The sequence below is a fragment of the Symphalangus syndactylus genome, chromosome 7 (genome assembly GCF_028878055.3).
Source record: "Symphalangus syndactylus isolate Jambi chromosome 7, NHGRI_mSymSyn1-v2.1_pri, whole genome shotgun sequence".
NCBI lineage: Eukaryota > Metazoa > Chordata > Mammalia > Primates > Hylobatidae > Symphalangus > Symphalangus syndactylus.
This window is the reverse complement of record NC_072429.2, coordinates 23,728,168-23,800,256: the sequence shown is the minus strand read 5'-3', so window position 1 is coordinate 23,800,256 and position 72,089 is coordinate 23,728,168. Positions and strand designations below refer to the sequence as shown.

At 36.7% G+C, this 72,089-nt stretch overlaps 1 long non-coding RNA gene across 1 annotated transcript; it reads right to left on the bottom strand.

Moving 5' to 3' along the window:
• Positions 1-24,304: 24,304 nt before the first annotated feature.
• Positions 24,305-58,362, bottom strand: LOC129486060 (uncharacterized). The gene is made up of 5 exons (XR_008658847.2): positions 58,211-58,362; positions 57,601-57,699; positions 49,917-50,018; positions 25,812-25,844; positions 24,305-24,372 (listed from the first exon to the last, which is right to left on the bottom strand). It is a non-coding gene; the product is annotated as an uncharacterized lncRNA (long non-coding RNA).
• Between the last annotated feature and the right edge of the window lie 13,727 nt (positions 58,363-72,089).

Sequence of the window (72,089 nt, the reverse complement as noted above, 5' to 3'; positions counted from 1 at the left end):
GAAAATGTGGGAAAGTTTGGAATTTCCTAGATACTTGCTGAATGGCTGTGACCAAAAGGCTGATAGTGATATGGACAACAAAGTCCAGGCTGAGGTGGTCTCAGATGGAAATGAGGAATTTCTTGAGAACTGGAATAAAGATAACTCTTGCTGTACTTTAGCAAAGAGACTGACATGATTTTGCCCTTGCCCTAGAGAACTGTGGAACTTTGAACTTGAGAGAGATGATTTAGGGTACCTGGTGGAAGAAATTTCTAAACAGCAAAGCCTTCAAGAGAAAGCAGAGCATAAAAGTTTGGAAAATTTGCAGCCTGTTGATGCGGTAAAAAAGAAAAAATGTAGCTTCTGGGGAGAAATTCAAGCTGGTTGCAGAAATTTGTATCAGTAACGAGAAGCCAAATGTAAATAAAACAAGGGGTAAATGTCTCCAGGGCACATCAGAGGTCTTCAAGGCAGCCCCTCCCATCACAGAGTAGGAGGCTTAAGAGGAAAAAATGGTTTCATGGGCCTGGCCCTGACCATGCTGCTTTGTGCAGTCTCAGAACTTGGTGCCCTGCATTCTAGCCATGGCTAAAAGTGGCCAAAGTACAGCTCATACCATTGCTTCAGAGGGTACAAGCCCCAAGCCTTGGTGTCTCACACATGGTGTTGGGACTGCAGGTGCACAGAAGTCAAGAATTGATATTTGGGAGCCTCTGCCTAGATTTCAGAGGATATATGTAATTGCCTGGATGACTAGGCAAAAGTTTGCTGCTGGCCAGGTGCAGTGGCTCATGCCTGTAATCCCAGCACTTTGGGAGGCTGAGGCAGGCAGATCACTTGAGGTCAAGAGTTCAAAACCAGCCTGGTCAGCATGGTGAAACCCAGTCTCTACTAAAAATACAAAAAAAAAAAGTTAGCAGGGCATGGTGGCACATGCCTATAATGCCAGCTACTTGGGAGGCTGAAGTGGGACAATCATTTGAACCTGGGAGGTGGAAGTTGCAGTGAGCCAAGTTAGTGCCACTGCACTCCAGCCTGGGTGACAGAGTGAGACTCCATCTCAAAAAAAAAAAAAAAAAAGAAGAAGAAGAAGAGGAGGAGGAGGAGAAAGAGGAAGAGGAAGAGGAAGAAGTTTGCTGCAGGGGCAAAGCCCTCCTGGAGAATCTCTGCTAGGGCAGTGCAGAAGGGAAATGTGGGGTTGGAGCCCCCACACAGAGTTCTCACAGGGTCACTGCCTGGTGGAGCTGTGTGAAGAGGGTCGCCATCCTCTAGGCCCCAGAATGGTAGATCTACATACAGTTCGCACCATGTGCCTGGAAAAGTCACAGACATTCAATGCCAGCCTGTGAAAGCAGCTGGGAAGGGGGCTGTACCCTGCAAAGCCACAAAGGCAGAGCTGCCCAAGGCCATGGGAGCCCACCTCTTGCATCAGCATGACCTGGATGTGAATCATGGAGTCAAAGGAGATCACTTTGGAACTTTAAGGTTTAATGACTGCTCTACTAGATTTTAGACTTGCATGGGGCCTGTGACCCCTTTGTTTTGGCCAGTATCTCCCATTTGGAATGGGTGTATTTACCCAATGCTTGTACCCCATTGTATCTAGGAAGTAATTAACTTGCTTTTCATTTTACAGATTCATAGTCAGAAGGGACTTGCCTTGTCTAGGATGAGACTTTGGATTTGGACTTTTGAGTTAATGATGGAATGAGTTAAGACTTTGGAGGACTGTTAGAAGGGTATGATCATGGTTTGAAATGTAAGGACATGAAATTTGAGAGGGGCCAGGGAGGAATTATATGGTTTAGTTTTGTGGACCCACCCAAATCTCATCTTGAATTTTAATCCCATAATCCCATGTGTCTTGAGAAGGATCTGGTGGGAGGTAATTGAATCATGGGGGCAGTTTCTCCCATGCTGTTCTCCTGATAGTGAGTGAGTTCTCATGAGATCTGATAATTTTGTAAGCACCTGACATTTCCCCTGCTGACACTCATTCTCTCTCTCCTGCTGCCCTGTGAAGAGGTGCCTTCTGCCATTATTGTAAGTTTCCTGAGGCCTCCCTAGCCATGCAGAATTGAGAGTCAATTAAACCTCTTTTCTTTATAAATTATCTAATCTTGGGTATTTCTTCAAAGCAGCATGAGAACAGAATAATATGGGCTCCATCTTTTGAAGAGAGGAGTGTCAAAGATTTGTGACTATATTTTAAAGCCACCAGTTATTATGAGTCCAAAAGTATGTTTTCTAAAAATATTATGCTTCAATTATACAATGCAATTTAACCATTTGATGTCCTGCTATATGTAATACTACTACGGTAAGTCATTCTTGGACCAGGAAGAAAGTTTCCTTAGAAAGAAAGGAGTAGAAAAACGAGGAGGAGAAGGAGATGGAATAAGAGGAAGAGGAATAAGAAAGAGAAGGTGAAAAAGAAAGATTGCGAAGGGAGGAGAAAAAAGCAGGAAGGGGAAGAGGAAAAGAAACAGCCCTTATCATTCATGCTGTATAGTTCACACGTTTTTCTTTTTTTTTTTTTTTTTTATTATACTTTAGGGTTTTAGGGTACAAGTGCACAATGTGCACGTTTGTTACATATGTATCCATGTGCCATGTTGATTTCCTGCACCCATTAACTCGTCATTTAGCATTAGGTATATCTCCTAATGCTGTCCCTCCCCCCTCCCCCCACCCCACAACAGTCCCCGGAGCGTGAGGTTCCCCTTCCTGTGTCCATGAGTTCTCATTGTTCAATTCCCACCTATGAGTGAGAACATGCGGTGTTTGGTTTTTTGTCCTTGCGATAGTTTACTGAGAATGATGTTTTCCAGTTTCATCCATGTCCCTACAAACGACACGAACTCATCATTTTTTATGGCTGCATAGTATTCCATGGTGTATATGTGCCACATTTTCTTAATCCAGTTTATCGTTGTTGGACATTTGGGTTGGTTCCAACTCTTTGCTATTGTGAATAGTGCCGCAATAAACATACGTGTGCATGTGTCTTTATAGCAGCATGATTTATAGTCCTTTGGGTATATACCCAGTAATGGGATGGCTGGGTCAAATGGTATTTCTAGTTCTAGATCCCTGAGGAATCGCCACACTGACTTCCACAATGGTTGAACTAGTTTACAGTCCCACCAACAGTGTAAAAGTGTTCCTATTTCTCCACATCCTCTCCAGCACCTGTTGTTTCCTGATTTTTTAATGATGGCCATTCTAACTGGTGTGAGATGGTATCTCACTGTGGTTTTGATTTGCATTTCTCTGATGGCCAGTGATGAGGAGCATTTCTTCATGTGTTTTTTGGCTGCATAAATGTCTTGTTTTGAGAAGTGTCTGTTCATGTCCTCTGCCCACTTTTTGATGGGGTTGTTTGTTTTTTTCTTGTAAATTTGTTTGAGTTCATTGTAGATTCTGGATATTAGCCCTTTGTCAGATGAGTAGGTTGCAAAAATTTTCTCCCATTGTGTAGGTTGCCTGTTCACTCTGATGATAGTTTCTTTTGCTGTGCAGAAGCTCTTTAGTTTAATGAGATCCCATTTGTCGATTTTGGCTTTTGTTGCCATTGCTTTTGGTGTTTTAGACATGAAGTCCTTGCCCACGCCTATGTCCTGAATGGTATTGCCTAGGTTTTCTTGTAGGATTTTAATGGTTTTAGGTCTAACATATAAGTCTTTAATCCATCTTGAATTAATTTTTGTATAAGGTGTAAGGAAGGGATCCAGTTGCAGCTTTCTACATATGGCTAGCCAGTTTTCCCAGCACCATTTATTAAATAGGGAATCCTTTCCCCATTTCTTGTTTTTGTCAGGTTTGTCAAAGATCAGATAGTTGTAGCTATGCGGCATCATTTCTGAGGGCTCTGTTCTGTTCCATTGATCTATGTCTCTGTTGTGGTACCAGTACCATGCTGTTTTGGTTACTGTAGTCTTGTAGTATAGTTTAAAGTCAGGTAGCGTGATGCCTCCAGCTTTGTTCTTTTGGCTTAGGATTGACTTGGCGATGCGGGCTCTTTTTTGGTTCCATATGAACTTGAAAGCAGTTTTTTCCAATTCTGTGAAGAAAGTCATTGGTAGCTTGATGGGGATGGCATTGAATCTATAAATTACCTTGGGCAGTATGGCCATTTTCACGATATTGATTCTTCCAACCCATGAGCATGGAATGTTCTTCCATTTGTTTGTATCCTCTTTTATTTCATTGAGCAGTGGTTTGTAGTTCTCCTTGAAGAGGTCCTTCACATCCCTTGTAAGTTGGATTCCTAGGTATTTTATTCTCTTTGAAGCAATTGTGAATGGGAGTTCACTCATGATTTGGCTCTCTGTTTGTCTGTTATTGGTGTACAAGAATGCTTGTGATTTTTGTACATTAATTTTGTATCCTGAGACTTTGCTGAAGTTGCTAATCAGCTTAAGGAGATTTTGGGCTGAGACAGTGGGGTTTTCTAGATATACAATCATGTCATCTGCAAACAGGGACAATTTGACTTCCTCTTTTCCTAATTGAATACCCTTTATTTCCTTCTCCTGCCTGATTGCTCTGGCCAGAACTTCCAGCACTATGTTGAATAGGAGCGGAGAGAGAGGGCATCCCTGTCTTGTGCCAGTTTTCAGAGGGAATGCTTCCAGTTTTTGCCCATTCAGTATGATATTGGCTGTGGGTTTGTTGTAGATAGCTCTTATTATTTTGAGATACGTCCCATCAATACCTAATTTATTGAGAGTTTTTAGCATGAAGGGTTGTTGAATTTTGTCAAAGGCCTTTTCTGCATCTATGGAGATAATCATGTGGTTTTTGTCTTTGGTTCTGTTTATATGCTGGATTACATTTATTGATTTGCGTATGTTGAACCAGCCTTGCATCCCAGGGATGAAGCCCACTTGATCATGGTGGATAAGCTTTTTGATGTGCTGCTGGATTCGGTTTGCCAGTATTTTATTGAGGATTTTTGCATCAATGTTCATCAAGGATATTGGTCTGAAATTCTCTTTTTTGGTTATGTCTCTGCCAGGTTTTGGTATCAGGACGATGCTGGCTTCGTAAAATGTGTTAGGGAGGATTCCCTCTTTTTCTATCGATTGGAATAGTTTCAGAAGGAATGGTACCAGTTCCTCCTTGTACCTCTGGTAGAATTCAGCTGTGAATCCATCAGGTCCTGGACTCTTTTTGGTTGGTAAGCTATTGATTATTGCCACAATTTCAGAACCTGTTATTGGTCTATTCAGAGATTCAACTTCTTCCTGGTTTAGTCTTGGGAGGGTGTATTTGTCGAGGAATTTATCCATTTCTTCTAGATTTTCTAGTTTATTTGCATAGAGGTGTTTGTAGTATTCTCTGATGGTAGATTGTATTTCTCTGGGATCGGTGGTGATATCCCCTTTTTCGTTTTTTATTGCATCTATTTGATTCTTCTCTCTTTTCTTCTTTATTAGTCTTGCTAGCGGTCCATCAATTTTGTTGATCTTTTCAAAAAACCAGCTCCTGGATTCATTAATTTTTTGAAGGGTTTTTTGTGTCTCTATTTCCTTCAGTTCTGCTCTGATTTTAGTTAATTCTAGCCTTCTGCTAGCTTTTGAATGTGTTTGCTCTTGCTTTTCTAGTTCTTTTAATTGTGATGTTAGGGTGTCAATTTTGGATCTTTCCTGCTTTCTCTTGTGGGCATTTAGTGCTATAAATTTCCCTCTACATACTGCTTTGAACGTGTCCCAGAGATTCTGGTATGTTGTGTCTTTGTTCTCGTTGGTTTCAAAGAACATCTTTATTTCTGCCTTCATTTCATTATGTACCCAATAGTCATTCAGGAGCAGGTTGTTCAGTTTCCATGTAGTTGAGCAGTTTTGACTGAGTTTCTTAATCCTGAGTTCTAGTTTGATTGCACTGTGGTCTGAGAGACAGTTTGTTATAATCTCTGTTCTTTTACATTTGCTGAGAAGAGCTTTACTTCCAACTATGTGATCAATTTTGGAATAGGTGTGGTGTGGTGCTGAAAAAAATGTATATTCTGTTGATTTGGGGTGGAGAGTTCTGTAGATGTCTATTAGGTCCACTTTATGTAGAGCTGAATTCAATTCCTGGATATCCTTGTTAACTTTCTGTCTCATTGATCTGTCTAATGCTGACAGTGGGGTGTTAAAATCTCCCATAATTATTGTGTGGGAGTTTAAGTCCCTTTGTAGGTCACTGAGGACTTGCTTTATGAATCTGGCTGCTCCTGTGTTGGGTGCATATATATTTAGGATAGTTAGCTCTTCTTGTTGAATTGATCCCTTTACCATTATGTAATGGCCTTCTTTGTCTCTTTTGATCTTTGTTGGTTTAAAGTCTATTTTATCAGAGACTAGGATTGCAACCCCTGCCTTTTTTTGTTTTCCAGTTGCTTGATAGATCTTCCTCCATCCCTTTATTTTGAGTCTATGTGTGTCTCTGCACGTGAGATGGGTTTCCTGAATACAGCACACTGATGGGTCCTGACTCCTTATCCAGTTTGCCAGTCTGTGTCTTTTGATTGGAGCATTTAGCCCATTTACATTTAACGTGAATATTGTTATGTGTGAATCTGATCCTGTCATTATGATATTAGTTGGTTATTTTGCTCGTTAGTTGCTATAGTTTCTTCCTAGCCTCGATGGTCTTTACAATTTGGCACGTTTTTGCAGGGGCTGGTACCGGTTGTTCCTTTCCATGTTTAGTGCTTCCTTCAGGAGCTCTTTTAGGGCAGGCCTGGTGGTGACAAAATCACTCAGCGTTTGCTTGTCTGTAAAGTATTTTCTTTCTCCTTCACTTATGAAGCTTAGTTTCGCGGGATAGGAAATTCTGGGTTGAAAATTCTTTTCTTTAAGAATGTTGAATATCAGCCCCCACTCTCTTCTGGCTTGTAGAGTTTCTGCTGAGAGATCAGCTGTTAGTCTGATGGGCTTCCCTTTGTGGGTAACCCGACCTTTCTCTCTGGCTGCCCTTAACATTTTTTCCTTCATTTCAACTTTGGTGAATCTGACAATTATGTGTCTTGGAGTTGCCCTTCTCGAGGAGTATCTTTGTGGCGTTCTCTGTATTTCCTGAATCTGAATGCTGGCCTGCCTTGCTAGATTGGGGAAGTTCTCCTGGATAATATCTTGCAGAGTGTTTTCCAACTTGGTTCCATTCTCCCCGTCATTTTCAGGTACACCAATCAGACGTAGGTTTGGTCTTTTCACATAGTCCCAAATTTCTTGGAGGCTTTGTTCATTTCTTTTTATTCTTTTTTCTCTAAACTTCCCTTCTCTCTTCATTTCATTCATTTCATCTTCTATCAGCGATACCCTTTCTTCCAGTTGATCACATCTGCTACTGAGGCTTCTGCATTCTTCGCGTAGTTCTCGAAACTTGGCTTTCAGCTCCATCATCTCCTTTAAGCCCTTCTCTCCATTGGTTATTCTAGTTATCCATTCTTCTAATTTTTTTTCAAAGTTTTTAACTTCTTTGCTATTGTTTTGAATTTCCTCTCGTAGCTCAGAGTAGTTTGATCGTCTGAAGCCTTCTTCTCTCAACTCGTCAAAGTCATCCTCCATCCAGCTTTGTTCCGTTGCTGGTGAGGAACTGCGTTCCTTTGGAGGAGGAGAGGTGCTCTGTTTTTTAGAGTTTCCAGTTTTTTTGGTCTGTTTTTTCCCCATCTTTGTGGTTTTGTCGACTTTTTGTCTTCGATGATGGTGATGTACAGATGGGTTTTTGGTGTGGATGTACTTTCTGTTTGTTAATTTTCCTTCTACCAGACAAGACCCTCAGCTGCAGGTCTGTTGGAGTTTACTAGAGGTCCACTCCAGACCCTGTTTGGCTGGGTGTCAGCACCGGTGGCTGCAGAACAGCAGATTTTCGTGAGACCACAAATTCAGCTGTCTGATGGTTCCTCTGAAAGTTTTGTCTCAGAGGAGTACCCGGTTGAATGAGGTGTCAGTCTGTCCCTACTGGGGGGGTGCCTCCCAGTTAGGCTGCTCAGGGGTGAGGGACCCACTTTAGGAGGCAGTCTGTCCGTTCTCAGATCTCCAGCTGCGTGCTGGGAGAACCACTACTCTCTAAAAAGCTGTCAGTCAGACAGGGACATTTAAGGCTGTGGAGGTTCTCGCTGAGTTTTTGGTTGTCTGTGCCCTGCCCCCAGAGGTGGAGCCTACAGAGGCAGGCGGGCCTCCTTGAGCTGTGGTGGGCTCCACCCAGTTCGAGCTTCCTGGCTGCTTTGTTTACCTAAGCAAGCCTGGGCAATGGCGGGCGCCCCTCCCCCAGCCTCGTTGCCGCCTTGCAGCATGATCTCTGACTGCTGTGCTAGCAATCAGCAAGACTCTGTGGGCATAGGACCCTCCGAGCCAGGTGCGGGACACAATCTCCCAGTGTGCCGTTTTCCAGGCCCGTTGGAAAAGTGCAGTATTAGGACGGGACTGACCCGATATTCCAGGTGCCGTCTGTTTCCCCTTTCTTTGACTAGGAAAGGGAACTCCCTGACCCCTTGCGCTTCCCGAGTGAGGCAATGCCTCGCCCTGCTTCGGCTCACGCACAGTGCGCTTCACCGACTGTCCTGAACCCACTGTTAGGCACTCCCTAGTGAGATGAAACCGGTACCTCAAGCAGAAATGCAGAAATCACCGGTCTTCTGTGTCGCTGGGGCTGGGAGCTGGAGACCGGAGCTGTTCCTATTCGGCCATCTTGGCTCCACCCCCAGTTCACATGTTTTTCTTATTGCTCTGACTGGGTCATGTGCTATTCCTGATTTGATCACTGTATCAAGGAAATTTTATGTCTTACTGGGCAGACCCAAGGCACATAGGCACATAATCATTCCTGGTCTAGGATAGATTCAACACCTTGGAAGCATACGGACTCAAGTGGAAGAAGAGTGAGGTACCAGAGAAATCAGAGTTGTGGTTCCCTAAAGCATGAGTTGATTCTAGGTAGCCAAAAACAGATACCCACTAAAAGACGTCTATATATATATTTATGGCACATGTGTGTGTGTGTGTGTGAATTAATCACCCCAACAGCTATTTGAGGAATATAGGAATTTAAAAGTGAAAAAGGGGTAAAATCTTAGAAGGAAAGGTGACATGAGCATAAAGATATATATTTTTTAAAAATACATTTATTCAAAAGGGATCTGTAAGTTAAACATATATTTTTTAAATCTATACATCATTAGTAAAAAATGTCCATGTTTTCCCAGCACCATTTATTTAACAGGGAATCCTTTTCCCATTGCTTGTTTTTGTCAGGTTTGTCAAAGATCAGATAGTTGTAGATATACGGCATTATTTCTGAGGGCTCTGTTCTGATCCATTGATCTATGTCTCTGTTGTGGTACCAGTACCGTGCTGTTTTGGTTACCGTAGCCTTATAGTGTAGTTTGAAGTCAGGTAGCATGATGCCTCCCACTTTGTTCTTTTGGCTTGGGATTGACTTGGCAATGTGGGCTCTTTTTTGGTTCCATATGAACTTTAAAGTAGGTTTTTCCAATTCTGTGAAGAAAGTCGTTGGTAGCTTGATGGGGATGGCATTGAATCTATAAATTACCTTGGGCAGTGTGGCCATTTTCACGATGCTGATTCTTCCAACCCATAAGCATGGAATGTTCTTCCATTTGTTTGTATCCTCTTTTATTTCATTGAGCAGTGGTTTGTAGTTCTCCTTGAAGAGGCCCTTCACAGCCCTTGTAAGTTGGATTCCTAGGTATTTTATTCTCTTTGAAGCAATTGTGAATGGGAGTTCACTCATGATTTGGCTCTCTGTTTGTCTGTGATTGGTGTACAAGAATGCTTGTGATTTTTGTACATTGATTTTGTATCCTGAGACTTTGCTGAAGTTGCTTATCAGCTTAAGGAGATTTTGGTAAATGGTGCCGGGAAAACTGGCTAGCCATATGTAGAAAGCTGAAACTGGATCCCTTCCTTACACCTTATACAAAAATTAATTCAAGATGGATTAAAGACTTACATGTTAGACCTAAAACCATAAAAACCCTAGAAGAAAACCTAGGCAATACCATTCAGGACATAGGCATGGGCAAGGACTTCATGTCTAAAACACCAAAAGCAATGGCAACAAAAGCCAAAATTGACAAATGGGATCTAATTAAACTAAAGAGCTTCTGCACAGCAAAAGAAACTACCATCAAAGTGAACAGGCAACCTACAAAATGGGAGAAAATTTTCACAACCTACTCATCTGACAAAGGGCTAATATCGAGAATCTACAATGAACTCAAACAAATTTACAAGAAAAAAACAAACAACCCCATCAAAAAGTGGGCGAAGGACATGAACAGACACTTCTCAAAATAAGACATTTATGCAGCCAAAAAACACATGAAAAAATGCTCATCATCACTGGCCATCAGAGAAATGCAAATCAAAACCACAATGAGATAACATCTCACACCAGTTAGAATGGCCATCATTAAAAAGTCAGGAAACAACAGGTGCTGGAGAGGATGTGGAGAAATAGGAACACTTTTACACCGTTGGTGGGACTGTAAACTAGTTCAACCATTGTGGAAGTCAGTGTGGCGATTCCTCAGGGATGTAGAACTAGAAATACCATTTGACCCAGCTGTCTCATTACTGGGTATATACCCAAAGGACTATAAATCATGCTGCTATAAAGACACTTGCACACATATGTTTATTGCGGCACTATTCACAATAGCAAAGACTTGGAACCAACCCAAATGTCCAACAACGATAGACTGGATTAAGGAAATGTGGCACATATACACCATGGAATACTATGAAGCCATAAAAAATGATGAGTTCATGTCGTTTGTAGGGACATGGATGAAACTGGAAAACATCATTCTCAGTAAACTATCACAAGGACAAAAAACCAAACACCGCATGTTCTCACTCATAGGTGGGAATTGAACAATGAGAACTCATGGACACAGGAAGGGGAACATCACACTCTGGGGACTGTTGTGGGGTGGGGGGAGGGAGGAGGGACAGCATTAGGAGATATACCTAATGCTAAATGACGAGTTAATGGGTGCAGCACACCAACATGGCACACGGATTCATATATAACAAACCTGCACATTGTACACATGTACCCTAAAACTTAATGTATAATAATAATAAAAAAATAAAAATAAAAAAATAAATAAATGTCCATGTCAGAATGTCTCAAAGCTATGCAAAGCAAATAATATTAATTTTGAAAGATTAGGTATCTCACCACAAATGGGGTGGTCAGAATGAAAAGATGAAAATGAGATTGAGTTCAGCATGAATAAAATAAAGACTGGGGAATAATTGCTCTAGTCTGGGGACATGACCAGGCAAGTCTCAGTGGCTCTCATTATAGAAATGGATGAATCAAGTTATCATTACCAGATATTCTTGAATAACTGATTAATCTACTAATCCTTATTGCTCTTATTAAGTGCTTATCAAATAACTATGTAATATTTGGCTTCCCTGTAGGTTGCTCTATAAGAAAGAGAATATCTGGCAGTCTCCTTTAATATTACTCTTTCTGAATTAATTAACTGGTATCCTGGTAAGATTCTTGTGAATGTGTATCATGAGTGGTGCAAGGTCAGGATAATCAGATCCATGCCTGTCTGTGTCTTTCCCCAAATATCAGACTTTTATTGACATTATCTCAATCATAAAAGCCATGAGCTATATGGAGTTTCCAAGGAAGCAGTTCTCCTTAGTAATTCTCACTCACTTGATAATTAGAGCTGTAGGCACACTGGCTCAAGCCACTCCACAAGTCAGTCAATATTGCCAACCATACATGATGGTATACTTAAACAATACATAAGTGTTATGGATTAAACATTCCACAACAAACTAAGTCACATTCAACATCAAGAGAAAAGGGATAGCAAAAGAAAGTTAATAGACCAGTTCATAGAGAGTGATGTAGGCCAAAAGAATATCTGGGTCTGGCCCAGGTGGTCGCCGGTCTTTCACAGAAGAGTCTTTGATGTGGACAGAGCCTTTGTCAGCAGATGCTGGTTGCTTATCATGAATGCTAGAAAGACAGTGTCTGTTAAGACAGCCATTTTGGCCAGGCACGGTGGCTCACACTTGTAATCCCAGCACTTTGGGAGGCCGAGGCAGGCAGATCACGAGGTCAGGAGATCGAGACCACGGTGAAACCCCGTCTCTACTAAAAATACAAAAAAATTAGCTGGGCGTGGTGGCGGGCGCCTGTAGTCCCAGCTACTCGGAGAGGCTGAGGCAGGAGAATGGCATGAACCCAGGAGGCGGAGCTTGCAGTGAGCCTGGGCGACAGAGCAAGACTCCGTCTCAAAAAAAAAAAAAAAAAAAGACAGCCATTTTGAGCTGCTGAAGTCCTGCTCTTTTTATTTCCCTAGAATCCTCTGGTGAGGACTGACAGTGGAAGAGTGTACTTTGTCCTTATCTGGTTGGGTCCAGTCTTTATTGATCAAGCAAAACATCTAGTCCCGGTTGGCAAGGTGCCTTTTGAAATGTAAGATTGAGTCTTTTCCTAAGATGGAGTTACTTATGTCAATGGTGCTGTATACAATGAGGTTATCTCATATCATTCAACCCTGAAAGATTGACATACTCTATATTTTAACTAAAATATGCTCTTCCTGCTGCCCTCAATTACAATAAAATACAATAATGCTACCTCTGGGTAGCCAGTCAGGCAAACTCTGTAAAAAACCCCATATAATTGCATTCCCTTTTCAACTTTCATTAAGGATTAGTACCAATGAGTATTGCTCTCTGCCTTTTGCAGCAGATATGCATTAATCCGATGGCATTACTCTGGTCATCCTTGAACTTATTCATTCCTCACCCCTGCTGGTAATATGAGTGGCACTTCCATTTACAGTATAAAGACCTAGAGGCAAGACTGAAACTAGTGTGTTGTCCCTTTTCTCATCCTTCTGTTTTTATGCTGAGAATTTGCTCCAGATTTGAGTTCAGTCCCTAAAGTCTAACAGAACCTTCATTTTTATTCAGCAAACTGTCTTTGCCACTTCATAGTTTAAAAAAAGAAAAAAAGGTGAACTTTTGATACAGTGGCAGCCTGGGAGATGCAGATTCCAGAGGGAATCCAGACGCAGATTCCAGAGGGCAGGCACCATGTTTCTGACCACCCTCTTCGTCTGTACTCACATACCTGCCAGACAGTGGATCAGGATGCACTGGTGGCTGCTGCACCTCATTGCACACCAAGCAGAACATGATCTATTGCCTTCAGATCAGGGTGGAAAATCACTACTGGCTGTACATACCCTATTGACCCTGGAGAAGCAGCATGGCCACTGCTGCAGTGTGCAGGGCAGAGGCCATGGAGGCCACGAAGGTGGCCAATACTTCCCAGGTCCCCCAACATAGATCTGTTGTAGACAAGATTGACCATCTCAATGTCATCCAGAAATGGTCCTAATTCTGAGTCATTACCTTTTGATTTTATAGATAGCGAGGCTGCCCCATTGTTACCGGGTACCAGAACTAAAAAACTGTAGCTTATATAAAAATGTGAGCCTTTAGACCAGATACTTATTTAAACAAACAAATATGAGCATTGTGGTCTGCATATAGAATATTTGGGCTCTAAACTTCTCAATCCTTAAAAGTCTAATTATTCTCCCACTGTGTTTCTTGTTTCTTTAGCCTGATGTGCAGATGGGGATTTCCTGAGTCACAGATAATGTAAAACATATTTTGAATGAAAGTTTTAATAAAGCCACTGGTATGATTAGACATTGTGTCCCCACCCAAATCTCATTTTGAATTGTAATCCTCAGGTGTTGAGGGAGAGACCTGGAGGGAAGTGATTAGATCACGAAGGTGGTTTACCCCAAGCTGTTCTCGTGATAGTGAGTGAGTTCTCATGAGATCTGATGGTTTTTTATAAGGGGCTCTTCCGCCTTCTCTCTGTCACTCAGTCTCTCCTGCCATCTCGTGAAGAAAGTGACTGCTTCCCCTTCCACCATGATTGTAAGTTTCCTGAGGCCTCCCCAGCCATGTGAAACTGTGACTCAATTAAACCTCCTTTGTTTATAAATTACCCAGCCTCAGGTAGTATCTTTATAGCAATGTGGGAACAGACTAATACAGCCACAAACTATGATTGGGTTCTTTGCTTAAGTATGAGATGCTTGATGGGGACTTTATCATGCAATATTAATTTGCTAACCTACTTAAACTTAGATGGAAATATGAGCTTTTTTATTTAAACATACTCCTAAAAATAACACTGTCTTCTGGGATTTGAATACAAAAAGTGAACATTTAAAAGTAAAAGATATTCTCAGAACTATATTTTTAAAACAGAGAAAAAAGTGACATTTGAAGAAGAACCTTTGGATATTTTCAGATAAGCAAACTTCTTATCTTCTCATGATCTGCATTTTAATCTCTAAATGAAGGGGATTAGGGAAGGTGGAGCAAGAAGACCAAATAGAATCCTTCAGGGTTCCCACAGGAACATCAAATTAAACAAATACCCATGTAAGCAAACACCTTCATAAGAACCAAAAAAAAACATGGGTAATCACAGTACCTGGTTTTAACATAATAACAAGGAAAGAGGCATTGAAGGGGGTAAGACAGACAGTCTTGCATTGTAACACATTCTGCAACCCCAGGCAGGGCAGCATGGAGAAAGAATCCACGGGCTTAGGGAAGAGAAAGTGAAGTGAGTGTGGGTTTTAGCATTGAAACTCAGAGCCACCTAGTCACAGTGGAATACAACACAGGGCAAAATTCTGCCAGTGACAACTGAGGGAGCATTTAGACCACACAGTCATGGATCAGAGGGGACTCCTCTGCCCCAGCAGGAGAAAGTCACTTCCTGGCCAACTTCATCACTAGTTGACTAAAGTGACCTGGGGCCCTGGATAAATCTGAGTGTGGCAGTTGGGCCATAAGGACTGCAGTCCTTGTGGAAGCCCTGGTGCTGCAGTGGACTTGGGGTGTGATGAAGTGCAGCAACAGTCGCAGTGGCCATGATAGTGCCTGAATCACTCCTCCCCCAACTCCCAGCAATGCAGCTCCTGTAGCAACTCCTTTTACTTGGGGGAAGGAGAGGTAAGAGTACAGAGGACTTTGTCTTGCAACTTAGGTGCCAACTCAGGCACAGTAAAACAAAGCACCAGGCATATTCTTGAAGCCCCCAATTTCATTTATTTGCTCCTGGATGGCGTTTCTAGATACAAGTTCGGCCAGAAGGGAATCCACTGCCCAGATGACAGCTACCCAGGCCCAGCAGGATTCACTAACTGCTGACTAAAGGGGATTTAGGCCTTGAGTAAATATCTGTGACAGCCAGACAGTGGTGCCCTCAGGCCCTGGGTAAACTCTAGTACTATGCTGGTCTGGAAAGCCATAGGCTTCAGGTGTGACACAACATGATGCCAGCTGTGGTGGCCACAAGAGTGCCTGTGCCATCCCACCCACAACTCCAAGGACAGAAAAAAAAACTCCCTCACAGAGAAATACTAATTCTGATTGGAGAGAGCAGAGGAAAGAGAGAGACTTTGCCTGGTAACCCAGGGAATTCTCCTTTTATCTTCCCCAAGTCTGCCAAGTCTGTGTATCTAGTTCACAAGAGTTGTAGTGTTCCTGGACTTAGAGAACCCTCTCATGTGAAAATGCTTCAGGGACCACAAGCTTAGGTCACAACACTTAGTCCCCTTTGAATTACTGGAAAGCCCTCTAAACAAGGACAAATATAAACAAACTGAGACTGCAAAGATTGAAATAAAAACCTGACTTTTCAATGCCCAGACATTGACAAATGTTCTCAAGGATCAAGAACATTCAGGAAAACACGACCTCACCAAATGAACTAAATAAGTCGTCTGTGACCAATCCTGGAGTGATGACAATTTGTGACCTCTCAAGCAAAGAATTCAAAACAGCTGTGTTGAGGAAGCTCAATCATCTTAAGGTAACAGAGAGAAAAAATTCAGAATTCTATTATACAAATGTAACAAAGAGATTGAAATAAAAATTTAAAAAAATCAAGCAGAAATTCTTGAACTGAAAAATTCAATTAACAAGCTAAAAAATGCATTAGAGCGTCTCAATGGCAGAATTATTCAGCAGAAGAAAAACATTAATGAGCTTGAAGACAGGCTATATAAAAATACACAATCAGAAGAGAAAAATAAGAATTAAAAAGAATGAAACACATATACAAGATTCAGAAAATAGTCTCAAGAAGGCAATTCTAAGAGTTATTGGCCTTAAAGAGAGAGAGCGGGATAGAAATTATATTCAAGAAAATAATAACAGAGAATGTTTCAAACCTGGAGAAAGATATGAATATCCTGTTACAAGAAGGTCAAAGAACACCGGGCAGATTCAAACCAAAAAAGACTATTTCAAGTCATGTAACAGTCACCATCAAAACTCAAAGACAAAGAAAAAATTCTAAAAGCAGCAAGAGAAAAAAAAAAAAACAACGTATAAATGAGCTCTGAAAACGTTGGCAATCAACTTCTCAGAGAAAGTCTTATGAGCTAGGAGGAAGTCGGATGACATATTCAAAGTGTTGAAAGAAAAAAACTTTCCAATCTAGAATAGTATATCTAACAAAAATTATCCTTCAAACATGAAGAAGAGTTTTCCACACACAAAAAAAACTGACAGGTTTTTTCAACACCAGACCTCTCTTAAAAATATGCTAAAGGAAGGTAGTCAATTTGAAAGAAAAGAACATTAATGAGCAACAAGAAATCATCTGAAGTTGTAAAACTCACTGGTAAAAGTAAGTACACAGACAAATACAGAATATTCTAACACTGTAACTGCAGTATGTAAACCACTCATATCTTTAAATAAAAGATAAACCTATCAAAAATAATAGCTACAACAATTTTTTAAAAGAGATAGACAGTATAAAAAGATAAAAGAGAAAACAAAAACTCAAGAAGCAGGGAGAGGATGATGGAATTTAAAGTGTGAAGTTTTTTAGTTTCCTTTTTGTTTGTTTTTTTATTTTCTTTGTGATCAGAGTTAAATTGTCATCGGTTTAAAATAATTGGTTATAAGGGATTATTTGCAAGCCCTATTTATGGTCATCACAAAATAAACGTCTACAACAGATACACAAAAAAATAAAAAGCAAGAAAATAAAAGACACTACTAGAGAAAATCACTTTTGCAAAAAGGAAGACAGAAAGAAGGAAAAAAAGGAAGAGAGTACCAACAAAACAACCCGAAAACAAATTTTTAAAATGGCAGTAGTAAGTCTTTAAATATCAATAATAACATTGATTGTGCAATTAAAAACATACAGTGTGGTTTAATGGATTAAAAAATAAGACTTAACTCTGTGCTGTTTGCTGCCTACAAGAAATCCACTTCATCTAAAAAGGCACAAATAGACTGAAATAGAAGGAATGTAAAAAAAAAAAAAACTCCACGCAAATGGAAACCAAAAAAGAGTAGAAGTAGCTATACTTATATCAGATAAAATAGATTTCAAGACATAAAGTGTATAAAGAGACAAAAGATCACTAATAATGATAAAGGGGTCAAATCAGCAAAACAATATAATTATTGTAAATATGTATGCATTCAATGCTGGAGCACCCAGACACACAAAGCAAATATTATTAGAACTAAAGAAAAAGATAGATTCCAATACAGTAATGCCCCAACACCCAATTTTTAGCAATGCACAAGTTATTGAAACAGAAAATCAACAAGGATACAATAAACTTAACCTGTAATACAGACCAAATGTACATAATAGATACTTACAGAACATACATTTAACAGCTGCAGAATACAAGTCCTTCTCCTCAGCACATAAAACATTTTCAAGGATAGACCATATGTTAGACAACAAAACAATTATCAAAATTTTTTAATTACAGTCATATCAAGTAGTTTTTCTTACCACAATGGAATAAAACTAAAAGTCAATAACAAGAGGAACTTTGAAACTATGAAATACATAGAAATTAAACAATATTTTTCAAATAAACATTAGGGCAATGAAAAAATAAGAAGGAAATCTTAAAAATCAAGCTATAAAAGAAAACTGAAACACAACATACAAAACCTGTAAGATAGAGCAAAAGCTGTACTAAGAAATTTATAGCAATAAATGCCTATAAGAGGGAAAATTAAGAAGGAAAATTTAAAAATCATGCTGTAAATAAAAATTAAGGAAAAATTTAAAAAATAATGTTATAAATGAGAATGGGAACACAGCATACCATCTTGCCAGCCACACCTCAAAGATACGCATAGGCTCAAAATAAAGGGATGGAGGAAGATTTACCAAGCATTGCAAAAAAAAAAAAAAAAAAAAAAAGAAAAAAAAAAAGCAGGGGTTGCAATCCTAGTCTCTAATAAAACAGACTTTAAACCAAGAAAAGTCAAAAGAGACAAAGAAGGCCATTACCTAATGATAAAGGGATCAATTCAACAAGAAGAGCTAACTATCTTAAATATATATGCACCCAATACAGGGGCACCCAGATTCATAAAGCAAGTTCTTAGAGAACTACAAAGAGACTGAGACTCCCACACAATAATAGTGGGAGACTTTAACACCCCAATGTCAATATTAGACAGATCAATGAGACAGAAAATTAACAAGGATATTCAGGACTTGAATTCAGCTCCGGACCATGGGTACCTAATACACATCTACAGAACTCTCCACCCCAAATCAACAGAATATACATTCTTCTCAGCACCACATAGCACTTATTCTAAAATTGACCACATAATTGGAAGTAAAATACTCCTCAGCAAATGCAAAAGAATGGAAGTCATAACAAACAGCCTCTCAGACCACGGTGCAATCAAATTAGAATGCAGGATTAAGAAACTCACTCAAAACCGCACAACTATATGGAAACTGAACAACCTACTCCTAAATGACTACTGGGTAAATAACGAAATTAAGTCAGAAATAAAGAAGTTCTTTGAAAACAATGAGAACAAAGACACAAGGTACCAGAATCTCTGGGACACAGCTAAAGCAGTGTTAAGAGGGAAATGTATAGCACTAAGTGCCCACAGGAGAAAGCAGGAAAGATCTAAAATCGACACCCTAATGTCACAATTAAAGGAACTAGAGGCTGGGTGCGGTGGCTCAAGCCTGTAATCCCAGCACTATGGGAGGCCGAGGCGGGCGGATCATGAGGTCAGGAGATTGCGACCTTCCTGGCTAACATGGTGAAACCCTGTCTCTAGTAAAAATACAAAAAATTAGCCAGGCGTGGTGGCGGGCGCCTGTAGTCCCAGCTACTCAGGAGGCTGAGGCAGGAGAATGGCCTGAACCCCGGAGGCGGAGCTTGCAGTGAGCCGAGATCACGCCACTGCACTGCAGCCTGGGCAACAGAGCGAGACTCCGTCTCGGAAAAAAAATAAATCAATAAAAATAAATAAAGGAACTAGAGATACAAAAGCAAACAAATTCCAAAGCTCACAGAAGACGAGAAATAACTAAGATCAGAGCAGAACTGAAGGAGTTAGAGACACAAAAAACCCATCAAAAAAATCAATGCATCCAGGAGCTGGTTTTTTTTAAAAAGATTAACAAAATAGACCAACAGCCAACTAATAAATAAGAAAATATAGAAGAATCAAATAGACATAATGAAAAATGATAAAAGAGATGTCACCACCAACCCCACAGAAATAAAACCACCATCAGAGAATAGTAGAAACACCTCTATGCAAATAAACTAGAAAATCTAGAAGAAATAGATAAATTTCTGGATACATACTCCCTCCCAAGACTAAACCAGGAAGAAGTTGAATCTCTGAATACATCAATAACAGGCTCTGGAATGGAGGCAATAATTAATAGCCTACCAACCAATAAAAGTCCAGGACCAGAGGATTCACAGCTGAATTCTACCAGAGCTACAAAAAGGAGCTGGTACCATTCCTTCTGAACTATTCCAAATAATACAAAAAGAGGGACTCTTCCCTAACTCATTTTATGAGGCCAGCATCATCCTGATACTAAAACCTGGCAAAGACACAACAACAAAAAATTTCAAGCCAATATCCCTGATGAACATCGATGTGAAAATCCTCAATAAAATACTGGCAAACCAAATCCAGCAGTATATCAAAAAGCTTATGCACCGCGATCAAGTCAGCTTCATCCCTGGGATACAAGGCTGATTCCACATATGCAAATCTATAAACCTAATTCATCACATAAACAGAACCGATGACTAAAACCACATGATTATCTCAATAGATACAGAAAAGGCCTTCAATAAAATTCAACACCCTTTCGTGTTAAAAACTCTCAATAGACTAGGTATTGATTGAACATATCTCAAAATAATATGAGCTATTTATGACAAAACCACAGCCAATATCATACTGAATGGGCAAAAGCTGGAAGATTTCCCTTTGAAAACAGGCACAAAACAAGGATGCCCTCTCTCACCACTCCTATTTAACATAGTATTGGAAGTTCTAGCCAGGGCAATCAGGCAAGAGAAACAAATAAGGGGTATTCAAATAGAAATACACGAAGTCAAATGGTCTCTGTTTGCAGATGACATGATTGTATATTTAGAAAATCTTATCATCTCAGCGCAAAATCTCCTTAAGCTGATAAGCAACTTCAGCAAAGTCTCAGGATACAAAATCAAGGTGCAAAACTCACAAGCATTCCTATACACCAATAATAGACAAACAGAGAGCCAAATCATGAGTGAACTCCCACTCACAATTGCTACAAAGAGAATAAAATACCTAAGAATACAACTTACAAGGGATGTGAAGGACCTCTTCAAGGAGAACTACAAACCATTGCTCAAGTAAGAGAGGACACAAACAAATGAAAAAACATTCCATCCTCATGGATAGCAAGAATCAATATCGTAAAAATGGTCGTACTGTCCAAAGTAATTTATAGACTCAATGCTATCCCCATCAAGCTACCATTGACTTTCTTCACAGATTTAGAAAAAAACTACTTTAAATTTCATATGGAACCAAAAAAGAGCCCGTATAGTTAAGACAATCCTAAGCAAAAAGAACAAAGCTGGAGGCATCATGCTACCTCACTTCAAATTATACTACAAGGCTACTGTGTCCAGAACACCTTGGTACTGGTACCAAAACAGATATATAGACCAATGGAACAGAACAGAGGCCTCAGAAATAACAACACATCTACAATCATCTGATCTTTGACAAACCTGACAAAAACAAGCAACGGAGAAACAATTCCCTATTTAATAAATGCTGTTGGGAAAACTGGCTAGCCATATGCAGTAAACTGAAACTGGACCTCTTCCTTACACCTTATAAAAAGTTTATTTAAGATGGATTAAAGACCTAAATGTATGACCTAAAACCATAAAAACCCTAGAAGAAAACCTAGGCAATACCTTTCAGGACACATGCATGGGCAAAGACTTCATGACTAAAACACAAACAGCAATGGCAACAAAAGTCAAAATTGACACATGGGATCTAATTAAACTAAAGAGCTTTTGCACAGCAAAAGAAACTATCATCAGATTGAACAGGCAACCTACAGAATGGGAGAAAATTTTTGCAATCTATTTATTTGACAAAGGGCTAATATACAGAATCTACAAGGAATTTAAATAAATTTAAAAGAAAAAGACAACCCCATCAAAAAGTGGGCAAAGGATATGAACAATCACTTCTCAAAAGAAGACATTTATGTGGCCAACAAACATATGAAAAAAAGGTCATCATCACTGGTCATTAGAGAAATGCAAATGAAAACCACAGTGAGATACCATCTCATGTCAGTTAGATTGGTGATCATTGAAAAGTCAAAAAACAACAGATGCTGGAGAGGATGTGGAGAAATAGGAATGCTTTTACATTGTGGGTGGGAGTGTAAATTAGTTCAACCATTGTGGAAGACAGTGTGGCAACTCCTCAAGGATCTAGAACTAGAAATACCATTTGACCCAGCAATCCCATTACTGGGTATATACTCAAAGGATTATAAATCATTCTACTATAAAGACACATGAGCACGTATGTTTACTGCAGCACTGTTCACAATAGCAAAGACTTGGAACCAACTCAAATGCCCATCAAAGATAGACTGAATAAAGAAAATGTGGCATATCTATGCAGCCTTACAAAAAGGATGAGTTCATGTCCCTTTGCTGGGACATGAATAAAGCTGGAAACCATCATTCTCAGCAAACTAACACAAGAACAGAAAACCAAACATTGCATGTTCTTACTCATAAGTGGGAGTTGAACAATGAGAACACATGGACACAGGAAGGGGAACATCACACACCAGGGCCTGTCAGGGGGGTGGGGGGCTAGGGGAGGGATAGCATTAGGAGAAATACCTAATATAAATGACGGGTTGAGGAGTGCAGCAAACCACAGTGGCACGTGTTTACCTATGTAACAAACCTGCACGTTCTGCACATGTATCCCAGAACTTAAAGTATAATGAATAAATTAAAAAAAAAACCTGTTACCTAGAGCAAAAAATAAAAATAAAATAAAATAATAAATTACCCAGTCTCAGAAGTTCTTTATAGCAGTGTGAAAAATGAACTAATACAACAGTCAACACATTTTTGAGAACGGCTCCGAGAATATACATTGAGGAAAGAACAGTCTCTTCAATAAATGGTGCTGGGGAAACTGGATATTCATATGCAGAAAAAGGAAACTAGACCCCTATCTCTCCCCATATAAAAAAATCAAATCAAAATGGATTCAAGACTTAATCTATGACTTCAAACTATAAAAGTACTACAAGAAAACATTGGGGAAAATCTCCAGGATATTAGAGTGGGCAAAGACTTGAGTAATACATCCCACAGGCACAGGCAACCAAAGCAAAAATAGACAAATGGGATAACATCAAGTCAAGCTTCTCTACAGCATAGGAAACCATCAACAAACTGAAGAGACAATCCACAGAATGGGAGAAAATATTTGCATACTACCCATCTAACAAGGGATTAATAACCAAAATATATGAGAAGCTCAAACATCTCAACAAATAATTTGATTAGAAAATGGGCAAAAGATCTACGTAGGCATTTCTCAAAAGAAGACATACAAATGGCCAACAGGTATATGAAAAAATGCTCAACATTGCTACTCATCAGAGAAATGCAAAACAAAACTACAATGAGACATCATCTGACCCCAGTTAAAATGGCTTTTATGCAAAAGACAGGTCATAATGAATGCTGGCAAAGATGTAACAAAAGGGGAACTTCCATACTCTGTGGGAATACAAGTAGTACAGCCACTCTGAAGAACACTATGGAGGTTTCTTAAAAAACTGTGAACAGAACTACCATATGATCCAGGAATTTCACTCCTGGTTATATACCCCAATGAAAGGAAATTAGTATTATCTAAGAAATATCTCCATTCCCATGTTTATTGCAGCACTACTCACAATCACCAAAATATGGAATCAAAGTGTCCATTGTCAAATGACTGGATAAAGAAAAGTGTGGTACATACACACAATGGAATATTATTCCGCAATAAAAAAATGAAATCTTGTCATTTTTAAAAATACAACGGAACTAGGGAATATTATGTTTATTGAAATAAGACAAGTATCACATGTTCTCACTCACAGGTGGGAGCTAAAAAAAAATTGAACTCATAGAGATAGAAAGTAGAATGATGGCTACCAGAGGATGGGAAGGAAAATGAGGCCTGGGACAAAGAGGGGATGGTTAATGGGTACAAAAATACACTGAGATAGAAGGAATGAGATCTAGTGTTCAGGAACACAACAGGTGACCTTAGTTAACAATAATTTATTGTATATTTCAAAATAACTAAAGGAGTGAAATTAGAATGTTCCTAATACAAAGAAATGATAAATGCTTGAGGTGGTGGATATCCCAATTACTCTGATTTGATCATTACACATTGTATGCTTGTATCAAAAACCCACATGTACACCAAAAACATGTACAACCATTATGTATCCATAATAATATAAAACAACTTTAAAAAATCATAATAGTAATAAAGGGCAACAACCATATAGTGTTTGAAGACTCCCAAAACCCTAACATCCCCAGAATCTATGGTTGATTCTTCTTGGGAGGGAAAATTACTATATTCTAGGCATCTGCCTTTGAAAACAGTATTCTTCAAGCTGTATAGCCTCTGAGCTACATATTGTTTTCACATCAATGTGATTTATCTCCTAAGCTATATTTTAAAAGCATTGAATTCCAGGATATTTCACCATACTTTATATCTAATCTCATATACCTTTCTTCCTTGCACAGTACATATACTTCAGAAATACCCATCTAAAGATTCACTAGGCATGGGGCTGGGCTCAGTGGCTCACACCTGTAATGCCAGCATTTTCGGAGGCCAAGGCGGGTGGATCACAAGGTCAGGAGTTCAAGACCAGCCTGATGAGCATGGTGAAATCCCATCTCTACTAAAAATAAAAAAAAAAATTAGCCGGGCATAGTGGTGCACGCCTGTAGTCCCAACTACCTGGGAGGCTGGCTTTGTTATTTCAATCCTAGTATAATTAAACTAAAACACAAACAGACAAAGAAAGAAAAAATACAGGACAGTCAGAGAGATGAGAACACTGGATATTTAATGATGCTAAACAATAACTGTGATTTTTATGGGTGGGGGCGAGTTGAAGGAGGGTGTGATAACAATATTGGTTTTTTTAAAATCAGAATTCCTATAGTTTATGTTGAAAATTTTACAGATGAAGCTATATGAAATGCAGGGTTTTCTTCAAAATAATCTACAAAAGGGAAGATTACTAAATAGTTAATAATGTGAACAAATTTAAAAATGAGTTGACAATTGTTGATAGGTACATGGGGTATCATATTTCTGTATCTACTGTTGTATATGTTTTACATTTTCATAAGATTTTTTTTTTCAAAAGGAAATATGTGTTGGCTGAGAAGACTCTGCAGCTCTTTGGATGCTTCACATACATGGACTGCACTGATGAGAGAAATTTACCAAAAAAGAAGGAGGAGGAGGAGGAGGAGGAGGACAAGAACAGGAAGAACAAGAACAAAAAGGGAGGAGAAACCTAAGAACAAAAAGAGCATCAGAAAAATATTAGAGAAACTTAGATCTAAAGCTGTTCTTTGATAAAAAAAAAAAATTAAAGGGAAAAACTCTAATAGTGCTCTAGGGGTGGGTCAACCACATAAAATTCACCTGCAAGATGCTTTTGGTGTGATTCATTAACTCAGATGGTTTCCAGAATACTATTACCTTTGATGGGGTTCAGGACATGCTACCCCAAACTAGGACACTGTGGCAAACTGAATATTTTTAGCTGAAGGAATTTGAGAAACGACAGATGCTGGAAGGACTTTCTGACCTACTTTCCTGAAGCAGGTCACAAGACCTTCCTGTGAGAGGTGCCCTCACTATACCCGAAGGAAAGGAGTCTCCTTACATCTGAAGATGGAGAAATGCCAAAAGGAATCTTAATGACTAAGCCTTACTAAGCTTCCTCCAGTTTACTCCACTTAGTTCATACCCTTTTGTCCTATTACATTTTTCCCATAACTCTCCATTCTTAATCAAACTTAGCATAAAAACGCTTCGGCTTAACCATTTATCAGGGGTCTTCATTTCCTTATGAAGCTCCCATGTCACATAAAATATATACTAAATGAATTTGTATGACCTTTTCCTGGTAATCTGTCTTTTGTTACAAAACCACAGCTGAGAAGCTAGAAAGGCAGAATGAAAAGATTTTTCTCCCTCTCTTATAGTTTTTGTTGACTACAAAGAGGCAGAAAAAGCCTGGAATATGCTACTCACCCCAGGGACTGTAGTTGAAGTCTAGGACAACTGTCAAATCTGACAGAAGATAAGAATTTTTACCATATCAGTTTCCGGGGTATCTGTCCATAGCACCTGATCAAGAGAGGAAGGTATTAATAAAGTTGTTTTCTTGTTACTTCCTTTCCAAATTCAGATTTGCAGGAGAAAAGTATTTGTAAAAACAAATTTTTTGAGTTGTGACTCTTGTGAACTTGTTTTTGGGGTATTCATTGGTTATTGATCCTTTCTCAGGGACAAGTACTGGCTTCCTGTTTATCTTGTTTAGTGTCCTGTAAACTTGGCTTGACTTTCTACCTGTCTGGGTAGACAGACTGTTGGGCCTCCATCTGCACGCAGTCAACCATTACACTGGGGATGCCAAGAGTAGGCTGGACAGAAATGTAGTTTGCACATCATTTGCTCCTAATGTCCTACCAACTTTTTGCTGTCTCCGGTGAGGTGGAGAGGGTGGTGTCTTCATCTGTTTTCCCTTTGGCTATCTTTGGAAATAATTTTGGATCCTGGGAGGTCTGTATCTTTTGAAATTTCTTTTGGGATACCTCTTTTGTCCGTGGATAAGTCATAAAAGGCTTACTGGTTTTGGTTTTGAGTCACTTGGAATAGATGTACTCTTGGGCAAAAAAAAAAAAAAAGAGTTAAGTCCTGCTAGGAATAATTATTATTTGTCCCAAACAAATGATTTTTTAAAGTGCTCCAAGGTCAGAAGGTGATTTTTTTAAGTGCTCTAAGGTCAGAAGTTGGCCTAATCAGAAGTTGATATTCACAGCCTGAGAGGAGTTGTGATTTTCTGAGGCCTGTCCGCTCTTTCTATTTTATATTGCTCCTTCCATAGGAACTTGTCGAATAACACTCCTTTCTCAAAACCCTGCTGATTCTATGCTCTGCCAGTGCTGCCCACCTTCTTCTCTTGGCATGATCTGCGGAGGATAATTTGGAATTTCACTGGCTTCTTCGGGAAACTTCTGATCTCCCCACACTGGCTCCCCAAGGTCTCTTTCTCCCCATTGCTTCTGCTCTTGCGTACTCTTTTTGCCACCTCCCATCCTCATTCAGTTCTCCTGAATTCCAAGTTTCCCCTCCAAGGTCCTACCTTTTTTCATGTCAGCCTCTTAATCACTGAACTTTAGGTCCCTTTGTTGCTAGGGACTCAGGTTCCTCCAAAAGCAAATAACTGAAGTTGGAAAGAAAAAAGGCTAATTGACAATAAACCGAATATTTTATCCACTCAGCTGGGCTTTGAAGACATCCAGACTGGATATTTCCCCAGTCACTTCCCTAAAATGTAGCTTGCAGCCACCATAAGATTACATATCAGGGCAAAGGAAATCTAAAAAGCCTTCTCCACAAATACTTCTGAGAAGTGTTTGCCCTCATATTGAATAGGTAACCTCAACTTGTCCCATTTATCTGAAATACAATTCAGATAAAAATATGAAGTGGGTATAAAGCAGTGAGTTTGTATTACTGTTTTACTGACTTGTGGCTACAATTTTAGAATAAAATCAATTTTAGAAAAAAGATTTCATTTATATTTATAAATATTTACCTATTTATCTGTATGTATGTGTATGTCTTTATATTAATATGTACGTTACATATATGTGATATTTTTCCACCTCCAGGTAATATTACCAAATTAATTTATAAAACCCATTAAAGGAGTTCTATTCAAAATTGTTTAGAGAGGAACGAGCACTTATGTAAACTAATTATTCCTGAAACTCTCAGAAATATAGAAACATCCAATTTTTTTCTTTTTCTTCTTTTTTTTGATTCACATGAGGTAGGATATTCTTTGATATATAAAGCTAGTTTTAAGATTTTTGATAAATAAAAGCAGACATGTTTTCAGAGCTGTAGGTTTCTCTACGTAGATTTACTGTCAATCAAGCTTGTCTCTATTAGATGTTTAAGATTATAAAACTAAATTTAACCTAGGAACAAATAAAAATACATTGCAACAATAAAAATAAATTGCTTTCTGCTTCTATGAGTTGAACTATTTTTAGATTCCACACATAAATGAGATCACGCAGTATCTGTCTTTCTCTAGCTGACTTATTTCATTTAACATAATGTCCTCCAGTTTCAACTATGTTATTGCAAATGACAGAATTTCCTTCTTTTTTAAGGCTGAATAATATTCCATTATATATACAGATGTATATACACACACACACACGCACATATATATACATATATACATACATACATTTAAGAAAGAAAGGGAAGAAGGAAGAAAGGAAGGAAGGAAGGAAGGAAGGAAGGAAGGAAGGAAGGAAGGAAGGAAGAAGGAAGGAAGGAAGGAAAAAGAGGGAGAAAGGGAGGGAGGGAGGGAGGAGGAAGGAAGGAAGAAAGAAAGGAAGGACTCTCTGAGGTGATGGATGTATTAATTACCTTGATTGTAGTGATTATTTCACAACGTATATGTATGTCAAATCATCAACTTGCACACCTTAAGTGAATACAATTTTTAATTTTGAAATATGCCTCAATAAAAATAAGTAAAGTCTTTCATGTATCCTGTTTGTCTTGGTCAGCCATATTAAAATATAATTATCTAAAAACTAAAACTAATCAAAGTTAAAATTAAAGCATGTTATAAAACTGGCAGACCTATCAGACACGTCAAAGATTCAAACCAGGAAGGGCATGGAAATCCGCAGGATGCCAGCTTCAAATTTGCTTTGCTGCTGGTTGGAAAAAACCTATGTGATGCCAACAATTCCCATGCTTCAGTATGACAGATGCTTCTTTCTCCTCACATTCTACAGTGAATCCTTTGAGAGAATAGCAAAGACCAGCCTTATTTAGACTTGTGAAAATGTGAAGATGTTCCAGCCACTATGATTTTCCACCTCTTCTGTCACAAGAAATTCTAATTCTACATTATCTGCATGCCTTTGAAAAAATCAGCTGCTGGCTTTCTGAGACCAGATTTAAAAAGAATAATAAGTATTAACTTATTTCAAATGTGTTTGATCATGAAGAAAGGAGAAAATATGTATAAAGAGATAAAAGCGAGACATGTAGAAGTAAAAACATTGTGTTGTATGTCCAGGGACCAAAGTCTAGTCCACTTCTGACATTGGCCCTGCCTTTCGAACTAAGTCACCTAAAGCTCTTGAAAAATTAAGCAGTTACTGAAGTCATTCAGTAAACTATAAAGTATTAGAAATTATATGTATGTATACATACGTATACACATGTGTGTTTATATATAGTGTGTATATATGTATACATACGTATATACATGTATATAAACATATACATGTACACACACATATATAAAATGTTATATGTACACTTAACCATCAAAAAGCTCTCAGATTTTCTTTTTTCTTCATTCCCTTTATGAGCTATTCAAAAGTTCAAGTATTTCTTGAACACAGGTAATTTACATGGTGCTGTTAGAATACATGTATTCATTATATGTCTATAACAAGATATGTACTTTCTTATTATAAAAAGCTCTCAAATTTTCCATTTCTTTGCACTGCAGGCTCAGACTCTCTCTTTGAAAACCTAAGACTCTATGTTAAGGACTTTGAATCTCAGTCAGCAGATAATGTTTATTAATCCATCTATTTCATCCTTCTGTCCATCCATCCCCTCATCCATTCAGTGTTCTCCAAACTCCAAGGTGGTAGATAGTGACATGGTGAGGTTTGATATCTAACGGGAAGGAAAATAAGAAATTATCCCAGGTCTACTTGGTTGTTACTATTTGCTTATTTCTTATTTTAAGTACTGTTTTTTAATTTATAGAAAGGATGGCAGACAATGGGCTCCTTAGGGAAAGGAGCGTGTATTCTCATGTATCTCCAGGAATTAGTGAGGTACTCATAAGTATTTGGAAATATGAATGTAAGAACATACATAAACAAGAAGGTACTTCAAGACCAACATGCTAAAAGCTTCTCTAGGAATACAGAATTATTTGAAGAAATCTTGTCTGAGGTTTATTATGAAAGATGAAATCAGAGACTCAAAAGGAATATTTCCTTATTCCTCTTTTGTTCAAACTTCACCATGTTTGAGCAGTGGAGAACAATGGAGAGAGGAGAAAAGAAGAAAAGGAGAAAGGGAGGAATTGGGAAAAACAGTCCGGAGTGCTGTATGCATGGCCAGAAGAAGAAAAAAGTAGATAGTGTATAAGAGTAGCATTACCGGCTGGGTGCAGTGGCTCATGCCTGTAATCCCAGAACTTTGGGAGGCCAAGGTGGGCAGATCATCTAAGGTCAGGAGTTTGAGATCAGCCTGGCCAATGCGGTGAAACCCCGTCTCTACTAAAAATACAAAAATTCGCCAGGCATGGTGGCAAATGCTTGTATCCCAGCTAATCGGGAGGCTGAGGCAGGAAAATCGCTTGAACTCAGGAGGCGGAGGTTGCAGTGAGCTGAGATCGAGCCATTGCACTCCAGCCTAGGCGATAGAGCAAGACTCCATCTCAAAAAAAAAAAAAGAAAGAGTAGCATTACCGCTAGTTATCCATAGTCCTCTGCCCTGTCATTTCAAATCCAAGTCATTTCTATTTTAAGAATAATGAAAATGTTGTACCAATGTCATTAATGACTATTAATCTAGTTAAAATATCAATCTTTAAAAATAAATTTAGAAATAAAAACAGTTCTATTTATCTGCTTGCCACCAAAAAAAAAAAAAAGAGAGAATTGCTTGATGTATATCAAGCATGGCAGGAAAAAAAGAAAAAAAAAACTGTATGCTTAACTTTTTAGTTTTTTTGCCTGTGTGATGTTTGGTGCTTGCTTAATATACATACGTTAGAAAATGACGTGATGGTTAGCTTTGTTTGCTATCATAGTATGTCTGCCCGAAAACTGTTTCCAAATTTTTTTTGGTAACTTGCAACCTTAATGCTATGCTAAGTAATACATATTTTAAATTCATATTAATTTTAAATATTAAATATATTAATAGATTGAAGGTATTAAATAGTAAAGATATGAAAATTATTAACTAAAAATCATAAGATAACTCACTCATTAAAAAACGTAAGTTTAAATTTATACTTCTGTCATCTTATTTTTATATGGTATAGAAAGGCTAAATATATTTCAGTCTGTTAACAAACAAAAAATTCTATAGCAGAAAATTTTACGCTTTAGAAAATGTAAAAAATTCTATGAATATATGAATTCTATAAGGAAGTATATGCTTTTAAAAATTGTGAGATGAAATATTCACAAAATTTTCTGGTCTGCTATAGAATGTTGGTATGTGACAGACAATTCACAATTGCCTACTTTATAGTTTTCTCCATAAAAGAGAAGTCACTAATGGCTAAAATTTATAATTAATATATGTAAATAAAATTACTAGAAACTGTAAGTATAAAGGAAAACAACTTTGTAGGCCAAGTATGTGAGGTATGAAGAATATGTTTTTGTTCTGAGGAAATGAAAGTATTTTTATTCTGTTATAGGACTGTGTCCTTATAGGTTTAGGCTGTTTCCTCAACTATAAACATCTCAGGACCATAGGTTGTGACTGAAAAGGAATGTGCCTTGCTTGTTTAAGATGGAGTTGATTTTAAAATGGTGTTACTCTGGCTCTCTTCAGCTTCTGCCTCTGTAACAAAACTACTAACCCAAGATCAAGCAAACAACCTGACAGTAGGCTTACAGTGATACTTAAATTTCTTTATATTTGTCAGTCATTTTAAGTATTTTGTCATTTAAAGATACTGTCAGCATAAAAAGATGCAGGAAATTTTCCCCACAGAATGATTAAGGCTATGAAAATTAATCACTTTAGAAAAGAAATGAATCATGTATTATTGTTAACATAAGATTTGTCATTCATTTATAGCTGGTTTAAAACAGCTATTTGTAAAACCACCATAGTATTTTAAAAATTAATTAACTTTAACTTGACAAATAAAATATGTATATATTTATCATGTACAACATGATGTTTTGAAATATATATACATTGTTGAATGGCTAAATGGAGCTAATTAACATATGTATGTCACATACCTATTTTTTTAAGATGAGAACACTTAAATCCACTCTCTTAGTGATTTTCAAGAATACATTGTTATTAGCTATAGTCACCACCTTGTACAATAGTTCTCTTGAACTTATTCTTCTTACCAAACTGAAATTTTGTATCCTTTGACCAATATTTCCCCAACCCTTCCTCTCCCCAAGACCCAGGTAACTACCATTCTACTCTCTGCTTCTATGAATTCAAATATTTAGACTCCACATATAGATGAGATCATGTGGTATTTGTCTTTCTGTTCCTGGCTTATTTCATTTAACATAATGTCCTCTAGGTTCATTTATGGTGTCAAAAATGACAGGATTTCCCACTTCCTTAAGGCTGAAGAGTATTTCATTGTGCATATATACTACATTTTCTGTTTCTATTCATGTTGATAGCCATCTTAATATTGTGATGCATTTTTATAAATAAAATAATATGTATTGAAAAATAAAATAAAAATAAAAATAAAGATACTGTTTTACTTTCTTTTTTATTATTATTATTATACTTTTAAGTTTTAGGGTACATGTGCACAACGTGCAGGTTTGTTACATATGTATACATGTGCCATGTTGGTGTGCTGCACCCATTAACTCGTCATTTAGCATTAGGTATATCTCCTAATGCTATCCCTTCCCCCTCCCCCCACCCCACAACAGTCCCTGGTGTGTGATGTTCCCCTTCCTCTGTCCATGTGTTCGCATTGTTCAATTCCCACCTATGAGTGAGAACATGCGGTGTTTGGTTTTTGTCCTTGCCATAGTTTGCTGAGAATGATGGTTTCCAGCTTCATCCATGTCCCTACAAAGGACATGAACTCATCATTTTTTATGACTGCATAGTATTCCGTGGTGTATATGTGCCACATTTTCTTAATCCAGTCTATCGTTGTTGGACATTTGGGTTGGTTCCAAGTCTTTGCTATTGTGAATAGTGCTGCGATACTGTTTTACTTTCATGCTTTCCTGAAAGCTTTTGCAAAGTACAGATTTATGATAATTTTAAGGTCATGCCACTAGACTGGGTAAGAATTTCCAAAACTCGAATGAAGAATCTGATGTGTTCATGAAACTGTTACCAGAAAAAGTGGTCTAGATCCAGATACCCAGAGAGGGTTCTTGGATCTTGTGCAAGAAGGAATTCAAGGAGAGTCTCAAAGTTCAGTGAAAGAAGCAAGTTTGTTCAAAATTACACCATTGCAGAGTACGGTGTCCTCAGAAAGCAAGTGGAGGAGCGCACCATATTTGTTTTAAGTTTTTTGTGTATAGAGGTCTTTCCTATGCAAAGACTAAACTAAGCTGTGCCTATGTACAGGTGAGCAGACAGAATGACAAAATGTATTATTCTATTGAGCTAAAGAAAACTACCCTTGATATTTTAGTGTGTGAGTACATCAAGCATAAGTGCTATTTTCTTGAAAGCATATATTTTTATGGGTATTGGGACATCTGGACTCTCTACTGTTGTAGGAGTGTGTCCTTATAGGTTTAGGCTGTTTCCTCATCTATAAACATCTCAGGATCATGGGTTGTGACTGACAAGGAATGTGCCTTGCTTGTTTAAGATGGAGTTGACTTTAAAATGGTGTTACTCTGGCTCTCTTGGGCTTCTGCCTCTGTAACAAAACTACTAACCCAAGATCAAGCAAACAATAGTTAATTACATGGAACTGCATGAACTGAAATATAATTATTATGGTTTTTGTTTTGGAAAATTGATAGTTCTTCAATGTCTTGTTTTCAGATCTAATGAATGACTTTTTTCTTTTCTCTTAAGCTATCTGTAGCTTACAGCTATTTGGTAAAGTATGCCATTGTGAACAAAAATGAAACATTTATTTTTTTCTTCCTATCTGATCCCTCCGAAATTCAGAAACTCTTATTAAATATTCATATTTTTATGGCAATATGGTTATTTGCATAAGTTCAATAAGAATCTGTTACCCTTGTAACTGGACATAATTGGAAACATTGGTTACATTAGAAAGGCTTTCACTGGAATGTCCAGTTTTAAGGAACTAAGCTTGACTTTATTGAGTCGGTGCTTTCAATAGCCTCTTGGGAAAAACAAAAAAAACAGACAAGAAAAACAACCTGACAGTGGGCTTACAGGATTTCTGACCCTACAGATGAGTAAAAAAGTTGCTTGCTGGCAGGCCCAGGAAACTTCCAGATACTGGAAATGTTGAGAAGAGAGGAATTCATTGAAATCTATAGGTATTGTGGATGACATCTGATGACAAGCTCCTCTGCTTAACTTCCTAGCCTCAGAGGCTTTTAAATACCTAATCTGAAATTCCTTATGAAAAGTTTTACCAAAGCAAAATGAAAAAAGAGCCTATGTGGCCAATTACTATTCTTGCCACTTTTAGGTAAGTAATCAAGCCAAGTTTAATGAGACTATAAGCAAATTAGTCTTACTGTAATTATATTTGACATAAGCTGGGCGACTGTGGAGAGAAAACAATGTTTCTGTGAAAAACTATAGGAAACATATATGGATAATAAAATCTAGTCCTGTTCACTGTAAAGTTTTGTTATCTACCTATAAATGGGACTGAATCTTTAATTCTTAATAGTTTTCTCCAATATCTGGTTACAACTCCCCAAATAAATGTTCTTAAACTTTCTCCCTTCCGACTTGGAATTATTGAGAACGAAAACTGCCTTTTTCCTGAGGACCTGCAGGCTGATGCTGGAGGATCTGATACAAACTTAAGAGAAATCTTCACAACACATCATGTATAGACAATCTTCATTCCTGTTGCCATGTGGGCGACTCAGAAAATTCACTGGAACACCCAGTGACATAACCAAAGACATTCAAACTATAAATCAGGAAAATCTGTAAAATTGCCACCGCTATCTTCACTCCACCATCTTAAAATTATTCAATCTCAACATCTAGAAATCTTGACTTCCCTCTGCCCTTAACTTGATACAACCATTAACCTTTGTTTTTCTCTTATTGCGATAAATGTACCTCCAATTAAATGACTGATTGCTCACTTCATATAGAGACTTAATTTGGGTGATTGACTACTCCCATCTATACCACTGCCTCCCGAAATGAGATACAATTGTTTAACTGCATAGAACTGTTCCCAGGGCTGAGAGACTAGTTCAATGGGATGTGGGGCAATCTACCAACTCAGCTTCTGAATTGTGAAGCTTCTTGGGGAGGTTTCAGGTGGATGAATGGTGGGGTTCATGACATGATACCCCATAATATGACAACATAGCATATTTAGTATTTTTAGCTGGAGTCGTTTGAGAAATGGTAGGTGATAGAAGGATTCTCTGTCTTCCCTGAGGCAGGTCATAAGACTTTCACATGAGAGGTGCCCACCCTGTCCCTGGAGGAAAGGAGCCTCCTTTCTCCAAAGATGGAGGAACTTCAAGAAGAATCTGAAGGCATAGGCTTTGCTGAAGGATACGTTTCCCCCAATGAACTTCGAGAAAAAAGCTTAGCTTTTTCCATGACTTTTCACTCCTTATCAAACATAGTGTAAAACACTCAGATTTAATCAGATATTTGGATCTTAATCTCTTTATTAAAGCTTTCATATCATGACTTTTATATTAAATAAATGTTTATGCTCTCCTCTTGTTAATCTTTTGTTTCAGAGACCTAGTAGAGAACCTAATGGGTTAAAAGGAAAATAATTTTTCCCCTACACCTTCTAAGCTAAAGGTAATTAGAAATAGATTTCTCCACTTCTGTGCAAGAAAAAAAAATCTTAACATTAAAAATAAACAATCTTGCTTCCATTTCTGAAATGATCCAAATTTTATTAAGCTATAATTGCGTGGTCTGGTTAAGGTGAAAAAAATTATCTTTAAGATAGTGTATTCAGCAACACAAAACTATTTTTATTAAAATAACATTTCTTTTTGCAATTGATGGGGTAATGTAAATGGTTTTAACACAGTGAGAATCTCCTTCAAAATATTTAAATGTTATACATCATGCTAGTTCCTCCAGAAAAAAAAAAAAAAATCATTAATCTGGCTGCTGATGAAAACCTCTGAGTTATTCTAAAATTAAACAGCAGAATTATGCTTGCACTTCATTGGATATTATTTAAGTAAATTAGAAAAACATTGTTTAGCAAATTTGAAGGAAATTAGTCAGTAAAGAATATTCCCTTATTGAGTCATACTATAAAGACTGTTGTTAAAATTCCATCTTAAATACAACTGCTTTACACCAAATCAGCAAGATCTGCCAGGTTGGTACATTTTTTCTCCCATTTTTCAATCTCTTTTCATTAATCCCAACACTTTCATTTAATTAAAGCTTGACTATCAACAAATGAGCCTGAAAAATAGTTTTGAAAGACAGACATTAACGGTTTGCACGCTAACAAAGAGCAAAGCTTGAATAGTTTCATATGTGCATTCCCAAAGAATATGTTAAGTATTTATAGACATTGTAGTGAATCAAAATGAAATTGATGTTTTTATTAAAATCTCTTTAAAGAGAAAAAGCTGCCCTTGCCCACTAGGTATAAAGTATTTTATCATATTATCTTTTAAAGGAATTGCTTTCAGAACACAATTTATTTCAGCTGTAATGTACACCACAACAAGAAACATAAAATATTGTCATAATGAAAACATTTCATTGGGGAATTGATGCCCTCAGGCAACACAGAGAATGCTACCATCAGGTTTTGTAAAATAATAAATATTTGATATGTCTTAAAGGATCCACTATTAAAGTGTTTTTATGAACAATGATATTAGATCTTAATACTCTTATGCTTATTTGTGCTTTTGATTACTCACTTATTAATTCTAATAACAAAAGGTCATAGAGATTGTTAAAATCTAAGAAAAAGTTAAATTAAATATTAGAGAATTTTCTTGAATAATGCATTGTTTGAATAACCGGACTTGTTTTAATTAGCATTTTCCACTGTATATTTATTTATAACCAGACAAGGGAATAATTTACATGCAAACTATTGAACCATTTTTCCGCAAAGTTTAGATAAATAGAGAACACCTTAAATAACCAGAAGTGGACAAATATGATAGCTAGCTTTATGATAAGGACTATATTGTACGCTGGAAATACAGGTTAAAATCATAATATGCACGTCCCTTATGTAACATAACTATGTTATGCCATTTTCCCATATGCCATCCACACAAAGATCTTCTAATGTCATTGAAAATATTAGATCAGAGATATAGAAGGATCCCAGAATCCATTTTAATGCAAATGGGCAAGTACTAAATATGTTTTAATGATTATCAGAGTTTGCACAATTCCAAGATTGAATGCACCTTCAGTGCATATAATGTGTGTGCGTGTGTGTGTGTGTGTAAATATCCTTTTAGCTGAAGTCCTATGAGAAACATGACTTCAGTTAGAAATTGACATTATCAATAGATCTTTTCAAAGTTTTAAGGCAATATCATATGTAACAACAAAAGATATCCAACTCATCTATAGTCTAACATTTAACTGTTCATATCTAAATTCTAACATTAATGAGCATCTCTTGATCAAAGCAAATCATGTCATAGGACTTATTTTCCAAAAGGAGGCTCTCACATGTAACAAGACCAAGCCAGAAACAAAAATACGAATTTAATTTAGTGTTATGTTTGCAAGTTTTCATAACTGGAATCTTACTGAAAGTAAACAATTCTGGTTTAACCTACCTTTTTAGCATTTTTGCCATTAATTAATGGACACTTTATAGTTAAATTTTACCTTTTGCTTTGTAATTTGAGATGCACATTTGATAATATGTATTTAAGGTAACAACAGAAAATAATATTACCCAAGACTGGTCCATAATAACAATTCATAATTAATATTTTCTCAAAAAGAACATTAAATAAGTAATAGGCTATATAATTATCATGAAATGCCTATTCCTAATACAAGAACAAAATCGCCATAGTAATTTACTCTTACAAAGATTTTTAAATTTATAATAGCTAATACTCTTCTTAATATTAACAAACCTAAAAGAGTGGAGTGATTTGGATGTTCAAGTAGAGGGTAAATATAAACATTGATGATTTTAAGAAACACACTAACTTGATATCCAATCTTTTTTATTAAACATCCAGTTTCTAAAAGTGTGCGAACACACTTATCAATAGAGTTTAACGAAAAAACTATTTTTAAAATAACTGAGAACACACAGAAAATCATTTAAACATGCTGTTAATATTCAAAACTACATAGAAAGAAGTTGATTTAAAAACAAAAAATTTTTACAAATTTGAATAATAAAATGCTGCTATTAAAGTTTACAAAAGAAGCTGCATTACATTTCTTTAAAAGCAAATAAAAAGTAATAAATACTCATAAAATGCAAATTATTTATTTTTTCTTTTCTTTTTAAAAATTTTCTTATTTTTAATTTTTGTGGTACATAGTAGGTGTACGTATATTTGTGGGGTACATGAGATGTTTTGATACAAGCATGCAATGAGGAAATAATCACATCATGGAGATTGGGGTTTTCATCCTCTCAAGCATTTATCTTTTGCATTACAAACAATCCAATTACACTCTTTTAATTATTTTAAAATGTACAATTAAGTTATTGTTGACTATAGTCGCCCAGTTGTGCAATCTGTTGATGGACACTTAGGCTGTTTCCAAATCTTAGCTGTGGTGAATAATGTTGCAATAAACATGAGAATTCAGACAGCTCTTTGACATATTGATTTCCTTTCTTTTGGGTATGTGCCCAGCAGTGGGATTGCTAGATTACATGGTAGCTTTATTTTTAGTTTTTTGAGGAGTTTTTTGAGGAACCTCCAAACTCTTCTCCATAGTAGTTGTACTAATTTGCATTCCCACCAACAGTATATACAAGGGTTTCCTTTCAACACATCCTCACTAGCATTTATTATTGCCTGTCTATTGGATATAAGCCATTTTAATCGGTGTAAAATGATATCTCACTGTAGTTTTGCTTTGCATTTCCCTGATGATCAATGATTTTGAGCACATTTTCATGTCTGTTTGCCATGTATATGTCTTCTTTTGAGAAATGTTTACTTAAATCTTTTGCTGATTTTTTGATTGGATGAACTGATTTTTCATATAGAGTTGTTTGAGCTCCTTATATATTCTGGTTATTAATCCCTTATCTAATGGTTAATTTGCATATATTTTCTCCCATTCTGTGGGTTGTCTCCACCTTTTTGGTTGTTTATTTTGCTGTGCAGAATCTTTTTAATTTAATGTATTTCCATTTGTTCATTTTTGCTTTGGTTGTTTGAGCTTATGGGGTATTACTCAAGAAATTTTTGCCTACATCAGTGTCCTGCAGATTTTCCTCAATGTATTCACATAGCAGTTTTATAGTTTGAGGTCTTAGATTGAAGTCTTTAACCCATTTTGATTTGACTTTTATATGTGGTAAGAGATAGGGGTCTAGTTTCATTCTTTGCACATGGATATCTAGTTTTCCCAGCACCATTTATTGAAGTGACTGTCTTTTCCCCAGCACATATTCTTGGCACCTTTGTCAAAAATGAATTCATTGTAAGTGTGTGGGTTTGTTTCTGGGTTCTCTATTCTATTCCATTGGTCTATGTGTCTATTTTTGACACATGTTGTTTTGATTATTATAGCTCTGCAGTATAATTTGAAGGCAAGAATGTGATTCCTCCAGTTCTGTTCGTCTTGCTTAGGATGACTGTGGCTCTTCTGGGTCTTTTGTGGTTCCACATAAATTTTGGGATTGTTTTTTCTATTTCTGTGAAGAATGTCATTGATATTTTGATAAGGATTGCATTGAATCTGTAGATTGCTTTCTATAGTATGAACATTTTAACAATATTGATTCTTCAATCCAGGATCATAGAATATTTTTCAATTTTTTGGTGTCCTCTTCAATTTCTTTCATCAGCGTTTTATAGTTTTAATTATAGAGATCTTTCACTTGTTTAGTTAATTCCTAGGTATTCGATTTTATTTGTGGCTATTATAAACGGGATTTCTTTTTTTCTTTTTCAGATTGCTCACTGTTAGCATATAGAAATGCTACTGATTTTTGTATGTTGATTTTGTAACCTACAACTTTACTGAATTTATCAGTTCAAATAGTTTTTTTTTCTGCAGCCTTCATGTTTTTCCAAATATAAGATCATGTTTTCTGCAAACAAGGATAATTTGACTTCCATTCCAATTTAGATGCTCTTTATTTCTTTCTTTTGTCTGATTGCTCTAGCTAGGATTTCCTGTACTATGTTGAATAACAGTGGTGAAATTAGCATTTTGGTGGGTTCCAGATCTTAGGAGAAAGGCTTTCAGTTTGTTTCCCATTCAGTATGATACTAGCTGTGGGTCTGTTGTATATGGCTTTTATTATGTTCAAGTATGTTACTCACATCTGCAGTTTTTTTAGGGTTTTATCATGAAGGGATGTTGAATTTTACCAAATGTTTTTTCAGCATTACTTGAAATAATCATATGGTTTTTATCCTTCCTTCTGTTGATATAATGTATTGTATTGATTGATTTGTGTATGTTGAATCATCCTTGCATCCCAAGGATAAATTCCACTTTGTCATGATGAGTGTTCTTTTTAATGTTTTGTCTAATTTGATTTTGCTGAGGATTTTTGCATCAATATTCATCAGAAATATTGGCCTGTAGTATTTTTTTTTTGATGTGACTTTTTCTCGTTTGGGTATCAGAATAATTCAGTTCTCATAAAATGAGTTTAGAAGTATTCCTTCCTCCTCTATTTTTTGGAAAAGTTTGAGTAGGATTGATAATAGTTCTTCTTTAAATGTTTGGCAGAATTCAGCAGTGAAGCCATCGGGTCCTAGGCCTTCCTTTACTGGGAGAATTTTATTATGGCTTAAATGTAGTTATTTGTTACTGGTCTGTGCAGGTTTTGAATTTCTTCCTGGTTCAATCTTGGTAGGTTGTATGTATCTAGGAATTTGTCCATTGCTTCTAGATTATATCGGCATATAGTTGCTCACAGTAGCCACTAATGATCCTTTGAATTTCTTCAGTATCAGTTGTAATATCTCCTTTTTCATTTCTGATTTTATTTATTTGGATCTTCTCCCTTTTTTTCCTTAGTCTGGTTAAAGGTTTGTCAATTTTGTTTAACTTTAAAAAAAAAAACTTTTGTTTCACCGATCTTTTGAATTGTTTTCTTAATTTTAAATTTATTTACTTCTGCTCTGATCTTTATTATTTTTTTCTTTTACTAATTTGGGGGTTGATTTGCTCTTGCTTTTTTAGTTCTTTAAGATGCATCATTAAATTATTTATTTGAAGTTTTTCATCTCTTTTTATGTAGGCACTTATAGGTATAAACTTTTTTCTTAATAGTGCTTTTGCTATATAAAAATTGAAAATTTTTAAAAATTTAACTGTTAAGAAAGAAGTACATGATTAGCTATATTCACTATATATAACATAAGGATTAACTAGTATATTTCCTGAATTGTGTGTAGCAGTATCTATCAAACATGAGGTCAATCGCCTTTGATTCAAATTTAATTTCAGTGTTTATTGTAGAGAAATCATCTAATAATATTAATGCAAAATATATTCATTAGAATTATTTTTGCAGAATTATAGTAATGCCAGCAAATGGAACTATTCTAAATGTCCATCAATAAGATATTGGTTATAAATTAGAAAGATCTATGCAATGAAATATTATGAAGGCATTGAAAAGAATGTGTGTTTACGCTCATTGGAAAGAATATATTACTATGGCACATTGTTAACTAAAAAAAGAATTTAAAAATGGTTATGTAATTGAAACTTCTTATTTACACTATGATGGAGTAATGAGAAATGACTCACTCATTCATCACAAAAGAATCTAGAAAATTGGATAAAAAACCCAACCCTTGAGAGAAGGGAAACAAAAGAGGTGAACCGCATGATTACCTCAGATTTTTGCCTGGAGAAACTTTCCAAAACATGTTGCAAAAGAAAGATTCTAATTCTAGGACAGTAGTCTTGCTTATTTGAGAAGATAGGGACAGGATTTCGAAGTGGCTACCTGGGGTTTGAGGAGAAAGAACTGGAAAGGAAGGAACTATAAAGAAAATGAGCTTCAGGAATTTGCATAAGGTTCTTCTTAAATCTATTTAAGCCATGCATGCATAAAATGAAATCTCAGAAGTCAAAGCAATTGATTTGCTATTAAATAAATACCAGAGTTCACACAAGACTGGGTATCATTCAAAGTTTGACGAGCTATATAGCAAGAATTCCTTGCTGAACATCAAGCGTATTCAGTCAACAGACCAGAAGGTTGACATATTTTGTGGTCCTGAGTAAAGTCTTCTCCAAATCTCCCCTCACGAAGTTTACAAGCAAATTTTGTAATTATCAAGCTGACACTCAAGTAACTACCTTCGAGATCAAAGTGCAACCTTATTTAAAGAAAGCCAACACAATCCAACACTCAAAAAAACACAAAATTTATATTGATCACTATTCAATTAAAAATTACTGAAAATTCTTAAAAGTAGAAAACTATGGCCCATTACAGAAGAAAAATCAATCAATGGACAAAAACCAAGAAACAGTAGATATGATAGAACTAGTAGAACACGATTTTAAAGCGACTGTTAGAAATATGCTTAATATGTTCAAATATTCAAGGAAATCACTAATATGAGAACAGAAATATATAAAGAGCCAAATGGGACTTTTGAAAATGGAAAATATGACATTTGAAAGGGGAAAAAAAATCACTGCATGGGATAAATAGCAGTTTAGACCCTGTAGACTAAGTAGATTTTAGAGTATAAAATCACTGAAATTTAAAATCACTGAAATTTAGTAATAGAAAAATACAACATAAAGCAAAGAGAGAGAGAGAAAATGCTCAAAAACAAAGATATAAGCCAAAGGATACAAAGATATAGGTCAAAAGACACAAATTAATGAAAAAGTTTAGCAATCTAATGTGCAGCATGACAGCTATAGTTAATAAAATTGTATTGTATTGGACAAGTAGATAAAGAAACTGTGGTATATATATATCTATGATGGAATACTACTCAGACATAAAAAGGAATGAATTAATGGCATTCTCAGCAACTTGAATGAGATTGGAGACTACTGTTCTAAGTAAAGTAACTCAGGAATGGAAAACCAAACATCATATATTCTCATTCATAAGTGGCAGCTAAGCTATGAGGATGCAAAGGCATAAGAAGGACATAGTGGACTTTGGGGACTCAGAGGGAAAGGGTAGGAAGGGGTGAGGAATGAAAGACTACAAATTAAAAAATTCTTCAAACTGAATGACAATATTGACAAAATGTATCAAAACCTCTGAGACCCAGCAAAGGCAGTGCTAAGAGGAAAGTTCATAGCCCTAAACACCTCCATCAAAAAGTCTGAAAGAGCACAAACAGACAATCTAAGGTCACACGTCAAGGAACTAGAGAAACAAGAACAAATTAAACCCGAACCTGGCAGGAAAAAGGAAATAACCAAGATCAGAGCAGAACTAAATGAAACTGAAACAAAAATATACAAAAGATAAACGAAAGAAAAAGCTGGTTCTTTGAAATGATAAATAAAATTAACAGACCAGTAGTAAGATTAATCAAGAAAAGAAGAGAGAAAAATCCATATAAGCTCAATAAGAAACAAAAGAAGAGATTTTACAACTGACCCCACAGAAATAAAAGAGATCATTCAAGGATACTATAAAAACCTTTATGTGAATAAACTAGAAAACCTAGAAGAGATAAATAAATTCCTGGAAAGATACTACCCTCCTAGCTTAAATCAGGAAGAATTAGATACCCTAAACAGACCAATAACAAGCAGTGAGATTGAAATGGTAATTAAAAATTACCAACAAAGAAAGACCAGTACCAGACGGATTCACAGCGGAATTCTACCAGACATTCAAGGAATTGGTACCAATCCTACTGACACTATTCCACAAGATAGAGAAAGAGGGAACCCTCCTTAAATCATTCTATGAAGGCAGCATCATCCTAACACCAAAACTAGGAAAGACATAATCAAAAAAGAAACTACAGACCAATACCCCTGATGAACATAAACACTAAAATCTTGAACAAAATACTAGCTAACTGAATCCAACAACATATCAAAAAGATAACCCACCATGATCAAGTGGGTTTCATACCAGGGGTGCAGGGATGGTTTAACATATGCAAGTCAATAAATGTGATACACCACATAAACAGAATTAAAAACAAAAATCATATGACCATCTCAATAGATGCAGAAAAAGCATCGCTGGACAAAATCCAGCATTGCTTTATGATGAAAACTCTCAGCAAAATCAGCATACAAAGGACATACCTCAATATGATGAAAGCCATCTATGACAAATCCACAGCCAACATATTACAGAATGGGGAAAAGTTGAAAGTTCCCTCTGAGAACTGGAACAAGATATGGATGCCCATTCTCACCACTACTCTTCAACACAGTACTGAAAGTCCTAGCCAGAGCAATCAGACAAGTGAAATAAATAAAGGACACCCAAATCAGTAAAGAGGAAGTCAAACTGTCGCTGTTTGCTGATGCTATGATCATTTACCTAGAAAATCCTTAAGACTCTTACAGAAAGCCCTTAGAACTGATAAAAGAATTCAGCAAAGTTTCTGGATACAAAATTAATGTACATAAATCAGTAGCTATTCTATATACCAACAGTAACCAAGCTGAGAATCAAATCAAGAACTCAACCCCTTTTACAATAGCTGCAAAAAAAAAATAAATAAATAAAATACTTAGAAATATACTTAACTGAAGAGGTGAAAGACTTCTACAAGGAAAACTACAAAACACTGCTGAAAGAAATTGTAGATGACACAAACAAATGGAAACACATCCCATGCTCATGGATGGGTAGAATCAATATTGTGAAAATGACCATACTGCCAAAAGCAATCTATAAATTCAGTGCAATTCCTGTCAAAATACCACCATCACTTTTCACAGAATTAGAAAAAAACAATTCTAAAATTAATATGGAACCAAAAAAGAGCCCATATAGCCAAGGCAAGACTAAGCAAAAAGAACAAATCTGGAGGCATCACATTACCTGATTTCAAACTATACCATAAGGCCATAGTCACCAAAACAGCATGGTACTGGTATAAAAGATAGGCACATAGACCAATGGAACAGAACAAAGAACCCAGAAATAAACTCAAATTCTTAAAGCCAACTTATCTTCAATAAAGCAAACAAAAGCATAAAGTGGGGAAAGGACACCCTTTTCCAAAATGGTGCTGGGATGGCCATGTGCATTGGCTAGCCACATGCAGGAGAATGAAACTGGATCCTCATCTCTCACCTTATAAAAAAATCAACTCAAGATGGATAAAGGATTTAAATCTAAGACCTAAAACTATAAAAATTCTAGAAGATAACATTGGAAAAACCCTTCTAGACACGGGCTTAGGCAAGGATTTCATGATCAAGAACCCAAAAACAAATGCAATGAAAACAAGGATAAATTGCTGGGACTTAGTTAAACTAAAGAGCTTTTGCATGGCAGACGGAATAGTCAACACAGTAAAAATACAACCCACAGAGTGGGAAAAAATCTTCAAAATCTATACATCTGAAAAAGGACTAATATCCAGAATCTACAATGAACTCAAACAAATCAACAAGAGAAAAACAAAAATCCCATCAAAAAGTGGGCTAAGGACATGAATAGATAATTCTAAAAAGAAGATGTACAAATGGCCAACAAACATATGAAAAAATGCTCAACATCACTAATAATCAGGGAAATGCAAATCAAAACCACAGTGTGATACCATCTTACTCCTGCAAGAATGGCCATAATCACAAAATCAAAAAACAGTAGATGTTGGCGTATATGCACTGAAAAGGGAACACTACTACACTGCTGGTGGGAATGTAAACTAGTACAACCACTATGGAAAACAGTGTGGAGATTCCTTAAAGAACTAAAAGTAGAACCACCATTTGATCCAGCAATCCCACTACTGGGTATCTACCCAGAGGAAAAGACGTTATTATACAAAAAGGATACTTGCACATGCATGTTTATAGCACCACAATTCACAATTGCAAAATCATGGAACCAACCCAAATGCCCATCAATCAATGAGTGGATAAAGAAACTGTGGTATATATATATATGATGGAATACTGCTCAGCCATAAAAAGAAATGAGTTAATGGCATTCACAGTGACCTGGATGAGATTGGAGACTATTATTCTAAGTGAAGTAACTCTGGAACAGAAAACCAAACATCATATGTTCTCACTTATAAGTGGGAGGTAAGCTATGAGGCTGCAAATGCCTAAGAATGACACAATAGACTTTGGGGACTCAGGGGGAAAGGGCAGGAAGGGAGTGAGGGATAAAAGACTACAAATACTGTGCATTATACACTGCTCACAAATTACTAGTAAAGAAATTACTAATGTAACCAAACATCACCTCTTCCCCAATAAACTATTGAAATACAAAATAATAAAAATAAAATAGCATCATGAACACCCCCTCCTCATGTTCCTTTCCCCACACGCTGTTTTATTTCTTTTTATAGAATTTCTCACTATGTGATTTTTTTACCTATATATACATAAATACCTCTTTATTGTCTGATTCTCTTCCTGTATTATTTGCTCCTTGAGGTCAAAGACCTCCTAGCCTTATTTCACTAATATATTCCCAACACCCAGTACCTGGCACAAGGTAGGAAAGCAGTAACATTTATTAAAGAAACTGAAGGACTAAATAAATAAGCCAATGAATGAATTAATGATAGCATGGAAGATTATTCAACAAAATGTTTTATGGATATAACCAGCTGATGAGATCATGGATAATAACATTCTTCTATGTATATTTTTCTACTTATGCTTAATATCACTTGCAATATCTACATATATATGCATATTCTTTAGAATAAAAGAATATTTTCAATGTTTTGTTTATGTATTTGAGGGTTTAAAACAACTTAAGAGCAACATTAGGATAATATTATTTCAAAGAAGCTTGTGAAGGAGGTATTGGGCAGGGAAATCCTGCTGAAAAATTACCTTAAATGTTCACTGCAGTGAGAATAAAAGGTTTAGATACCAGAAAAATGAAGAGTGTAAATAATTAAGTATTGGGAAATTAATATATTTGTCTTTTTTTTTTTTTGAAACGGAGTTTCACTCTTGTCACCCAGGCTGGAGTGCAATGGCGCGATCTCGGCTCACTGCAACATCCACCTCCCTGGTTCAAGTGATTCTCCTGCCTCAGCCTACTAAGTAGCTGGGATTTTAGGTGCCTGCCATCATGCGCAGCTAATTTTTGTATTTTTAGTAGAGATGGGGTTTCAACATGTTGGCCAGCCTGGTCTCGAACTCCTGACCCTGGTGATCCACCGGCCTCAGCCTCCCAAAGTGCTGGGATTACAGGCATGAGCCACCATGCCTGGCCAGATATATGTCTTTTTAAAAAATCTATCAAAATGAGAGGTCAAGCTAGTCCTACCCAAAGTTCTTTACATTCTTTAAATGTAGGGGAAGGGGCCCTTCCTGAACATGTTACATAAAACCAGTAACACACCTCCCCAAAAAAGTAGCTCTTCTCCTCCTATCTCTTTACATTGTTTAAATGTAAAGAACCCCAAACCTTAGCATCATGCAATGTACCCTTGTAACAAACCTGCACATATATCCCCTGAATTTAAAATAAAAGTTGAAGTAGATAAATCCACATAAAGAACAAACTTTTTATGGACTTAATTGCCTGAACCTAAATTTTATTCAGAATTCAGAGTTCTGCACATGATACAATAAAGGAACATTCAGATGTGATTTCCCCTGCAAAGTATATACAGAGATCCCAACTAGTAAGTTATAGCTCTTCCTCGCATGATGCTCACTAATTTACACACAAAGACATTCTGCATGTTCGTGCTATTCTATAATCTTACTCACAAGGGAGATTTCCATTTGGAAAAAAAAGTAAATTATGAAAATTTTCCTTAGTGTTAGTATATGTAATTTCTATGGTAAATATAAAAATTACAGGATATTTAGTTGTAATTCCCACCCAATTTATTCAATAATTAAGTATTGAGTGAGTCTTGTATGCTAACAACTATGCTAGATCATGAATTGTCTGAGTATGAAAACAAATGTCAACAGGTTTCTAGCCTGCAAAGACCCATGGCATTTTTCCCATTAAGAAAAGAACCTAGGTGGGAATTGAACAATGAGAACACATGGACACAGGAAAGGGAACATCACACACCAGGGCCTGTTGTCGGGTGTGGGGAGAGGGAGGGATAGCATTAGGAGATATACCTAATGTTAAATGAAGAGTTAATGGGTGCAGCACACCAACATGGCACATGTATACATATGTAACAAACCTGCACGCTGTGCACATGTACCCTAAAACTTAAAGTACAATAAAAAAAAAAGAACCATTTGACTTGAAGTTATGTAATGTAGGAGTTAAACCACAGTAAAGCACAAGCTTTGACATCAGACCAAGTGGATCAAAATTCTAACTCACTCTTTTTCTTTTTCTTTTCTTTTTTTTTTTTTTAGAGACCGGTTTCACTCTGTTGCCCAGGCTGGAGTACAGTGATGTGATCATAGCTCCTTGCAGCCTCAAACTCCTGGGCTCAAGCAATCCTTCCACTTTAGCCTCTTGAGTAGCCAGAATTACAGGTGCACACCACGATGCCCACCTAAGTTTTAAATATTTAAAACTTTTTTGCGGATGGAGTCTTATTATGTTCCCCAGGTTGCTCTCAAACTCCTGGCCTCAAGCAATCCTCTTGCCTAGGCTTCCCAAAGTGCTGAGATTACAGGTGTGAGCCACCACACCCAGTCCTAACTCACTCTTTTAATACATATATGCTATTCCATTGTATGGATGTAGCAGTATTTGTCCAACCAGTCCCCTATCGATATAGTATACATTCAGTGTTTTCTGTAATGAGGTGCATAAGACAGTGCTGCAACAAACACCGCTGCACAAAGAGCCTTATGTTCTGATGTGTTTATTTACACAGAAATTAAAAGCAATAGCCTCCAGATTGCTGCAATAGTCTAACTAGTGCGCCTGTTCTGTCCTTGTTCTTTTATCATGCACATAAAAATTAAAACTTAGACTGTGTCAGTCTTCTGCCCCAATCCATCAGTGGTCTGCCAGTTCTCTTACAGCAAAAGACAAAGCCCTTCAATGACCTGTGTCTTTCTGTGAATTGCTCATCTTCACCCTCAGTATCATTTTGACCCCATCTCCTACCACTCCCCACCATAATCGCTTCAATCCAGACACACTGGCCTCAGCACTATTCCCTGAATCCAATACGATGCAAGCCCTCACCTTAGAATTTCTTGCATTTGCTTGTTCCCTCTACTTGGAGCTCTCTTTGCTTAGGTGTCTGCACGCCCCACTCTCTCACCTTCTTCAGGTCTCCACTCAAATGTCACCTTCTCAGCAGTACCCTTCCTGAACATGCTAAATAAAACCAGTAACACACCTCCCCAAAAGAAGTAGCTCTTCTCCTCCTACCTCACCTTATTTTGTTCAAAGCATTAATTACATCTGACATGCTTTGGATTTACTTGTTTATTTGTTTATTTTCTGTTTCCAGTTCTATTCCAAATAAGAGTACCACCCACAGGGGTAAGGACTTACTTTTTCCACTGCCATATCCCCAGTAACTAAAATTGTGCCTGGCATATAGTAAGTGCTCACTTGATTTTTATTAAATGAATTAATAAAGGAATAAAAGAGTCTTAAAGCTTGGCTAGATACTGCCAGATCAATCTCCCCAAAATGTTGCTGCAATCAATATTTTTCTGCAAGATGTAAGAATGATTGTAACTACTTCCCCATACTTTTACCAACTCTAGACATTATCAATCTTTTTATTATTTATGTATGTACTTACTGTCTAAAGGATAGCTGCAGCTTTTATCAAGTAAATGTGAAACTCTAATGTGTAACCAAACATACATGTTTAATTTACTTCTGTATGTTCCTAAGTGACACACTGTAAGAATGCAAACAGAAACAATGCAGATAACTAAAGTTTCAAGCTAGTGTTTTCAATAGTTCATATCCAAAGATTTTTAGCTCCAACAATTAAAATGCAAATCAAATACCTCTTCAAGGAGACCTGTCTAAGGAAGCAATCTCTCAGTTTCAAGGAAGCATCTTTCAGCGAGCACCGTCCTCCTGTGAAATAAGCAGCTTCTTTGGCAAGTCTGAAAGAAAGAATGGGGAAAATGAGAGGATCACTCATTATAACTGCCCTCCTGGAGTTCTTTCAAGAATATGCTTCCATGACAGATAAAGGGAATTCAGAGGCTAAGAGGCACTCTGTTAAGATTTACAGGCGGCTTTGGCATAGATCCAGATGCAAAATAAATAACAAATGTGCACGGCAAAAGAAGGATGTGACAGAGTGAGAATATCCTTCATATGACATGAAAGGCAGTGATTCTGGGGATGCAAACTCAGCCTGTTGAATAGTCCTTGAAAATGGCATTTTAAAAGAACATCAAGCAGTTGGAAGACCTATGGGGAAATTGACAGAATCCAGAACTAGACAGTCGTGTTGAAGTATTGTAAGGCATGGATTTTCTTTAAAAATATCTCCGTGTTAAAAGATAATTTCCATTTGTAGTGCAGAAATTACAAAGTCAGGTCATTTTTTGGATAGTTCTGAGTTAATAAAATGATAGCATAAACCAAAATTAATACTAAATTCAGCCATTTTTCATTTTCTTTTTTTTTTTCTTTTTTTTTTTTTTTTTTTTGGGACAGAGTCTGGCTCTGTCCCCCAGGCTGGAGTGCAGTGGCACCATCTTGGCTCACTGCAAGCTCAGCCTCCCGGGTTCACGCCATTCTCCTGCCTCAGCCTCCCGAGTAGCTGGGACTACAGGCGCCTGCCACCACGCCCTGCTAATTTTTTTGTATTTTTAGTAGAGACAGGGTTTCACTATGTTGGCCAGGATGGTCTCGAACTCCTGACCTCGTGATCCGCCCACCTCGGCCTCCCAAAGTGCTAGGATTACAGGCTTGAGCCACCGCAACCAGCCCCATTTTTCATTTTCAAGTTATTCTTTTCTCTTATATTTAATAGGGTTTTGAGAAGGAAGACAGGTACCTTTCCAAATTGCAAACTACAGATGTCCCACAAAACCCGGAAATATTCAGGCCTACTTCAGAAATTAGCCAAATTCCCCATTTTGGAGATAAAACTTAAGTTGGAGGTAGAGCCAATAAAGAGATAAAATACTGCCAGACTACAGAAGACTCAGATGATTTCAGTGATGTCGCCAACAGATGGCAAATGCAGGGCAGTGGAAGATAATGCCAAAATAATTACCTCTCAAGCCAGAAGCCAAACTAGGGAGTCTGTTCTGAGAAATAATCATTCTACTCACTGCTCAGGAAAAGGACATGCACACACATAAATATTAGGAGGAAAATAATCAAATCTATAGAAATAAATGAAGAGTACTTAGATTAAATTATTCTATCAAAGGAAATGGGAAAAAAGAAAGAATAGTTTAGATAAGCCTCTTAAGAATAACATTGTATGAAAGTAATTCAATAATAATAATGTTGGCCTTTTTAAAGCCATATGTGCTAGACCTTGTGTCAAATGCTTTTATAAGTATTTTCTCATTCAACTCAGGATAATGCTGTGAGCTTGATTTTACTATTCCCCAGGTTTTACTGGAGGATAAAGAAGTTAAGTTCTCTTTCCAAGGTCACACAACTTGTAAGTGGTGGAGCCAGGATCCACTACTAGACATTTTGACTACAGAGACTACACTCTTCAATATTACACTGTGTATAAGGTCAAATTTTACAGGTAAATAGCTAAAAAGCAGCTTAACTTTCTATCTGAACGCAACCCAACTATATAAGCCTGGTACATGACAATGTTACTCTGTTCACCTAAGACTCAAAGACTCATTGATCCAGACATTTAACTGGCACTTACTGTATCACAAATGTCATACTAGCCACTAGGGAGAAGATAATTTCAGCTCAGGAAGAGTATATTGTGTAGTGGGTGGTATTAGGCCATTCTTGCATTGCTATAAAGAAATACCTGAGACTAGGTAATTTATAAGAAAGAGGTTTAAGTGGTTCACAGTTCTGCAGGCTGTACAGGAAACATAACGCCAGCATCTGCTTCTGAAGAGGCCTCAGGAATCTTTTACTCATGGTGAAAGGCGAGGCAGAAGCAGGAACTTCACATGGTTAAAGCAGGAGCAAGAGAGACAGAGTGAGGAAGAGGAGCCACACACTTTTAAATGACGGGCTCTTGCAAGAACTCACTATCATGAAGACAGCATCAAGCCATAAGGGATCTGCCTCCAGGATCCAAACACCTCCCACCAGGCCCCATCTCCAGCACTAGGGATTCCAATTCAACATGAGATTTGGGTGGGGACAAAAATCCAAACTATATTAGTGGAGAATAAGATAGATATGTTAACAAATAATCATAATACAATGCAAGAAATGGCATGCTAGCAGATACATTCATGGGAAGGTGGGAAGAAAGAAAGGGATGACAAGTAGCTGAAAGAAATAAAACAGAATATCCAAAGATATTAAGTTGGCATTCATAAAAAAAATTCAAATATGTAATGCAGACTGTGACAAAAGAACATAACTATTAAAAATGCATGGAATAATTTTGCTGAAGAGTGTGCTAATCTAAGTAACTTTGGAAAGGAGTGAAGACTGTAAGACTAAATGCAAAGGAAACCTAACATAAGCACTATAGTCTCCTTGATAAAGTTGTTTTCCCTGGGGATATAGTTAAGTTATTTTAAAACTACACGTGTATATTGTAATTTTACAATAAAGTAAATGGATGATGGATGATGAGAGCAAGATTTCTCACTATTGGAGTGGTAGATAACAGACAAGCAAAGAGACAAGACAAGAAAAATCCATGTGGTAATGTTTACAGTTGGGAACATCAGTATGATCTCCTGTCTAGCTTAATACAGATGCAGATGGAAGTGTTTAGGGATGTGCTTGTGTGTCTGTTTATGCACAACTTAGCATACACACATGTATTTTCTTGTTCTGTCAACTATAACGATCTACAAGAGACGATACACTAGTAGCAACACCTAAAGCCCAGATCTTGGTTTCTAATATCTTTCTCCAACAAAGGAACCAAATATCTTTAGAGAAACATCTGATTCTAGCACTGACGCAGTAAATGTAAAAGATGAGTCTGGAGCATGTTATACCCAAGAATAAAAAGAAAGAAACCCACTTTGATAGGTATATGACAAAATAATGGCACGTGAGCTAACTGCAAGAGCTCCTCATGGCCAAAGCAGGAAGAGTAATGATAAAATTATATTCGATTATAACCTAAAATACAAAATAAATATCCATTAACCCATACTAATATAAATAGCTAATTAAATAAATAGATGAGAGAGAACTAATAAGTTTCTCATGCTGAAGAATTCCAAATAATTTACAAAGATACCCCATTCGCAAGGAGGAGAAACAGAACTCTATAGTAGAGAAACCTGACAAACACTACTTCAGCCAGATAATCAAGGTTAATATCAACAGTGGTTACATATGTTGATTAGTATGTGCCCCTGCTATGACATGATGATAATGACACTTTGCTTCTGTGGTCTCCCTCCCAAATTCCCATAACACCAGTGTAATCATAAGCAAATCACAATATAAATCACTACTGAAAAATGTTCTACAAAATGCATGAACAGCATTCCTTCAAAACCATCAAACTCAACAAAATCAAGCAAAGTCTGAGAAGCTGTCCCAACCAGGAGGAGCCTAAGGAAACAGGGCTATATGAAATGTGATATCATAGATAGGATCCTAGAACAGAAAAAAGACGTTAGGCAAAAACTAAGAAAATATGAGGAAAATGTGAACTTTGGTTGATAATAATGTGTCAGTGTTGGCTCATTAATTGTAATAAGTGTATCATGCTAATGTAAGATATTAATAATAGGTAAAATCAGGTGTGGGGTATCTATCTGCACAACTTTTGTATAAATCTAAAACTATTTCATATTTAAAAGTTTATTAAAATCAAAGCTCCATCACAAAAATTAAAAAGAATTCAAAGAGTGTGGAAAAGAAAATTAAATATTTTTACATTTATGAGCTTTTATAAAAAGAAAAATAGCATTCGTTGAATATGTACCTCCAAATATTAAGAAAGTAAGTACCCTAGAAATATATATACATGAGAAAGATGAACACTTATCCTCAATATACAAAAAAATCAAAGAATAGAACAACCTTTTAGCAAATTCTGAGAGGTAGAACTGGGGAAAAAAAAGGCTTAAGCAAAGAGTTGTGGGATAAACTAATTTGACCTTCCTAAAGTGGATAGAATTGGTATTACTGAAGGATAAGATTGTCTCCTTGAATGGCTCTCTCTCTGTCAATTTCTAGCAAGTCTCTTTCTTATTTTTCTTATCAAAACATTAAAAAAGATGAGCCTGAAATGAACTACCAAGAACTGAGTTAACTATGGTCAATTTTCACAGTAGTTGAACATAATAGGATCATGGAATCTCAGAGCAGGTAAAATCACCAGGGTTAACCCCTCATTGTGAGGAAACCGAGACCCAGAGAGATAACGTGTCTTGTCCTATAAAATAGGTATAACTGGTGACTCATTTGACACTAGAGCCAAGTTTTCTTTAACTGTAGGACCATGCTTTTACCTATGTATGACACCAGTGATGGAAAATGACTGCTACATGTTACTTCTTGCAGCCATTCCTTATTTCCTTACCTTTCTCTCTTTCTCTCTCTCTCCAATGTTTGTCTATTACAGCACATTTTCTAACAGAGCAGATAGAGAGGTTAAAATGCCCTCTACCCTATGCATCTCATACTCTAGATAATGAATAAACTTATATTCCATCGCTAAAGACAAACTGTTGTACTAGTATAAAGCAGCTATGCCCTAAGGTGACAAGTTAATCCTGGAACCAAAGCACACCACCTCACACCAACATGCTTCAGACCATAATAAACTCAGAAACTTCATTAAAGTAACGTTTGCTTATTAAGCTGGAACCAATTAAAAGTAATCAGACAAAAAAGAGTGATCCATTTCTTCTAATATATTAATTCAATTTGGATGAAAATAAGCTATACCTCCAATTAATCACTTCAGTGGGAGTTGGTTAAAATGGCTAGGTTTTCTAGCCTATCAATTTTAAAACTGAAATGAAGAAAAACACAAAAGCAGTTTAATTTCAATAAAAGTACAGCTTTGAACCTCAAAATAATCAGATATTGAGCAGATGCAGCTACTTTTCCAACTTATATTCTAATTAGTTTTCTTTGGTCTAAAACTGATATGCACCCTATAAACTTGCAAATTTAGTAATTATCTGTAAAAATCTTTTTCTTTAAATAGCTTGGGAGTTGTCTGCTGGGACTAAAAATATATGCAACAGATACAGAAATGTTTAAAAGTGAAAAATTTGCCTGTCTGAAATGTACTTAGAAATATGAAAAATCTGTGCTTAAGTAAGTTGCCTCAAAATTGCCTCATTTCAAATTTATTAAACTTTCAAAATCTCAAAGACAAAAGAAAAATGTCAGCAGTTGATAGTAAGCAAGCATAAACTTTATATTATTATAATGTTTCACAAACCACAAAATTTGAATTTCAGAGCAGAAAAAAATCTTTGCAACCACCTAACCCCAATTTTCACATTTGTGCAACGTATCCACAGAGTTTAAGTAATTTTCTAGAAGGCACACAAGTAGTTGGGATTGGATCCCAAAGGTGTTTGTTGTCTGTTGGTGCAAGGCTTGCCACCTTTTTCATAATAACATGCAGCCCCCTCAGTTTCTTGTCTTCATAGATGAGTGGCTGCCATTCCTTATATAATATGAAACCTTCATTCTCGTATTCTCATGTGTGTTTTCTTGGTTTCACTTCACCCTAAAAGTCAAGACTATTTACTTTGGGATCTTTATTTCTTCAAGGAGAAAAATACTTGACTATTTGCTCTATAGCTTGAAGCAATAGGTCTAAAATATAATACAACCTTTATTCTTTTCCTCTCAGAATCGGGTGACAGTAAGTAAAGTATACTTTGCAGACACAGGATAAACAAAAGAGAAGTTATGACAGTGAATGCTAATTAACAAATAATCATGTTAAGTAGAGTGCCCTCGATGACAACACATTTGGCTTGGTGGTTAATTCCAGGTGCCAGAGTGAGACTTTCCGACTTCAAATCCTCCTTCTTCCACTGTTCAGCTGTGTGACCAGAAGTCACACCCTCACTATTTTTATAGTTCAAAATAGATAGGTAGATAACATAGAGAGAGATAGAGTCATAAAATCAGAACAAGGAAGTTCAGTAAAGTCCCTGTTGTTTCCCACAGTGACTGCCTTAATGCTTCTTTTAGAAATACCAAATAACAAATTATTTCATTATCTTTTATCGCTCTCTGCTTTACCAAACATTTTCGGCTTGCCTTTTATGCGAGCCAGGGCTACTAACACCGTTCCTTAATATTTATAAGTCTCAGGTCTCCTCATCTATAATGCTTACTCACAGAATTTAATGAGACAGTAAATAGTCTGCTGTAAGTTTTCTGTTGCGATTTGGAAGCCTTTTCACTCTTTTCTGTACTTTTTTTATAGCAAAGACTAGAAGCTTAAGAGCTGGATTTCCCAGGCTCCTTTACCGACAGGATTCTGGATACAGATTAGGTTCTACCAATTTTGGAGAGTTTGTAAGACAGAAGATGGCCGAAGCATATTTGTCTTCCTCTGGCAGTGACAAGCAGTCATTTGACCTTCTCCCCTTGAGTCACCTTCCTTGATGCTACACGTTTTATAAATTTTCTTAACATGAGAAAAAGCAGCAATTTCCTGATCCTCTAAAAATCTACAGCAAATAGAAAACAAGTGACAGCCTTTCCTGACCTTCATTCTTGGAGACCATTCAGTGGTTTTCTAAGCACCTAATCCCCTGTATTAAATTCCTTTCTTCTCAAAATAATTAGGGTGGTATCTGTTTACTGATTGACTCCACTGATAAACACATAATGTATCCATCACAGCACCTTGCTCTCATAGGCACTCAATAAAGGATTGCTTGAAAACAGCAGCAGTAGTAGCAACGGCAACAGTATTAGTAGAGGCAGTAAACTCAGTCTCCACTTTCTCTAACAAAACAAGAATAGCGGACTATCCAAATTAGGGAAAATTCTGGATTATGGCCCTCATAAGAGAAATATTACATTAGTATTTAGAATTAGATACAGTAATTTAATTCAGCTATCATGTTATTTTGTAGAACTATGTTTGGGTTTGCAAGTATTGTTTGTGCATTTTATGTTCATGTGATTTGGAGAAGTGATTTTTAAGCAAAAAAAAAAAAAAAAAAACCAGCATATCCGGGTTCAAATCTCACTCAGCCACTTACTAACTGTGATTTCACACAAGTCAACTTCCTATGCATTGTTTTCCAACACAAAATAGAACAGCTGAAACAAATGTTCATAGAGGGTCTGTTCAGCTGTTTAATGCTGTGCTTTTAGAACTATGTGAAGGCTTTTAAGGTCCTTGAAAACTAATGCCGGAAATGATTTAAGTATTCCCCTGAAACCATATGTATGTGATTAATTTTCCTAAGGAAGAAAACATTTGCATATCCAAAGGAATTTTTCATTTTAATATAGCCTAGCTCCTGTCCCAATTACCATCAAACTTTTATTAATAAAATAATGTTGTCTCATTTCAACCAATTTACAGTCAAGAGAAAAGAGACAGACCTGAAAAGTATCCATTTATTCCATTCATTCCATGGATATCTCAGAAGGCAATAATACACTGGTCTTTTCAATCATCAAAAACCATACAGAGAGTAGCTTCTGGCAAAAAAATAAAATAAATACATTTATAAGGCAGGGAAAGATAGAGAGAGGGATACAAAGACACAGAGAGAGAGAGATGAAGAAAAAGGCAAAGGAAAAGACAGAGGGAGGTAATATGAAAATATTTTGAAAAGTGCAAAGCACTGAATGAATATAAATATAAGAGGCTTCAACCACCTATCTGAAGAAATCACCAATCAATGATATCCATTTCTTTATTCTGCTAGAAAATTTAAGTTCTCTAATGCAGTCCAGCATATATTGGTTAGAGCATAAATTCTGGGTAAGAGCAGACATGGAGTTGAATTTCAGATTCAGTAATTACTAGCTGTTTGATTGTAAACAATTTAATTTCCATGAGCTTCAGCTTCATATTAGTGAAAGGAAAACAATAATAGTAATCTCATAGAACTGTTTGAATTAACTAACAAGATTCATGTACAAACATGGATAACACTTATTAAGTATTTACTATATAGCAAATGCTCATTACACGTTAGTTACTTACAGAAATCACTCCTCCAGTCATCCTGCTGTTTCATTTCATGATCTTTTGCTATCCCACTGGTATCTTTTTTTTTTTTTGGCAATTTTATTATTATAAGCTTAGCTCTAAAGGATTAAACTGATTTCAGTTTTCACCACTCTGGACGTGTGAAGAGATGCTAGAAGGAAAAAAAAAAATGAATTCAGAAAGTAAATTCCACTTATTAAGTTGAAACCAAAATAGAATTTTAAAGGATAAGTTTGGTTTTGGTTTCAATTGGTGATTAGGAATACTCTATTCTGTCACAACTCCATCTTTTCATCTACTTTTGTTTTCAGCAGGTTCTGGGCCATCCAGTTCTAATCTCTGTTATAAGAATGGATTTTGAGCTGGAAAAATACCAACATGTGAACTGCTCAGATTACCTTTAGTGACACACAGAATTTCTCAAATCTAAAGGAAAGGGTCAAAAGATGCAAATCCAAGGGGCCTTGGAAAAATATTATCAATATACCAATAAATTGGTGCTTTGTCGGTCAGATTTCTCCAAACGTGGTCCATGGCCCATCGTGGGCTGCCACAGTCTCCATAGTGGGCCATGGTCTTTCCCAACTCAATAGAGTTGGAACAAATATTTACTAAGCATAGTATGTGCCAGAAACTATTCGATACTCAAGATGCAGTGATAAATAAAATAGAAAAAGCCCTTGATCTATTGGACTTATATTCTAGTATCTAGGGACAGACACATAAAAATTAATAAGTAATATATTATCTGGCAAATGATATAAGTGCTTTAGAGGAAAATAAACAGGAAAGGGGAATAGAAATGCCATGGTAGGAAGAGAGGCTCAATTTACATAGTGTGTTCAGTGGAAGTTTCACCAAGATGATAACATTTGAGAAAAGACCTAAAGCAGATGAGTAGCAAGCCTTTTGCATATCTGGGGAAACAGTATGGTAGGCAGAAAGAGGATCAAGGCAAAAACATTGGGGTGAAAAAGTACAAGCAGGCTATGTGGCCAATCTTTTCTTATCAAACTATCTTTTACATTGAATGAGTCATGGGATATGTCAACCTTCCCAAAATGAACTCCTTTCAAAAACCTGGAACATCTTCAGATGTACTTTTGTAAGTCGAGCCCTGGACAGTGGACACCCAAGAAAATTATTCAGAATGACAATATGATGCAATTTTTTTAAGTCTAAATGAGTATCACATCCAGCTATTGTGGTCACTGCTACTTAAATCTAGAAAATAGAACCCCTCTGAGTAAAGACTAAAGAATAGCAATCATGCAATATGGCACTCATTCAACAGTCGGTGAAATATTTAATAAGCATGCACTATGTTTCACGTATTATTTTTGTATTATCAAAAATACAAATAAGAAGATTGCATTTACTAGCATCTTGGTCTTGGATACATAACAAGGACATGTACACATAGTCTTGTGATAAAACAACTCAAGCACATGGAATCAACTTTCCACACCACCAAGCACCATCACCAACATTCTGAAGAAAATTTTCTTTGGAGTCTTACACTACAGATATGGTCATCTCCATTCACAAACAATCAGCAGATTACCTATTTAACATTATTCACAAGTACTAGATAGCATCGATTCTGAAAATAGATACAGAAAGATTAGATTATTCTTTCTTAACAGAGGTGAATTTCCCATGAAGCAAAGCAAGACATAAAGAGATATTTTGCGGGAAAAAATTTCCAATTGTTCTTTGGCTGGACACTTCTTTGGATTTTGTGGATGAGGAAAAGAGAATACACAATTCCCCCTGATTATCTGTTCCTATAATGAACATCTGTTGCATTTGCCCAAAAATCCATTCTCCCCTTCTCTTGGAGAATCATCCCCTCCTCCTTTCTGAGTCAGACCATTTTGATTGAGAATTATAGCTCCAGGGGTGAGCAAGTGATCCAAACTAAGACAGAGTACTCCTTGTCCCCTTGCAGGGCCAGCTTCATTGGCGAATGTATGAGCCATGTAAATATATAGGACCCTGGAGCCGGAAGGATCTCACACTTGGCTTAATGTGTTACACCCTCTGTCTCAAAATAGGTAATAATTTTGTTTCTGAACTTGTGTTTTTTAAGTAAAATCCAATGGGACAATAAGGTTTCCATGTGAGCGGAGTAAATATGCACAATGTCCATCACTCCATGCTACCCCATTCACTCATAACATTTGCGTGTAGCATTCACATGGCCCCATAAATACAGAATTTCAGTACATTAGAGTTCAGTGATATTCAAAGCAAGAAGGTATCATTTGCATCTAAAACTGAATAATTGAGGGCCCTGAAAGCCACATTTTTCTTTTGAGCCAGAATTTCCTTCAATAGGAAAAGAAGTCAATTGCATTCTAAGAAACACGGGTGACCAGAGAACCCTATCATATTCATTTTTTCCAGTGTAACATTCCTGTATTAGGCAACCACGTAGCTGATAATGATGACATTCTAGAAGGAAAGGAAAAAACGGGGCAACTCAGAGTTCCTTTTTCTTTTGGTCCTTCCTTACTTATCAATGAGTGGGACCTAGAGAATATTGATAGACTGAGGACATATCAAGAAGTGAAGTTAGTATGATGCAGCATCTCTACAGTTCTGGTAAGAACAAAATCCATATGCATGAGAAAGTTTATACAACATAAATTTTGTAACTTTGATGAATTTGTATATGAATTAAATGTCATTTAAAACTGGCATTGCATATATAAAGATAAATGGTAAGGTCTATGCTAATCATTTAAAATTTAAATTTTCTTTACTTAGAATGACATTAAACAGCAAATAAAAAACACCATGACAAGTTAAATGTGAGCACGGAAGAAAGAAACTTCATATTTAATCACCTTTAACAGCACTCTTTTCTTACTTTTTGAACACGAAACTTCACACTTTGATTACGCACTAAGCCCCACAAATTCTGTAGCTAGGCCTTCTTCCTGGCCACCGCGATTGGTTCAGAATGGGCATATGAATTAATCCAGGCCAATGAGACTTAAGATCATGGAGTTTTTGGAGTTTTACCTTTTTATTTAAAACAAACAAACAGAAAAAAGCTTTGTTTTATTTTGGTTTTCTTTCCCCTGGAGCAAAGAAATATAGAATGTCTCTTTCCACTGAAAGCGATTAGGAATACAACCCTGGAGCTCCTAATGGTCATCGTACTGCTGAATAATGAAAATGCCAGAGGAAAAAAAATGACGCCAGAGGTGGAAAAAGATTCCTCGTAGTATCATCTGAGAATCTGAGCCCAGCCATGCCTGCTCCTCCTATGTTTCTATTTTGTTAGGACTAGTTGAGATCAATTCTCTCTTTGCTCAAGCTAGTTGGAACCAAGTTTCTATTATTTACAATCAAAATATTCTTGCTATTAGTATTCCTTTACCACATACCTTTGATGTGTTCCTGCTCCTTTGCCTATGGAATAAAGGCAGTTCTTATGAATTTAGCATTTACTCCAGGCTCCTACCCAACTTTCCACTTTTTCTTTCCATTATGCAAGCCGCACACTTGTGTTCTGGCCACCACCCCTCTGCTCCTGGTTGCGCCTTCCTACTTGTGCTTTACTTTTACTATTTCCGCCTACACCTAGAGACCATGTGACCTCACTTACTGCCTCATAATGCTGCATCACATCTTTCAATACCCACCTGCAATGTTCTTTCTCTAGAATGATTTCCCTGTTTGTCTTCAAAACCATGTTCTTTCCATTTCTTTAAACATTGTTATTTGAAATATACACTTGTGTAATAATAGTTATCTATATTCCTCACTAAATTGTACATATTTCAAAGGTATCTTTGAATTTTCTACAGTGTCTAGCACAGATACTGGTACGTACTTCTTGTTCCATAAGTACTAGTTGAATTGAATTAAATGGAGGACTGAAAAACAACTGAGAAGAAAATTCCAAACACTCAAGAGGGTAGGAAGAATCACAAACCTTTATGAACTCCGGCAGTGATCTCTTAAGTAGGCTATTTTGTGTCATTCTTAATGGTATTTTTGCCTGAGGGAAGACACAATAAATAACATTTTAAAAAATCAGATGACTATTCCTGCTTAATGCTTAGGATAAAACGGACAATTCAGTTCATCAAGGAGACAAACTCTCCCAGCTTCGGCTCTGAGTCTCTCAAGTTGCAGTTATCCTCTTTTAGGCCAAAAGTGGCACTTCAAAATAGAAAGTCTCATATCATATACTAAACTGTTTTGGGTTCAATAGAAGCATAAATTCAAAAAGGTCAAAGTCATATCCTTTTTTTTTACATTTTTATGAGTACATAGTAGGTATATAATTTTCATCCATCCCTTCCTCCCTTCTACTCCTAAAATACAGAAAGTATTCAATAAACACTAGTTGAAAGTTTTTTCTTGTCTTTTTTTTTTTTTTTGAGACAAGTCGCGCTCTGTCACCCAGGCTAGAGTGCGATGGCGTGATCTCGGCTCACTGCAACCTCCACCTCGAGGGTTCCAGCGATTCTCTTGCCTCAGCCTCCCAAGCAGCTGGGATAACAGGCACCCGCCACCTCGCCCAGCTAATTTTTGTAATTTTAGTAGAGACAAGGGTTCACCATGTTGGTAAGGCTGGTCTTGAACTCCCGACCTCAGGTGATCCGCCCACCTCGACCTCCCAAAGTGCTGGGATTACAGGCATAAGCCGCTGCATCCAGCCTAGTTGAAAGTTTTTAACTAAAACTTTTAATTATCAAATTCTTGTCCTGAAATGTTTCTTTCATAATTTTTATTTTCATGTTCTAATGTAAGTGGTACTTTGAAAAATAGAATACAAAGTGACTAGTGCCATTAGAATAGTACCCCTGACACTCTGCGATGCTCTGGCTCCTTCTTAGTTTGGGTTTCTCCATAAACAAACTCTGAGACAATGATGTGGGTGCAAGTGGTTTTGCAAAGAGGTGATGCCAGGAAGTACTGTGAAGAAGTAGAAAAGTGAGAGAGCAGAGCGGGGGGATGTGTTAGTAAGGGGTGAATAAATGAGCAAGTTATTGCTGCAGGCAATTGGGTGTCAATGCTACTGAGGACCCTCTGAGAGTCTTTGTGCAACACACCCTGAGATTCCCATCCCTCACTGGCTGAACATCACTCCAGGGGAAATTAACTCTACAGCACTTCCACCATGGCAGCCATGCTCTTGCAGCTAGATAATACAACGAGGCAAAGAGACACAGAAGCCATGTGTGATTGTCCCAGGACAGGCTGAGGGGATATGACTGACTGCATCTGCCACAGGTCCTGATAAGTGTAATATGACATACTCCTGAAGCATCAATATCTTATCTATTGTGCACCTGCTGTGTGCTACACATTGTTCTAGATGTAAAAGGTATAAAATTGAAAATAACGGATGGAAATCTCTTCCATTATGAAACTTGTACACCATTAGAAAAGACAGATATTAACTCATATATTATACAAATATATGAAGCATGTTTTATGAAGTTCAATGCATATAATGATAACTTGATCTTGTCTGAGAAGCTAAGGATGGGTTCATAGAGAAAATGAGCTTTGAGATGAGGAAGGAAAGGTAAATAAGACTGCGCTATGAGACACTGAATACATTAAAAAATGGAAATATGGCTGAAATGCAAAGATAAAGGAGAAAGAGGAGCAGCAGGTCAGGCTAGAAAGGCCAGCAGGGGCCAGATTATTTGGCGCCCTGAGGGATATGTTAAAAACTATAGTTTTAAAATAGGAACAATGGAAAGTCACTGAAGGATTTTAAGAGGAGAGAATATTATGTGGCAAGAAAATCGTTTTGAAAGACTTTTTTGCCTATCCCTTGTAGGAATTGGTTTAGAAAAGTGCAGAGTAGGTGTGAGAAGTACACTTTAGAAAACATAAGTGACAAAAATTGTGCGGATATAAATTGTGGCTTAAGCTAGATAGTCATAAAGTAGATGAACTGATATAAAAATGGCATGACTTGATGATAAATTAGACATGGAAGAAGTATCCATGAAGATACTTCCATTTCTACCTCTGGCTTCTGCTCACTGGAACCCCATAAAGGCAGACACTGTCTTGTTCTCTGCTGTACTGTAGTAACTCATATACTGCCTGGATTACAGAGCAGGCCCATATTTTTGGATAATTTTTGATAAATATTAGGGAAGGAACAGATTTGGTGAGGGAAGTACCTTTAAGAGTACCATACCATTGAGACCTCCAAGTGGCAATGCTGAATAAGCATTTGGAATAGAGAGTCTGCAGCTCCCAGGAGGTCTGGTCTGGAGATGTAAATCTGGAATCGTCACATATACTTGATAATTGAAATCCAGGTCATACTTGTTATTGCCTGGCGAGAGAATTTAGTATAAGAAGAAACCCTTGAGGAACTTGCCGACAAATTAAACCTAACGTATAACTGCAAATAAATTTCTCCTTTGAAAGCTATGTAAATATTTATAAGTTATTCTTATATACATAAGTTGGGAAGACAATAGTTTTGGTGTTGTTTTTGCTTTGTTTTATTTTCTTACCTCGTCTTGATTTCTCAGTCTCTTAGAGATAATTTTGTTTTTCTCTCAGACATAATTTTCATCCAGACACAAACACACAAGTGGTTCTCACATTTTAAAAGTCTGTGATAAATCTTAACACAGTTTGAACTATTATAAATAAGAAAACTATTCAACAGTGCTTTCAAATCACTCCCTTTAGCTTCTAAATTTTCTAAAATGCAGAGTTAATTACTTAGTGGGACATAATGGTAAATAAAATTAAACGGAAAGGGGCACAGAATTGTCAACAGAAAGAATCCCAGAATCAAAACAACCGCTTACTTGTCGGTCGATAAAGTGAAGAGCAGAAAACCTCTTTGTAAAGGTTGTTCTTTTTTTTTCCCTTAGCAGAAAGAGAACATATGCATGAAATCAATAGTCTATATTTTATATCTAAGAATACCATACATATACAGAAAAGCACTTAATCTCTGAGATCCTATAACCATATGTCAACTAGAAAAACAGTGGCTAAATGTATTTACCACAAAGCCAAATAAATGGAAACTTCAGGACATTCTTACTTCAAAGCTTACTTCAGTTTAAATATTCCCTGAATATTTGTTTAAGCTCCACAAGGTTAAGGGAAAAAATATATATAAATGAGATAAAGTGATATCCTCCAAGCATTCAAATGAATTTCAGATAAAACTTCAACCTCTTTCTATGGTCAAAGGTGAGGCTCTGCAAGACCGGGCTCTGCCTACTTGGCCCACCTACTCCCCATCAGCACTCTCCAGTGTACTCACTGTCACTGAGTCACAGAGCTGAGTCAGAAGCTGCTCAGATGCTCCAGATCTTTCCCACTTTAGGATTTCTGCATGTGCTGAACTGTTTGCCTGGAATTTTCTTTTTCTTTTCTCTGCTTATCCCTTATTATTCCTTTTAATCTTTCTGGGCCCAACCTAAATGCCATCTTTTCCAAGAGTCCTTCCAGAGTCACCCAATCTAAAGAGAAACATCCTCTCCTCACACCCTTATTCTCCACCCAACACCTGGTAGCTCGTTCTTTCTTTTTTTCTCTTAGACAAATAGAAATTGTATATATTTATCGTGTACAACATGTTCTTTTGAAATATATATACTTTGTGGAATGGCTAAATCTAGCTAATTAATGAATCCATTATCTCTTACATGCTTTATCCCTGGCAACATTTAATTAGATGTTGTGCACACTGTTTAGTTGCTTATTCCTTGTTTTTCCCATAAGATTGTGAGCTTTGTGAGGGTTAGGCTTTTTGTTTACTAACTAATGTATAACAAGCAGCCACTACAGTGTAAGCATTCAATAAATACTTGCTGAATAAATGAGTGACACCCTTAAGTGGTAAGCACTTCCCCTTGGGGCATCATTACATAGTCTTCAAATATGAGCCTGGCTGACAACCTACTGAATTCAAAACCCACTGTGAGTAAGAAACTAAAACAAAAACCACAACCTGAAATTTTTTGCTGCAAAAGGATGATTTTTTTCTCTCATTTGAAACATGCTGACCATAGAGTGTCCTATGGATGCCTCCAATTTCAAAACTCTTCTTAGATCTTGACATTTTGTTCTTAATCTTTCCCCAATTTAAAATGTGCATTTTGGTCAGCATTAATGCATATGTCATGTTGATTTAATCACAGGGAAATGAAAATGTAAGAGTTTTATTTCCAGAAAGTTAATAATTTTGGATGTCATGAGAAGCTGGTCTCAAACATTTCTATTCTTTCTCAATCAGCATTTCTCAAAATTTTTTTCTAAGGAAAACAGTTGTTCCAAGAAGTGCTAACATACTATGCAATAATGCATGTATACACATCTATGTAACTACCTACTTGCATAAGGTTTTGTAGAGTCAAATATATAGGAAATACTGAATTAAACAAAGATAAATAGGTCTATAATTGTCTTCTCAGACAGCCTTGATTAATACAGGCATACCTCTGAGATATTGCAAGTTCAGTTCCAAACCATCACAATACAGAAATTCACACAAACTTTTTGTTTTCCCAGTGCATATAAAAGTTGTTTACACTATACTGTAGAATATTAAGTATAGAATAGCATATCTACAAAACAATGTACGTAACATAACTTAAAAATACTTTATTGCTAAAAAAATGTTAATCATCTGAGCCTTCAGTGAGTGTAATCTTTCTGCTGGTGGACGGTCTGACAGTGTTGATGGCTGCTGAGGTAGTAGTCATCAGTTGATGTCTGATCAGGTAGTAAGTGCTAAAGTTCGGAGGGGCTGTGGCAATTTTTAAAAATAAGACAGCAATACAATTTGGCACATCGACTGACTCTTCCTTTAATGAAAAATTTCTCTCTGTCCCACGTGATGCTGTTTGACAGCATTTTACCTGTAGTGGAGCTTGTTTCAAAACCGACGCCAAGTCTCTCAAATGCTGCTGATGCTTTATCAACTCAGTTTATGTAATATTCTAAATATCTTGTTGTCATTTCAATAACGTTCACAGCATCTTCACCAGGAATAGATTTCTTCTCAAGAAACCGTTTTCTTTGCTCATCCACAAGAAGAAACTCCTCATCAGTTCACATTTTATCATGAGATTGCAGCAATTCAGTAGCATCTTCAGACTCCACTTCTAATTCTAGTTCCTTTGCCATTTCCACCACATCTGCAGTTACTTCCACTGAAGTCCTGAACCCCTCAAAGTCATTTTTGAAAGTTGGAATTAGCTTCTTCTAAACTCCTATTTTGACCTCCTCTCATGAATCATAAATGTTCTTAACAACATCTGGAATGATGAGTCCTTTCCAGAAGATTTTCAATTTACTTTGCCCAGCAGAGGAATCACTATATGGCAACCATGGCTGTACAAAATGTATTTCTTAAATAATAAGACTTGAAAACCAAAATTATTCCTTGCTCCATAGGCTGCAGAATAGATGTATGTTAGCAGGCATGAAAACAACATTTATCTTCTTGTATACCTCCATTAGAGCTCATGGGTGACCAGGTGCATTGTCAATGGTCAGTAATAATTTGAAAAAATATATATTTTTTTCTGAGCAGTAGGCCTCAATTATGGGTTCAAAATATTTAGTAAACCATGTTGTTAATAGATGTGCTAACATCCAGGCTTTGTTGCTTCATTTACAGAGCACAGGCAGAGTAGAGTTGGCGTGATTATTAAGGGCTGTTGGATTTTTAGAGGGGTAAATGAGCATTGGCTTCAACTTAAATTCACTAGCTGCATTAGCCCCTAACGAAAGAGTAAGTTTGTCCTTTGAAACTTTGAAGCTGGGCACTGACTTCTCCTTTCTAGCTATGAAAATTCTACATGTTGTCTTCTTCCCATATGAGGATGTTTTATCTATATCAAAAATATATTATTTAGTGTACCCACCTTCATCAATTATCTTACCTAGATTTTCTGGATAACTTGCTGTAGCTTCTACATCAGGCTTTACTGCTTTACCTTGCACTTTTATGTTATACAGAAGGCTTCTTTTCTTAAACCTCATGAACCACCTTCTGCTAGCTTCCAACATTTCTTCTGCATTTTCTTACCTCTCTCAGCCTTCATAGAATTGAAGAGTTAGAACCTTGCTCTGGATTAGGCCTTGGTTTAAGGGAATGTTATGGCTGGTTTGATCTTACATACAGACCAGAAAACTTTCATCATATCAGCAATAAGGCTGTTTTCTCTTCTTAGCATTCAACTGTTCACTGGCGTAGTCCTTTTAATTTCCTTCAGTAACTTTTCCTTTGCGTTCACAACTTGGTTAACCGTTAGGTGCAAGAGGTCTAGCTTCCAGACTGTCTGAGCATCACACATGACTTCTTCACTAAGCTTAATCATTAAGCTTTTGAATTAAAGTGAGAGATATCTTTCTTTCACTTGAACACTGAGAGGCCATTGTAGGGTTATTAATTGACCTAATTTCAATATCGTTGTGTCTCAGGGAATAAGGAGACCCACGGCAAGGGAGAGAGATGGGGCCAGCTGTTGGTGGAGCAGCCAGAACACACACATTTATTAAGTTAGCCATCTTCTGTGGGCATGGTTCATACCCATCACCTCAAATACTTCACATTACTCTATGGTGAGAACACTTAAAATCTATTTTTAATTATTTTGAAATATATAATACGTTATTATTAACTATAGTCACCATGATGTATAATAGATCACCACAGCCTATTCCTCCTGTCTAAATGGAGATGTTGGTCAAAGCTATAATTTTTATTAAAGCTAAGACTTGAAATGGAATTATGAAAATAGAATATATATCACTGAGAAATGAGAGATTTATTAATTATCTAATGAGGTAACTCAAATTGAATTTTGAATACTAAGAGCAATAAAAGGGCAAATGATGAAATAACATCATCAAGAACTTATCAGCTTCAAACTCATTACTCATTGCCCACCTACCATCATTTCAGTCACTTGACATTATACCCAAGAATCATTAACACATTACTGAAACATTTGCTTTGCTTTAAAGTGTTGCATAATTTACTGTAAATGGCATGCTAAACTTTTCCATCCTTATACACTTTGATACTAATGATGCTTTGAATACTTATAGTTTACTAATGGCTAAAATACATTATAAATAGTTTACTACTTAATTACCTATTTTAATTCATAGGAGAGCTTAAGCAGTAGGCAAAAATAAATTGTAATAAAATTTGATAGATAAGCTAAACTGAGTTTCTAGTGAGTATAAATGTTCTCTTCTCTTGAAATAAACTCAGATAATAAAATTATCAGTAATTTAAGGTACTCTTACTTTCTGCTATATGCACAACTATTTTATAAATAACGGTTTTATGTTCTAGTTTTAATGAAGAACTATGAAAAGCATACTCTAATAACCTATGAACTGATACATATCTAAAATAATCTATGACCATACAATTATTCTGATTAAGGTATAATAAAAGGAACATATTATTTGGGGTCCAAAAAACATGGACTCCATCACTGATACATTTATTCAACACATTTTATTGAGCTTATACTATATGCCAGTCACTTTTTGAGGTACCTGGATACTGTAGATAGCAAGAAAAAATATTTACCCTTATGGGACTTACATTCTAGGAATGAAGACAGACAAACAACTAAGCACAGAGTAGAGCAATCCATGTTATAAAAAAAGATACGAATCTATAATAAAAAGGGAGGAGTGATGGAGAGAGGAGACCGACGTGATAAAGTAGTCAGGGAAGTCCTTTTCAGGGAGAAAGCATTTGAGCAGAAACTTGAATGAAAGTAGGAAACTGAGCCATTTTAAGACCTAATAAAACAGTATTCCCAGAAAAGGGAGCCAAAGGTAATTTTTCCCAGAAAAGCACCTATGTCCTCGAGAGGAATAAGCTTGGCAGGTCTAAGGAGCATGAGAAAGTCATTGTGACCAGACTGAGCATTGTACAAGATGAGGTAGGCAGATAGCTTGTCTGTGGTAAGGGTTGCGGGTGTTACTGAGCGTGATGAGAAGACTAGAAGTTTGAGTGTGTTTCATTCTAGGACTTAGGTTTCCAAATGTTCAATCTAGCTGCTGAATGGAGAACCAACAGTAGTTAGGCAGAATGAACAGGGAGATTTTAGTAGCTTAGTAATAGTCTTCCAAGTGAGACATGAAGGTGCCACTTATGAACACGTGAACAAGTTACTCAGCCTATCTGGCCTCAGTTTCCTCACCTACAGGCTGTGAGTTATAAATGAGTTCTCATTACATGCAACTAAAACTCTGCATTGAAGGTTAAACAAACTTCAGTGGCTGACTACAAGATTCTGCATCTAAAATCAACATTGAATTCAAATTCAACCCTGGGCAAAACTGAAGTGGTCTTTCAGAGAATTTATTTCATATGTACTGTATAAATTTTGGAAGAAACACTATAAAAATAGCATTAAAAAGTGACAGCAACTCTAACATGTAAAAATAACAATTCTGAATATGTTGCTGTTTTTCTCCCTGAGGATGTATTTTTGTAAACCTGTTTTTGTTTCAAAGAACCATTTATCATCCTTCAAAGCATTAAATGTCCTTCAAAAAACATAAACTTTTACTTGTTTGCAGGCCTATATAATTATAAACAATGCTTTGATAATGCTTGTGTGTAAATCCTTGCATGCCTACCTGGTTATTTCCATAGTAAATATTCTTGAGAGTAGAATTTTTGAGGCAGTCAAATATATATATATATATATATACACACACACATATAAATTTAATGCATTTAACATCATTGCCAAATTTATTTCCAGAAACTTACTCCAATAACCCTTTTAACATGTGCCTGACAAAAAGATTTTTGACCTTTCTAGGGCTTTTCTGAGACCTTTAAAGCCCTCTTTTTACGTCTTATAGTTTCTATCTCTGCCTGTTTTTCTTGGGAAGTGTCCATGCTCCAGACTTTTCTTCAGATCTAACACTGCACAAGTCTACATACTCAAAACCTCCCTCGGTGTGGAGTCATAGCTGACAATATTGATTCCCTGCATAACTGCCTTTCTCACCCTTCTCCCTAGCCAATAGCGACACTAGTTTGTTTAGGTATCAGATTGCCAGCAATACATCGTATTTAAGGCAAGGAGGTACCTCTTCCAATCCCGGGAATGGGCCAATAAATATTTATATTTGTAATTCATTGATGGGAAAAAGTCATTCTTCTATTTTCTAATTCCATTGTCTTTGCCACGAATTAATGGCATGTGAATGATGTTAAACCAATCAAACATAAGAGGAAACATGCTGGGGGCTTCTGGAACAGCAATCTATGCTTCCCAGACAATAGAAAAGAAGCGGTTCTCTAACTGCTCTGGCCACTGTCCTGCTTCATACTTTTGAATGGAAATGTGATAGATGGAAATTTAGCAGCCATTGTGTAGCTGCTACACATTTAGTTACTACATTTCAAGATAAAAACAAGCACGTCAAGGATGGCAGAACAAAAGGATAAAAAGCGCCTGGCTTCTTGCTGACATCGCTCAGACACTGAACGAATCTTGAATTGTCCACCTAAATGCTTCTTATTATGTGAGATAATTCAATGTTTTATTGTTTAAAGCCACTGTTTTAATTTTTTTCATTACTTGCTGTTGAATATACCCTATTCAATAAATGAGGACATCTAATCAATCTCTCTACAAGTAGACATTCATTTGTTTCCTGAGCCACCACCATTAATTTGAATGTCAGTGGGGTTCATTTAGTCTGAACTGGGGGCTTCAATATCATAACTCAGGATAACAGTTACATAGTATGGTGTTCATGAGAATCTGCCTGCAGAACTCAATGACAGGAAGCTTAACTGGCCAGGGACTCAGCTGCTATACTCTGAAACCCTTGTCTGCATTTGTGCTGAGGCCAA